This window comes from Spea bombifrons, chromosome 4 (assembly GCF_027358695.1).
Source record: "Spea bombifrons isolate aSpeBom1 chromosome 4, aSpeBom1.2.pri, whole genome shotgun sequence".
Taxonomy (NCBI): domain Eukaryota; kingdom Metazoa; phylum Chordata; class Amphibia; order Anura; family Pelobatidae; genus Spea; species Spea bombifrons.
The window spans coordinates 36,890,124-36,962,212 of NC_071090.1; the positions used below are offsets into that span (position 1 = coordinate 36,890,124).

Genomic DNA, 72,089 nt, shown 5'->3' on the forward strand with positions numbered 1-72,089 from the left:
ATAGGGCTTTTTTTTTTTTTTTAAATTGTACTAGTTCTTACAATATTAGCAAGTATATTTTATTTACCATACATACCACAGTTACTTATGTCTTGCATGTTATGTTCACAGTATGGATAGCAAATTATACACATTTCTCTATCATCTATGCTATTTTTATGATGACATTCATTGAAAACACATCAAATTTCAGTATATACACATCTTAAGGACTGTTAGACAATTTCTAGTAACGGGTGCTCTCCAAGATGAACCGGGGCAGGCTTTGGGTCAGTTATTGATTTCACGATACTAGCAAGATGTATGTTCAATATGTCAGAATTATTAGCATGCTCCATAGTCTGGCAATGCAGCAAAACGCCTTTATTACACAGTGTTAAATGCTTCCTAGTAATATGTAATTTCTACTTTTGTAATCGTAAGAGCCAACAAAAGCCCAAATAGAGTTCAGAAACACTGACCCTACTATAGGTCCGGATCAGTAATGATGCTTGGCTCATAGTAATAAGGGAACACTCCTAATGATCTTACGGAGTAGCAGCAAACTGGTAAATCATACCATGACAGCAACAAAAGTGGCAAAAATGGTTTGCATGAAAGAACTGTCCAGGCTTGGCTTTACGGGAAATCATGTGTTATTCTTACACACTGGTTAATGTTTTTGGCAAACTTTAATAAGGCTGGTAAAGGGCCCCCCCGATTTATTATATTATCTGCCCAATGCCATTCATATCCGAAACAGCCTAATTATGTTTTTGTAGTTTTTACAGCTTATTAAATAATCACCATTGATGGAGGCTGATAGGGATTGGATACACAGCATAGCTACTTACGTGAGTTGTATATTTCAAGAGTGCCAATATAAAATTCTAAAAGCTTGTGTAGTGCAGAAGACACCAACAAAACCTGGATCTGGCACAATTATAAAGGAGGTGGAGAAACACAAAAAACTACATTCTGAAATAGCTAAAATAAACCAGCCTTTGAGATGTTTTTTGCTGATATATTTAGTGTAAACTGATAGCACATAAGCAACTGTAGATCAGGACTTGTTGGAAAATTCACCTTGCCTCAAGCAGCTGCTGGTTCTTGCAAGGAATTGGCAGGCGACATCAGCTAATTTAAAACATTAAGTTAACATATAAACAAAACCAAACAGTACCAAAAAGCCAAAAGGTAACTAGATTTCTAGTAAAAGGAATATTTGTTATAATCAAAAAAAAAATACATGACTATTTGAGCTCTAGGTATCAGGGCACAATGTCTAGTAGTGCCAGGTAACAGCTTGCTGTCTGTCTGATGCAGACATTTGTTGTAATCTTTAGGTTGGAATCTCAAAGTGTGTGCTATGATTGAACCCAACTACTCAGAGGAACATTACATTTGCCACCACTGTATCAAGGGGGAAGGTTTAAACAGGTCCGCCATTAGAACACACCTTCTGCAATGTTCGTCTTCAGGTGTGCAATTTAAAAACCAAGTGCTGATGAAAACTTAATTTAGCTATGCTTATACTCAACAGGCCAGCTGGCTTATGCCGCAGGGCACCCTGCCATATACCCTATGAATCTGAAGTGTAAGACGCGCAAATATCCCTTTTGTTTCAGTGGATTGGGCGTTTTAACAACATGTAAATCATACACAGCCATTTACATAATTTAGTTAGTTGGGCAAATTAATCAGTCTAAGAAAAATTGACATCATAGTTTAACTTGGGGGAAAAAATATTTAATTGACTAATCTGCAACATATGCAGAAAGTAGGTTCCACAAAACCAGTCTTCCTTACATTCACAGGCATTCAATACATATATATATATATATACACACTTAACACACAGCAAAATTCTAAAATGTTTTTAATTTATATTTGGAATAAATTATAATCTGGAATATAGTCCAGTAGGGACATATAGAATACTAGTGACAAGAGAAGGCATCTAAGCAGGGAGACCAGTCACTATATATTGCCTTTATTACAATACAGGGGTTTGGTAACCATCCCCAATCCCAAAGCAAGATCAGTCACACACACACACCTTGCTACATGCAGGATCTGCCAAAAATCCATTCAAAACTGAGCAAAGACAGCTGCCAATCTCTCTCCTTTGGTCTTTTAGAAAGCAAGAAAAAACTGTTACACAGAATGAGGAAATCATTTTCCTCTTGTTCCTCGAAGGAAAAAAAACTCACAATAGTTATCCCCAGAAATCTAGGCAGAAAGTGAATTTTGGGCCGTTAACTCGGTAGAGAGGATTCTTCCATTGCCAAGATAAATGGGGGGAGAATAGAGCCCTCCTGTAGGTGAAAAGGCTTTGTCAGTTCCAAAAAAAATTAAAAGGAAAGAAATAACAAATATAGATGTGGAACCCTGCAACATCTACCTGCATCTTTATGTTCATGGTCACTTAGCCATTGTCCCCTTCCAGTGAGGAGAAAAAAAAAAAAAAAACACTGCTACAAACTGCTTTACCCTCCTTGTCTGGGCGAGGATACTAGGATCCAAAGTCAGTAGCAGCAACCATTAAAAAAATAATGTTGTTATGAGATTACGTATCTCATTCCTCCCTACCTGCTTTTTTTCTATTTTTTCCTTCATTCCCAAGCTTCTTGGGATGCAAAAATATATATATTTATATAGTGTCAATCGTCTGTGAGATCCTGTACAAAGAGTAGCTGGGAGCGACTGAGTCCAGCCTCCTGGAGGGTAGGTGGCACAGGATCTTCCTCGCTGGGAAGGCACGGCAGCACTCGTCGGGGGAAATTTGCCACTATCTGGAACTTCTCTGGAGTTTCCTTCAGGGAGAAGAGGAAATCGTGAATCACCTAAAATGGAAAGAATAAAATGGTGTTAAATAAAAGCTTGACATCCGGTTTCCAGTAAAAACTAAATAAAAAAAATACATTAACAGATACACAAACGGCCAAATAATTTGTAATGTTATCCTGGAGTCTTACCCAAGTGATTATTGGGCCAACAGAAAAAAGTCTTGGCAATAACGGAACTTAGTGCCAACCGAATACACCTTTTACAAGCAGTAATGGTATTCTCCTGACAAGCACATAATATTCATCTGAAGGAAAACATATCTACACACTTCTTGAAAAGAATAGTAGGTCTGCTATCTTAAGAGGAAACTTATACCATAACCATTACTCAGAACAGATTAGACCGAAGAATGCGATTCCCACTGCAACCAGAAGATATGTTCTTGTGGTAACGATGGATCCCCTCAGTACAGTGTGTCAAGCAAGACCATACAAACATGGAGCGTGACTACAAAATACAGCGTTATTTATCAGTCATCAATACACAGCCTCCCTGAAGACATGCCCTCCAACACGACTAAGGACTTAGCTGCCAATCACAAAGTCTAGAACCGGGGTCGAAGGGGCAAGACATGACGCTAAAGCCACAACAATGAAAGGAAGAAGCACACACTGATAGCCCTATAAGTTAAATATATGTCCTGACAACATACTAAAGATTAATGTGCATAATAGAGACAGCAGCAAAATGTGGCAGCTGCAATAAGAAGTTGGACCAGACCACTTACTGATAGGGACTGTGTGAAAAGGAATCTCCGCTCCACTCTTGTATCGTTTGGCATCTTGAAAATGATTTTCAAACCATCGGGATGATCTGGTGGAGGCTCTGCAGGAAGACACTCAGATTTCCGCTCCTTTTCTTCCTGTAAGTTCTGCAAAAGAGGTGTTTATTATATATACAGCATTTTTCTAATATCGGATAAGACAACAATCTAAAAAATAAATGCAGTCTTAAAGGTTCCTCCGTCATTAAAGCACAGGATTCTTCCTTGGTAATATATATTAAGCTGCAGGTTTTAATTCACTTTTTTCTATGTCTAGCTTGGTTTTAGACTGACTTGATTAAAGGCTAAGCATGTCTGCTTCATCAGTGTATAGTTTGCATTGCTCTTACAGAAACTAATCAGGAGTGTATGATCAATCTTTTTACAGGATCAAGAATAGTAACTATGGCAGCTTGGGAAACCGCTCCAGAGCCCATTCACTGGTTCAGTCTAAGGCATAAACATCACACATTATAAAAGTTAAATATCACAAATATATCACAATCTAGGAGAAATATACACGTATGACACGCCTTCTGCATCAGGTGCAGCTGCTCATTTGGACTGCCGTCCCCATGACCATCATTATTCAGCCATATTTTATTTAAGCAAACAAACAAAATCATAATAGGTGTTATTGACTTATTTGTTTAGGATCACATAGCCGACTTGCTGCTGGGTGGTATGACATTTCAGCCCCTCTACCGCAAAGTTTTTCTGCAAACACTTAGCGATAATATCAAAGGTTGGGGCGCATAAACATGTGAAGAAAAAATTAAATACAATAGTGTAATAAGTTAAAAAATTAATATGAGTGATATTCAATGTGTTGCACTCACAAAGGTAATAGATAAAGGAGGCCCATCAAACAGAGGTAGTTCTTCTGAATATCTGGTGCAGTATTATGGAACTATATTAATATTTATATATATTTATTATTAAATATAGTTCCATAATACTGCACCATTTGTGGTTTCTTCATTTGCATTCCAGATATTCAGAAGAACAGACGGCATCATGAAAAATGGAAGACCACAATAATAAACCCTCATTGTTTATAGAGATGGGTGATCTGACCTCCATGTTGGAGTTTTACAATTTCTCTAAGTGCTCTGGTAAGTGTTAGTGTGAGATTCTGGTAAGCTGCACCCCTAAAAAACTGGAGTTTGGTAAACATTACCTGTTTCTTCCTTTCTTCTGCCAGTTGCCTGAGCTGTTCCTCTTCCTCCTCTCTTCTCTTTTGCTCTTGCTTTTCTCTCTTCTTGCGTTCCTTTTCCTGATCAGCACGCAGTGATGCCAAATAAGCCTCATCCTGTTGTTGCCGCAGCACCTGGGTTTGATTTCGCTCCTCTCTGATTAAAAAGAAAAAAAAAATGTTTGTGACATGCTAACAGAACATTAGGTGGAATACACTTAACATTTACAATCGTCCTACTGTAGAAAAAAATACTCAATGTTCACTCAACTAAATTACTGAGTTTTGAAAAAGATGATGGCAAACCACAGCATAAACCGTGTCATAGGGGTAAATCTAAAGCAGAATGTAATAGAATAATATGGCCCGTTATAATGAATAGTTTAATCTGTGAGGCAATGTTCAATAAATCTTATTTGTTTTATTATCTATTGTACAGGGCTGACGAGGCTCCTACAGGAGAAGCTCACTAAGGTTTGCCCTTCGTTACGCATAGCAGTATCATGGAATTAAATCTGCCATTCTCTCCAGAAGCTGCTGAAGTCACATTTTAAACACCCCTGATAATATTAGCCTGTGTTAAAAAAACAACTATTCCAAAAACATGCTGAATGATAACTATACACAGTACTATAATATTATCCCAACACCTACAGGTGTACTTACCGTTCCAGTCTCTCTGACACAAGGTAAGTCTGGTTGGCATCCATTATAAACGTTAGTTGATTAATTAAGTCTTGTGGCTGAATTAACCCTTCCAATCTCCCAACTACAGTCATCTTGCGGTCCTTCAACATAATTATGGCTAGAAAAGGGTAGGTGTTCTCACGCAAGGCCTGGGAAACTGAACATGACAGAAATAAAGGAGAGAAATTAGAAACAGATGATTGTTTGAAGATCGATAAACCTACAGCATGCGGCACACTGTATGGCTAACCTCTGAATCCCTCCGGCTTGTTGGTCGAGCATGCCCAAAACAGCATCCTACTGCTAATGAACTGAGTCACCTCAGGAGTGCAGAGTGTGTTCCTAGGAGAGAGCGACACCGTTTACTAACACTGCTCCAACACGAGGCGAAGTCAAAGACGAGAAGAAAACATACCTGCAGAATTCATCAGAGTCCTGATGATCTTCACCATGCAGATAAACCAACAAGAACCGCAGCTCCTGCTTGGCATCATTTAGGGCCTGGCAATGAAGAAGCAGATCAGATGAAACATCATTAAAAACATTAACAACACGAACAGCATAGTGGTAACTAGAGCTGAAACAACGAATCGATAAAATCGATAATAATCGATAACGGAAATCGTTGTCGACGATTTCCGTTATCGATTAATCGAGTGATCGATTCGTTGTTGGAGCACTAGGCTCCTTTTACTTACCTCCGCGAGCGTTCCCCGCTTCTGCTACACGCTCTGCAGTCTCCGCCTTCTTTTAGCTACGTGACGGATGTGACGCGTTCCGGAGGTAAGTATTCTTCATGTCTATGTGCACGGATCGCACAGAGCCACTCGCACAGAGCGGTTCGCTCTGTGCGAGTGGCTCCATTCGCACAGAGCGGTTCGTGAGTGTGGGTGCAGGGCAGAGTGGGGGTGGGGGTGCAGGGCAGAGTGGGGGTGGGGGGTGCAGGGCAGGAGACTGGGTGCAGGGCAGAGTGGGGGTGGGGATGCAGGGTGTGAGTGTGGGTGCAGAGCAGAGTGGGAGACTGGGTGCAGGGCAGAGTGGGGGTGGGGATGCAGGGCAGGGTGTGAGTGTGGGTGCAGGGCAGAGTGGGTGCAGGGCAGAGTGTGAGTGTGGGGGCAGGGCAGAATGTGGGGGCAGGGCTGGGTGCAGGGCAGAGTTGGAGACTGGGTGCAGGGGCACAGTGCAAAGTGCTGGGTGCAAAGTGCCAGTGCTGGGTGCAAAGTGCCAGGGCTGGGTGCAAAGTGCTGGGTGCAAAGTGCCAGGGCTGGGTGCAAAGTGCTGGGTGCAAAGTGCCAGGGCTGGGGCAAAGTGCTGGGCGCAAAGTGCTGAGTGCTGGGTACAAAGTGCTGGGTGCAAAGTGCAAAGTGCTGGATGCAAAGTGCCAGGGCTGGGGCAAAGTGCTGGGTGCTGAGTGCTGGGTACAAAGTGCTGGGTGCAAAGTGCCAGGGCTGGGTGCAAAGTGCAAAGTGCTGGTGCAAAGTGCTGAATGCTGGGTGCAAAGTGCTGGATGCAAAGTGCCAGGGCTGGGGCAAAGTGCTGGGTGCTGAGTGCTGGGTACAAAGTGCTGGGTGCAAAGTGCCAGGGCTGGGTGCAAAGTGCAAAGTGCTGAATGCTGGGTGCAAAGTGCTGGATGCAAAGTGCCAGGGCTGGGGCAAAGTGCTGGGCGCAAAGTGCTGAGTGCTGGGTACAAAGTGCTGGGTGCAAAGTGCAAAGTGCTGGTGCAAAGTGCTGGGTGCAAAGTGCTGGATGCAAAGTGCCAGGGCTGGGGCAAAGTGCTGGGTGCTGAGTGCTGGGTACAAAGTGCTGGGTGCAAAGTGCCAGGGCTGGGTGCAAAGTGCAAAGTGCTGGTGCAAAGTGCTGAATGCTGGGTGCAAAGTGCTGAATGCTGGGTGCAAAGTGCTGGATGCAAAGTGCCAGGGCTGGGGCAAAGTGCTGGGTGCAAAGTGCTGGGTGCAAAGTGCCAGTGCTGGGTGCAAAGTGCCAGGGCTGGGTGCAAAGTGCTGGGTGCAAAGTGCTGGGTGCAAAGTGCTGGGTGCAAAGTGCAAAGTGCTGGGGCAAAGTTTCTTGAACAGTAATAGTCCACCTCTTTTCAGAATGTTTGGGGTTATTTTGTTTCATAAATATTGTGTTTGGGTTCTTGTACTTTGAAAATATTGTTTTTTATTACATCATAACAAAATAAGAATGTTAATGTAAATTTTAAGTTGTTTTTTAACATCCAGTTCATTAAATTCTTTTAAATAAACGAAAAATTTGCATATTGTTTTTTTTTATCCGATTAATCGATTAATCGAAAAAATAATCGGCCAACTAATCGATTATTAAAATAATCGTTAGTTGCAGCCCTAGTGGTAACTGAGATGTATGGTGCATTCCTGTAGTAACTATAACATTTAACATTCCTATATTCATTCATTAGAAAGACCCAAAGAGTGTGCTTTGTTTGGCATCTAGTTCCATTGTTTTGTAGATATTTCGTTTAGGTGCTCGCCTTGTGGAGCTACGATCTGTTAGGGTGGTAGAGTCAGCTGTACCTCACCAATTTCCTGGCCTGAAGTTTTCTTCTTCCTTGCCCAACCCCAGACTTACAAAAGCTGCCTAAACTAACAACAATTAGCAACGTAACACTGCAAAGGCAACTTATTCAGGACAAAAAAATCATACATATATACTATTCGTTTTAATCTGTAAACACACAATAGTTTATTTAAAGTAGAAGATTATAACATGTAGGTTCTAGAAAAAGTGATTTTCTCATTAAGTTTCAAAAAAAGAATTCCAAACAAAAAAAAACTCCTTCATAATTTGCACTGTTCTATTCATATAACTCTAGGCAGGCAATGGAACATAAGCAGAACGCTAAATTTGGGAATTGTGTATATAAAACTTCCAAGTTGTGTTATATATAAAGTAACTGACGTGGAGTCTAAGTCTTACCTGGCTATAGGTCCCCTGGTAAAACACAGGGTGATTTCTGCCATACTTCTCCTCAAACGACTGTATAAAGGAGATAATGTCTCCCACGGGGTCAGTGACACGGCTGCGAGGGTCTGGCCGGATAAAACGAATAGCAAACCTGGACATAAGACAGATACATATGGTACAGAGATTCTTAATTCAGCAGCGGTTACCGGGCTACATGCAGCTCACTTACCTAAATACGTCAAGTAGTGTGTAATACGTGATGCGGAATGGAAGCATGATCAGGTAGTAACCCCATCCCCAAAGCCCCTGTAGAAAGAACACTGCATTAGAACGCTGTGCAAGGAATTGAAAAAGAAAACTGTGCCCATATACTGGTGTGAAAAAGGATTTGCCTGCTGGCCGATTTTCAAATATATATCATGCCTGAGTGCTACAACAAATAGAAATAGAAGAAAATGTACAATACCAGAATTTTTTCAGTGTTTTATTGAATAAAAAGAACACGGTTACAAGAAAACTCTACTTTTCAGTCCCTACCCTACATACAAACGAGAATTACAATTATGTATACAGATAAAAGTGATGAATTAGAGAAGATGATGTAAAAGTGACACTGGAGGTAGAGATAGGCAGTAAAATGCGAAGAGAGGGGTAAATTAGTCAGATGGGGAGAGTTGAAAACAATTAAGACAATTATCTGTATGAATGAAAGAAAAATCTTAAAATTATAATCTAAAACTATCAGTAACTATATCATCAATACCTATCTGCATTTAAACGCAGATAAATCAAAACTAATCAACATCCACCAATAACCCTCCATTCCAAGTGCCTAAACTTATCTGATCCTAGAAATCAATACCCATTACAATCAATATCCATCAATAACCCTGCATTACAATAAGTCAAATTATCCCTACCATATTTATCAATAACTTTCAGCATCTAAATATATATAGAAATACTAATCAATGATAATCAATGCTTAGCAATAACCCTCCATTCCAATCAATAAGTCTCTTATATTAGTCCTAATCACATTTATCAATACTTATCTCCATCTAAATACATAGCAATCCATATCCATCAATAACCCTCCATTTCAATCTATATCTGTCAAAAAATACCCCTTACCATATTTATCAATAAATATTTACCATATTTATCAATACCTAAAAGAAAATACTAACCAGTTATAATCAATATATATATATATATATAGGGCTTGACAAATTTGTTGTGAATCTCGGCGCCAGGTAAAAAAGTTAGGAGCCAGGATTTTTTTAAACTAACAGTTGGTCAGGAGTGATCTGATCATCATCAGCCCACTTACTAAACTCACAGCGTTTGACCTGGAAGCACCCTGGACTTTCAGGTCAGTGCTGCTTGTTTTTTTTTTAAATACATTTTTTTCATTTTTTTAACTCTTTTGATGCTGATGTTCCATTGGAGCACAGCATTGACTGATATTTAATCCCCACAAGCTTGTGGGGACAAATGTTAACCCCTGCAATGCCACGAATGTGTCATACACAATTGTGGCATTGAAGGGGTTAACGCTGCACTGTCGCTCTCAGGGAGCGATCAGGAAGCAGGGGGGTGTTGGGGCTGGTCTCCACACTCATGTGGAGACCGAAGAACCCTCTCCCCTGTCCCTGAAGCTGCCTCTGGCAGCTGGGACTCAATTGCTGGTCTATAGACCAGCCATTGCAGGGGGAGTCTTAGATGACTGCTGTAGGCTTCCATGCCTACAGGAATCATCAAAGGGCTTGTGGGGGCTCGTTTTTGCTGTTGCTGGTCTGCCTGGGCTTCCAGGCAGACCACCAGCAGCAGAGCCCCGTACAAAACGGGAATTAACCCCTAAATGGCATTGAAGGGGCATTGAAGGGGTTAACGCTGCACTGTCGCTCTCATGGAGCGATCAGGCAGCTGGGGGGTGTTGGGTCCGGTCCCCACACTTGTGGGGACCCAACAAACACACAACCCACTTCCCTGAAGCTGCCTGTGGCAGCTGAAAACACGATTGCTGGTTTTGCAGCAACCGCGGTTTCAGCCTACAGGATCACTCCGTGGGAGTGATCTCAGGCTCGGGGGGCGGGCTCTGAGCAGCAGCGCCCCCGTGTGGTGACTCAGCCGCTTACATCCATAATTTTTTCTGGATGTAAGAGGCTGACAAAACCTAAGCGCCAGGACAAAATTCTCTGTCGCCATGGCGACCTGGCGCCTGGGATTTGTCGAGCCCTGTATATATACCGTATTGGCTCGGATATAGGCCGCCCCCGTATATAGGCCGCACCCTAAAAGTTTGGTGCTTTTTTAAAGAAAAAGTTTTTTTTCTTTAAAAAAGCACCAAAAAAAACATGCTGCCACTGTCCTCCCCCCCGAGATATGCTACCACTGTCCTCCCCCCCGAGATACGCTACCACTGTCCTCCCCCCCGAGATACGCTGCCGCTGTCCTCCCTCCCCGCGATACGCTGCCGCTGTCCTCCCTCCCCGCGATCCGCTGCCCTCCCTCCCCGAGATCCGCTGCCCTCCCTCCCCGAGATCCGCTGCCCTCCCTCCCCGAGATCCGCTGCCCTCCCTCCCCGAGATCCGCTGCCCTCCCTCCCCGCGATACGCTGCCGCTGTCCTCCCTCCCCGCGATACGCTGCCGCTGTCCTCCTCTGCCCCCCTCCTCGACTTACCGGAGCAGACTCCCGGGTGTCTTCAGGGCCGGCGAGGGACATCTACGCAATACGCGTATGCAACTTCCGGTACCGTTACCGGAAGTTGCATTTGCGTATTGCGTAAATGTCTCCCGCCGGCCCCGCAAGACACCCGGGAGTCTGCTCCGGTAAGTCGGGGGTGGGCAGAGGTAAAACGCTTAGATAACCTCCCGTGCCGGCACCCCCCCCGTGGGAAGTGCTGGCAGGGGAGGCTGTCTGAGCGTATCGGGGAGAAGGATGCAGGTCCCCTGCACCGCTGCGGGGGATCTGTATCTTAACCCCGCTGCCTGCCCGGCGCCCGGGACTGCATGTCCCGGGCGTCGGGCGCTAGACCCCGAATATAGGCCGCACCCCCACTTTAAAAACTTAAAGTGGGGGAAAAAAGTGCGGCCTATATTCGAGCCAATACGGTATATATATATATATATATATATATATATATATACACACACACATACATACATACACACATATTTTATTGGTAAATTGACACAAAAACAGACAACACAAACATTAGTTTCTCTTAAACGAGGCCCTCCCTACATTTACGCCACCCACCCGCGAGATTTTAAAGGTCACTTGAATTCCTGAGCATGTTCAGTTGCCTCTCCCATTGATTTTAATGGGAATGGAGTTCCCTACTGGGACTGGATGGTGGAATGGGGAAAAAACATGTTGCAAGCCTGATTTTCTTGCTTTCCTGAGTGGGCATTCCAGAAGAGCAGGGAAGCAGAAAGGCTTTTATAAGGTAACTTTACTTGTAAAGTAATAAGTGCATATTGAAGTACAGGATACGGAATTCAATGCGCGTTTCCGTTTGGGACATTTAACTGGCCATTTAATGGAAGTCTCTGAGAGTGGGACGGCTGATGGTCTGCTCAGTAAAAGGTGCTGCATGAAGAAGCAGGCCAAAACTCCTTCATAGTCCTTTGAGAGAATAATCAATAACTAGAAGAAGCATCATACGAATTCCTGCTAAAGGCTTTGGATATCAGGGATTTGAGTGTAAGGGGGATGGAGCCTCAGCTACAGAAATAGGCAATAATATAACAAATCAAAACACATTTTACAGGACTATATGGCCAACAACAGACTCTCCTAACTCACCCTTGGCTGTGGTCGTGAAACCACATAACTGTATACTCTGTGGTCCGCTGTGTTCACCTGCAAAGGCCGGCTGGGAGCAGTATTAAAGACGCTGGGGACCCCCTCCTGTTCATTCAATCTGTCCTGAACAGCAGCCTGGAGAAAAAGAAACGTAAGGAATTCATAATGAGAAACATGTGGATTATTATTCAGCTTATATTTCTAGAACAAATAAAACAGAGAGCTTCAGTTCATACCTTATAACCAGGGCCTGACACTTTTTCATTCCCCTTCAGATTTAGAAGTGAGGGAGGTATTTTGTTTCCAAAGAGGGAGTCATTTTATAAGGCTGTCCCACTAACGCACACTTACTGTACTACCCGCTCTTGGCCATAAATCATGCCAACTAACTTTTAGCCAAAATTATGGAAATTCAAATACCACAAGCAAGCTTATGCACCTGCAGCAAACTTAAACTGACCTTTTTCAGAAATAGCAAAACATACAGAAGCTCAAACACAGCGCGCGACCACTTTACCACGCAGACGGTCCTCGGCTCTGCTTAGGCACCCATACTGGCCACACTTACAGCACCGCATACACATACAGCACATCACGCTCTCTTTTCACTGAATGTACATTGATAGAATTATCAGGAGTGAAAAATAGGGTGGTGTGTTGAAAGTACAGACTAGTTATTTTAGCGAGGTTAATGCATCTATACAACATTTAGTAGATCTGGAATGAAGCTGCAGGATTGTGTGACATTTCATCAGGCGATCCCACTAAGTGCCCACTAAGACTGTGGATCCCTCTCTTATCAATAGCCCAGGCTTGCAAAAGCAGCTTGGACTACCATTGTGGACTTTCTGTTTGAAAACAGTACCGTTGATTCAGTGGACTGGTACATACCTCAATATTCCAATTGTGTTGCTGCAGGGTTTGGCGACATTGGTCCATTGATTCAATACCTGTTAAGTCCTAGAAGACAGAAAAGGTGGAACATTTTTTTTCCAAATTTAAAAGTCTGGAAATAACTTATTACGTGTGTATATATATTTATTCTATATTCAAGGCTCTAAGGCTTTTTTCAATTAAAATGGTAGATATTTGTGTAACATACCGTATATTTGCTAAATTATAAGACAATACCCCTCGTCTTATATTCGAGGTCGTCTTCTAATCAGACCTTAAATAGAGGTCTGGCTACAAGACTAAGATCCAGATCCCCCGCAGAGCTGCAGGGGACCTGGATCCCCCTCTACGGCAGTCTCTGCTGCTGCCGGCACTTCTTCTGGAGGCTTCTATGATGGAGTGCCGGCCTCACATGACCTTCCAGTGCGCCACCATAGAAGAGCCGGCAAAAGCAGAGGTTGTCTGTGCGCATCCCGCAGCCGGTGAACGTTTGTGGGATGCACACAGACAACCTCCGCTGCTGCCGGCACTTCCACCGGCATGGGCAACCTCTCTGGTCTGCAGCTATGCAGCGCCATAAGCAACAAACTGCAGTGCACTGTGTGTTTTGACACCTGTCTATCAGAACCAGCATTAACTTTTTCAGCAATTTGAGCTACTGTAGCTTGTGTGTTGAATTTGACCACGCAGGCCAGCCTTCATCCTCCACAAGCATCAATGAGCCCTGGCTGCCCTTGACACTGTCGCTGGTTCACCTGTTTCCCTTCTTTGGACCACTTTTGATACCAACCACTGCAGACCAAGAACACCCACAACAAGATGCTCTGACCCAGCCATCTAGTTATCACAATTTGGCTCTTGTCAGACACTCATATCCGTACGCTTGCCCATTTTTCCTCCTATCACATCAACTTTAAGGAAATATTCACTTGCTGCCTAATATATCCCACCTACTGACAGGTACCATGATAAAATTATCAGTGTTATCCACTTCACTTGTCAGCGGTCATAATGTTACGGCTGATGTATATATACATACACGCATAGAAATACACATGTGGACAAGAGTTAGTGAACACTTTGGAATTACTTGGCTTTCTGCATTAATTCACAAAATGCAAAATGATCTACATTTAAGTAGGGCTGAAACAACGAATCGATAAAATCGATAATAATCGATAACGGAAATCGTTGTCGACGATTTCCGTTATCGATTAATCGAGTGATCGATTCGTTGTTGGAGCACTCGGCTCCTTTTACTTACCTCCGCGAGCGTTCCCCGCTTCTGCTACACGCTCTGCAGTCTCCGCCTTCTAGCTACGTGACGGATGTGACGCGTTCCGGAGGTAAGTATTCTTCATGTCTATGTGCACAGATCGCACAGAGCCACTCGCACAGAGCGAATCGCTCTGTGCGAATGGAGCCACTCGCACAGAGCGATTCGCACAGAGCGGTTCGCTCTGTGCGAGTGGCTCCATTCGCACAGAGCGATTCGCTCTGTGCGAGTGGCTCCATTCGCACAGAGCGGTTCGCTCTGTGCGAGTGGCTCCATTCGCACAGAGCGGTTCGCTCTGTGCGAGTGGCTCCATTCGCACAGAGCGATTCGCGGGGGTGGGGGTCCACGGTGGGGTGGGGGTCCACGGTGGGGTGGGGTTTCAGGGGATGCAGGGTGTGAGTGTGGGTGCAGGGCAGAGTGGGGGTGGGGGTGCAGGGCAGAGTGGGGGTGGGGGGTGCAGGGCAGAGTGGGGGTGGGGGGTGCAGGGCAGAGTGGGGGTGGGGGGTGCAGGGCAGGAGACTGGGTGCAGGGCAGAGTGGGGGTGGGGATGCAGGGTGTGAGTGTGGGTGCAGGGCAGAGTGGGAGACTGGGTGCAGGGCAGAGTGGGGGTGGGGATGCAGGGCAGGGTGTGAGTGTGGGTGCAGGGCAGAGTGGGTGCAGGGCAGAGTGTGAGTGTGGGGGCAGGGCAGAATGTGGGGGCAGGGCTGGGTGCAGGGCAGAGTTGGAGACTGGGTGCAGGGGCACAGTGCAAAGTGCTGGGTGCAAAGTGCCAGTGCTGGGTACAAAGTGCCAGGGCTGGGTGCAAAGTGCAAAGTGCTGGTGCAAAGTGCTGGGTGCAAAGTGCTTGCTGGGTGCAAAGTGCCAGGGCTGGGGCAAAGTGCTGGGTGCAAAGTGCCAGGGCTGGGGCAAAGTGCTGGGTGCAAAGTGCTGAGTGCTGGGTACAAAGTGCTGGGTGCAAAGTGCCAGGGCTGGGTGCAAAGTGCTGAGTGCTGGGTGCAAAGTGCTTGCTGGGTGCAAAGTGCCAGGGCTGGGGCAAAGTGCTGGGTGCAAAGTGCTGGGTGCAAAGTTCTGGGGCAAAGTGCTGGGTGCAAAGTGCCAGGGCTGGGGCAAAGTTTCTTGAACAGTAATAGTCCACCTCTTTTCAGAATGTTTGGGGTTATTTTGTTTCATAAATATTGTGTTTGGGTTCTTGTACTTTGAAAATATTGTTTTTTATTACATCATAACAAAATAAGAATGTTAATGTAAATTTTAAGTTGTTTTTTAACATCCAGTTCATTAAATTATTTTAAATAAACGAAAAATTTGCATATTGTTTTTTTTTATCCGATTAATCGAAAAAATAATCGGCCAACTAATCGATTATTAAAATAATCGTTAGTTGCAGCCCTACATTTAAGTCACAAGTATAGAGAAACACAATGTGCTTAAGCCAATACGATGCAAACAACAATTCAACCTTAGTTTCATTTGTCCACAAAACATTTTTCCAGTAGCATTGTTAAGTGTCATGGTGCTCTCTGGCAAACTTCAGGCAAACAGCAATGTTGTTTGGGAGAGCAGGGTGTTCATCTGTGGTCCTGCCATGGATGGACTCCGTGCTTGCTCAATGTTTTGCACATGGTAGTCTCGTGAACTAAGATATTATCCAGTTTCAATGTAACTGTTACTCTAGGGTTCTTTTTTTACCTTATGGAGTCTGGGTCCCCACTTACAGGGAGAGTAGCCACAGTACTAAACCATCTCCGTTTACAAACAAACAATTTGTCTAACTGTGGGTTGATGAGTATATAAACTCTGTTTGATTACTTTGCACCCCTTTCCAGCTTTATGCAAATTATCAGTTCCAGATTGATGGGTTTTCCGAGATTTCTTTTTTTGTGTGTTTTTTGAGGTTATTTTAAAGTAGCTCTAACACACATCTCTAATCCCATTTGATTGATTGGACTCCAGGTTTGCCAACTCCTAACTACAATTAGCTTTTGGTGAAGTGATTTGCCTAAGGGTTCACTTACTTTTTGTCTACCCACAGTGTGAATGTTTGAATGATGTACTCATTATGGATAAGAATAGTACAATCATTCGTGTGTTATTAGTTAAAACAGATTGTGTTCGTTATTGTAACTTAGATGAAGAGCATTTCATAAGACACATTCATACATACACTGTATGTAAATGTGTGTATATTTCAATTTGAAGAATAACCTGCATTATGTTTTACCCTTTTCTCACATCTAAAGGAAGTGTGTGTATATATATATATATATATATATATATTTAGATTAAACATGCAAGATGTTTGGTGGCTTCTCAGACGGAACCCATCTCTCCCGCCTATATTTTTCTTTTTATCTCTGCTCTTTCTCACTATCTGAAAATGAAAACAACAGCAGTCATAAACCACAAAACATTTGAGATGTGATGTTTTACATAGCGAATGACCACTAATCAACTTGAATTTCCAGTGATGCAAGAACCTCTGTGTCTTTTCTGATGTTGCATTTGGCGTTGTGAATAAAATCCCGCAGCAACCCACAATTTCACACTATGCAGGTGGGTTTGAGGCTTGCTCCACCCTTTATATAAAGCATGCGGTGAAATAGCATTCAATAGAAAAGCTAAAAACGTACGTAAAGTAAAAATGATTAACCACTTAGCTCGCCGGAGTTTTGCAATAACTATTACTTTACGAAGGTACAGACAGGGAATGTACCAGTTAGTATTTGTTGGACTGTCTGTACCTGGTCTGCCGGGACATATACGGGGCCTTGCAAGACTAAATTATGGCACATCCAGCCACCTACCGCCCCCTCCCAATTAAATAAATAAAATAAATCACAAATTATGAGAAAATTGCCTTTTTTTTATATATAAATAATCAGATGACTCTCTGGATTACAACTCCATCACACTCACCCAAGCTAATAAAGCAGGAGCATGAGAAAAGCAAAAAGCTGGCATACTTGTAAAAACGTATCTTTTTTAACTCTTTCTTTCCAGTGAAATGAGCGCATCATGTGGTGTGCACTGTAGATTTTAAAAAATATACGAAAATCTATTCCTGCGGGGCAGTTTTGGGATCTGGAGATGCAGCGGAATACATCTTGAATGTATATACTTTTTTGGGGGTACTAACCGGTCTTAAATGAGACAGGCTTCAGAAAATAAAAGCTGAAAATTTCAAGTTGGGAAAAAGGAATGGGAATGTTCCAATTTGTCCCCCAAAATACATAAATGCATGATTTTGATTGTAAAATATTTCCCCAACATTTTAATGTATTATTCATATTAAGTGTTGGACTATACTAAAAATTATATTTTTGTTTTATACATATCATATTCCGCGGCTCTATCTGTCCTCGAAAAAAATATATATATTTTGCGTGGGTACACAAAAAAGGAGAATCATGGTTATGAAAATAGCAAAAAAAAGATGCAAAAAAAAAATGCAAAAAAAAGTCTCAGGCTTTTGGGAACAAAACTGTCGTAACGTTAAAGAAATAAAAAACGCCAATATAGTTGAGTTTATGATCAATCTAAACACTGGACGAGCACTCAAATGGTACTTTTGCACAAATATGCTAATTTCAGAAGCAATAACCATCACCCACATCGCTTGTACACCTCAACAGCTTCACAACGGAAATGCAGAATCATCCTTTAAATACTTGGCTGCCAACGTCTACTCTCTCTGACAATATACTTCATTAATTAAAATAAAAAAATTGGAGTAACTCCAGAACGTTGAAGAAAGTCCAGATGTGATGTAAGGAGGTTTTACTCTACCAAGAGGGTGGTAGAGAAATGGAACAGCCTCTCGTCACACGTGGTAGAAGCTATTACAGTGTCATAAAGCTATCCAGAATACCTAGGACGTATTAAGGTCTAAATCTCTATATCAGGAAATACTGGGCAGTCAAGGTGGGCTGAATGGTTCTTATCTGCCGCCATATTCTATGACATCCATGACTTGACAAAAGTTGGCACACTTAAGAGCCGAATATCTGGTGCATCCAGAAAGCTTTCCATAAAACGTTGCCCATGACAGCCTGGTTAGTAACCTCTGGGTAACGTCATATTCTGCCCACCTGACACCCAATTTAGTATTGGGGTCAAGCAACCGAACAGCGTCCAATTCTTGCTATTACAATGAATTTTGACCACAGACATGTTGGAACGTCTTCGTACAACTGGCCTTTAATAGGTTAAAATGCATAAAGAACAAATCAGCATGTAAAGTGCCGAAATATCCAAGTCACGTGATGCGATGGGCTCAACTGCAGCCACTGTGATGATCCTACACAGTGAGGCAATGCTGCGTGTCACTTTCAATGATCCCGGGAGCTAGACAGCTTACACACACGGTGCAAGAGGCCCTATGCAATTGTGTTACACGTCTAGTATCTCGAGAAGAACTCTTAGCACTGCCTTTACGCCATGCCGTTACAGCGCGACCATCACTGCATTATAACACACAACTTTTCTCGATGCCATGGCAGCCCGCGGTCTGTACTTCATACAAAGCTAGGCCAGGCCTCCAGCTGTAACCAGACACCCGGTCCCGCCTCTCCACACTTGGTGTATGCGGTCTACAAACCGAAACCCGCGTCCGCGCAGCTTCCGCCTCACTCTACCTGAAACTGAAGCAATTTTTCGGTTTGCTCCTGGCTCAGCTCCCGCTCCTCCGGCGCCGCCATCTTCCCTCTCCGCCTTCCGACCCGTCACTCCCATTCACCGGAAGTGACGACGCAGATCCAGGTAGAAAAGAGGAAGTTCCGTCGAAGCCCACCATCTTAGTTCGGTGCTTAGCAACGAGTGCATTTTAGGAAGTTCATGTAGCTGTCGGACTAGCGTCGGAGTTGTCATACGCTAAATTTGGAAGAATTAATAAAACGGAAACATGTGTTTAAATAATCATCTAAACATGATTATAAATGTTACTTGCTGCGAACACAGGGATTTTATTTTATAAATGAACACCAAAAAAAATAAAAAATGATCAAATATATTTGCATTGTGATTGTTTGATCTCCGCATGCTCGATCTCCGCATGCTCTTTCACGGCATTCGTCAAAAGCACAAAAAGTACAGGCATTCTATACTTCATTAAGTGTAAGTTCTACATAAATTAAGAACTCATATCTGCGTCAGTATATATACAATTAACCGCACAAATCAGTACAGAGTACACATGGGATGTAGATCCATACCTGGTTTTGGCACGCCCCACTCTCCCCACCCTCTTCCAACAACCGCATGTATTCCACAACGTTGGACCTTCTACCCCCATCCCGCAAGGGTGGGCTCTGGGTAGCCGAAGCTGGAAAGTTACCCCCGTATGTGTAGACCCAAGGTTTTGCATGTGTACCCCTTTTTTTCATGTGTGTATAACATGCAGTAAATCCATTGTGCCCTACAGCATTACCTTTCTTAGCCACAGCAAGTGGCGGTACTAGCCTGAGCTGACGTCAGATTACCCACACATGAACCCCTGTATTGCCAAAAATAAAGATGTATTTTCCGGCTCTTTGGACATTTGGTTGACAGTGACCATGGCATGGTGACACTAGAGATTCATTCACAAGAGCAGACTAGAAGAAGCTCCAAAAACATACTTAATTTTAGGCAGCCAACTTCCACAGGTCTGGGCATAACTGGGAACTCTCCGGGTTTGACCCGGAGATCTCTGGGTGAAGCACCGGTTCTCTGGGTCAACACCTGAATCCTCCGGGTTGAGAGAGCGGGGTCTTGACGCGCCTCGCTCCCCACCCATTTCCCCTTTAAATGGGGGTGTTTCCCATGGTGTCAGCGTGACCACCCCCAATGCCAGATGATCAGCCGCCAATGTCAACGGGAACGGCCTGGGGCATCCCTGGAGCTAATTAACTTGGATTCATTTCTAGTTGGAAGAAACACAGAAGATAATATACATCCCTGGGTACTTAGGGAACTTAGCCAAGAAATGGCCAGGCCATTGCTTTTGATCTTCAAGGATTGTCTCTCGTCTGGTATGGTGCCAGAAGACTGGCGTAAAGCAGACATGATACCAATAATAAAAGATGGCTCAAAAGCTCAGCCAGGTAACTACAGACCTGTGAGTCTAAAATCTGTGGTGGGGAAATTACTTGAAACATTGCTAAGGGAAATGCATTTAACCAATAGCATCATAACTAGGGGACAATGTGGTTTATTTAATGTCTCTACTAATGATCTTGTGGTTGGTATTGAAAGCCACGTGTCAGTGTGTGCAGATGACACAAAATTAGGTAAGGTCTGAAGCAGGGGCGTCACTAGAAGCCTCGGGGCCCCGGTGCGAGAATCTGTTAAGGCCCCCCCCCAACCCAATCTACCCTCCTCTCACACCATCTACCCCCTCTCCCCCCCTTCTCAGGCTACATTTTTGGTTTTTGTTTTTATTTCCTTTTATTTGCCAACCTGCCTCCCCCAGTTATGCACATCTGCCCCAGGCTTGCCACTCTGCCCCCTGATATGCCTTTTAACCCCTATATGCCCCTCTGCCTCCAGAAATGCCTTATACCCCTATACGCCACTCTGGCATATAGGGGGTTAAAAGGCATTTCTGGCGACAGAGTGGCATAAAGGGGGTTAAAAGGCATATCATGGGGCACTCTGCCTCCTGAATGGGGACAGAGATGACACTGGGGAGCTGAATGGGGACAGGGGTGACACTGGGGAGCTGAACTTGTGAACACATCCAGACACAGAGATTTTTTTTGTTTATTCATTTACAAATAATAATTTAAAAAAGCATTATGTTGTTTGTCCCCCACGGACACACTTACATACACACACATACTGATTGTTTTTGCTTTTAAAAAATACAAAAAATATTATACAGTTTGTTCAAACAATAAATTAGTTTACTGACCTTCTACTTCTTCCACTTTGGGGCTTTTTCATCTTGTCCTCCGTCCTCTGGTAGCTGCACACTGTTCTCTCTGCTGACAGGATGTCACTGACATGATATCCGGTGCTCCAGCAGTCTGAGTACGAGGGGGCGGAGCTTTCACCCCTCACCCTGCTCTCAGTCTCATCATCACTAGGCGGCCATCAGATTGCTGGAAACGTAAATCTAAACGGCCGGTGCGTGCTGATGCCGCCGGCCAGTGCTACTTTAATCCTTTTTTTTATTTATTTAATATGCCGGATAGGCTTGCCATATTAAAAATAAATAAATAAAGTGTTATAGTAGCTCTGGCCGGCGGCATCAGCACGCAGCGGCCGTTTAGATTTACGTTTCCAGCAATCTGATGGCCGCCTAGTGATGGGAGCAGCGTGAGGGGTGAAAGGTCCGTGCGAGGGGGAGGAGCTTTTACCCCTCACGCTGCTCCCATCACTAGGCGGCCATCGCACATGGCCGCTGGGTGCTGATGCCGCCGGCCAGCGCTGCTTTAATACTTTCTTTTTTTAAAATTTAATATGGCAAGCCATATTAAATAAAAAAAAAAAATTAAAGTAGCACCGGCCGGCCGCATCGGCACGCAGTGGCCATTTAGATTAGATTTCGGCAATTGTCCCCCTGCCCAGCCCGCTCCTTCCAATCCCGCTCCGCCGGCCGCCGGGCCCACGTGAAATTTCCCGGTGGGCCAGTCTTGGGCCCCCCTGAGTGGCAGAACAACTCCAGGGCCCAGTCGCGACCCTGGTAGTTCGCCACTGGTCTGAAGTAGACATTAAATTGGAGGCAACCAAGTGGCAGGTGAGTTTTAATCCTGACAAATGCAAAGTTATGCATTTTGGGAAAATAAATGTGTAAATTATACCTTAAATGGGGTTGCGCTGGAAAAATCATTAACTTGGGAAACGTTGTAGACAGTAAACTTGGCAATAGTGTTCAATATCAGGCAGATGCTACAAGGACAGTATGATATTGGCTTGTATAAAAAGAGGTATTGATTCACAGGAAATATATAATTTTGTCATTGTAAGACCCCACCTTGAACATGCAGTGCAAGTCTTGGTGCCTGTTCTTAAAAAACAAGCATTATAGCTCTTGAACAAATGCAAAGGCGGCTACAAAGCTAATAAGAGGAATGGAACATTAAGAAGTTACATTTGTTTACTTTACAAAAAAGGCATTTTAGATATGATAGTATCATACAAATACATACAGTGACAATACTAGCCGCTCTCTGATGGCCTGATCATTAATAGGACTGTGCAAGGCTCGAAGAAATGAATATTCACTTAATTCAGTGAAAAGGGTTCTTCACAGTAAGTTCTTTTTGCCTTCTTCAAGTTCAACAGCAAAGTTGAACTTGATGGACTTGTCTTTTTTTAACCTAAAATACTTGCAATGGGGCATGTAGATAGTAATACCTTATGCTTTTAAGTGATTGCATTAGGCTGCGGTGAGCTGTGTTGATGGAGAGATGAGACGACTACCTGAGCCCGACATGTTGATGTCTAGGACTCCTATTATTGCCCATACATCTGAATATGTTCCCTGCACACTAATGCCCACAGATGAGGATTGCATCTGTTGTGAAATTGATAGCGTCGTGCAGGAGTCCTGTAACCGTGAGACACAGTGAGAATTGTTTAGAGACAAGTGTCTAGTGTTACTGTTCAGTTGTGCTTGAATTTTCATGAGACTCCATCCCTGAGCAGAGAGCCTGCTATAGACAACAGGTAATAGTTGTATCTGGGTAGAGTTTATTGAAAATGGCAGACACCCTTTTTTTAGCATTTTCGTTACAAAGCTATGACCCCCAGACACTTTGACTTTGGTATGTTTATATATGCTTGTTAGTGTAGACATGTATCCTCAACAATGTCCTCTTTCCGTCTGCTTTTAGTTAGGCATGGTTCTTTGTTAGCTATGTATGTTTTGCCTTTTTATTCACATGATGCTTATGCGTAAGTATCAAACTATAGTTACATTAATTTCATTGTACCTATTCAACCCTTATGGACAGCGGTTTTTAATGTACACTATATGGACAAAAGTATCGGGACACCTGACCATTACATCAACAAGGACTTTTATGGCATTGCATTCTAAATATAAAAACATTAATTTGTAGTTGGTCCCCCCATTTGCAGTAGATTTTGGAGTGTTTCTGTAGATTTGTGACCATTTATCCGGTAGAGCATTTGCGAGGTCAGGCACTGATGTTGGATGAGAAGGTCTGGCTCGCATTCTCTTTTCCTGTTCATCCAAAAGGTGTTTGATGGGGTTGAGGTCAGGGCTCTGTGTGGGCCAGTCAAGGTCTTCCACACCAAACTCAACTACAGGCATACCCTACTACTAATATCTAATGTAACAAAAATGACACTATATTTTTCTCTATAGGGCCATAGCAAGTACTCAAGTACTAGGAGCACAAAAACCATATAATGTTTAAAGCCATTTAAGTTATTTCTTACTACCATTCAACCCTCTAAATATCTATGTGGACTCTATTTCACTAGTTTGTCCACTATGCCATGCCTCATCTTTATTGTACCCTGTATGAGTTTATATATATTATTTTTTTAATGGAAGCACACTTTAAATTATACAAAATGTTAGAATCCCAACTCCAGCTGGTCTCCATCTTTATAAAAAATAAAAAACCAGATATTAGCAAAGGATTACAACTTGGTCCAAATAACTTTAGCAGCTCTCTTCCCACTCTCAAGGAACAAATTGAACTCCCTGTCTCAGTTCAAGGGGCTATTTAATTCCTTCCCCAATGAAATAGTAAATGCAGGTGAGTAAAATTGAGGAGTATTGGAAGCCCAGGACTAGATTTATCACCAGCAGGATGTCAGCCGCATGTAAACTGTACAGCGGCTATCCTACTCAATGAGTGGAAACTATAATACTAGAGTAAAGGAATACACAGGGGTAGCTTGTATTCTTATATGAATTCTAAAGCGATTTGGCACATGCACCTGCCTCTTGTCAATGAGTTTCATTGCCTGCATCGGTGCTGGTGGGTGCAGGAGCAGCACCTGCCTCGTGTCAGAGTTTCTTTTCCTGATTTGATGCTGGTAGGTGCAGGTACAGCACCTATCTCGAGTCGTGTCAATGAGTTCCATTGCCTGCATTGGTGCAGTGCAGGTGCAGCACCTGCCTCGTGTCGATGAGTTCCATTGCCTGCATTGGTGCAGGAGCAGTACCTGCCTCGTGTCAATGAGTTCCATTGCTTGCATCGGTGCAGATGCTGCACCTGCCTCGTGTCGATGAGTTCCACTTCCTGCATTGATGCTGGTGGGTGCAGAAACAGCACCTGCCTCGTGTCAATGAATTTCTTTTCCTGCATTGATGTTGGTGGGTGCAGGAGCAGCACCTGCTGGTGAACTGTGGGTATGACAGCTCTGATGTCACTCCACTGATCCTCCCTCTGATGTGGAGCGGTAAGAGTCACAGGGCTGGGTGCTGCTCCTGGGAATGGTTTGCTTCTCGCAGTAAAGATCTCATTTGATCCCTAGATCCTCTGATCGAGAGATCACTCCAGCGCTGGCAAGCCTTTTGTATTAAAGGGAAACGAACATGTCGGACGATTTTGGCTTCTTCTCCTCTTCGGAGAGCGGGGCTGCGGTGGAAACAGAAGAGGACCCAGCCGCTGCTTTCTTGGCCCAGCAAGAGAGCGAAATCGCTGGCATAGAGAATGACGAAGGTTTTGGAGCGGTGCTGGTGGGCGGCCAAGATTTCTCGATGGACCAGCCAGAAATTGGTAAGCCGCAAGGTGAAAGGGTATCGCCCGATTTGGCGAGCGGCGCATTGTACTCCCTACAACACTAGTGAGTGCGAGTACGCGCTAGTCCGCAGAGCTTACTCTCACTAGTGTGTAGGCAGGTTTCCAAGGTCACACAGTGCGCCTTATATGTGCACTACAGCCTGGTGCACATATCTGCTAAACACTCACAGTTCCAATTTCTAAAACTGCAGACTCTGGTTTAGGATGAAGGCATATGATTTTCTTAATCTGATTAGATGACATTTAGTGATCCGGTCCCTTGGTGGGTCATTGGCCTCTGTTTGTTGTAAAAGGCCACGTTATTAAGGTTGATAGAGAATGTTTCAGGCTGTGTGTTGGTCTAGTTTAATTCACTCTTGTTGCTCCTGATTTTGAGTGATGGCTGCTGTTGGTTTTACTGCAAAGCCGTTTATGAGTTGTGTAACAATTTACTGTCCCTGAGTGCTGGTGACCAACCCTAAACATCAGATTACCCGGCCTTGTTTTATTACGATATTGTAATAAAAAACAATGGAGGTATTTTGCAACTGTGTACTCAGCTATTGCCATGTAATCTGTGTGTATGTATGTATGTATGTATATATATATATATATATATATATATATATATATATATATATATATATATATATATATATATATATATATTATAAAATAAAAATATAAATTTCAAATAGGGATGCATCTTTCCTTTTGAAATGGAATGAAATTACAGAATGGATCATTTGATACAAAGAAAATAGGGGAATCACAAAATATAGTTACATTTTATATTAATGATTTTCTCTTTTTGGCTGTACTGAATGTTAACTGGTAGAATATACGTGTATTAATCATTAATTATATATTAGCTATTAAATATACTTCCATGGGTGGTTCCTTGAACACTTTACTCAGTGGACAATGTCAGCAGATTAGATAGCGGCTACAAAAGCCCAAGGAATCAGATTTGACCCAACTCCAACTCTACTTGTATATGAATATTATATTAAAGCTCATATGTAAATGTTAAGTAACTACCTTGTTTCTGATGTAACAGCCAACCTACTGTAGAAATTATATCATTGGAGAGGCTGGAAAAGAAAGTCTGACCATAGGTTTCTCGTAAACCCAAGACTAATTTACTAAAATGAAAAACATGCCACAGCAAGCGCTGTATAGATTTAGGCTCCCCTCGCTGATGTCCCCTAGGCATCACAGGTCTGATGCTGATCAGCCCCTTACAATGCAGTTGTAATCCACCAAGAACATTTGCAAAACAAATGGACCCCCAGGCTTTTGCGGGGATTGAACAATAGAGCTGCGGTAATTATCACAAAGCTCAACAGCAGAGATAATTTCACAGTTTTCAGAGCTCCAAATCCATATTCTTTTCTTGTGCAAAATCTTCTAGCTCAATAAATGTAATCTATGAATCTCATCTTTTGTGAAGAGAAGAATGAAGGTCAGATGGGCAACTTATTCCCAAATGATCTATCAAACAGCTAGCACGCTTACATGATTCTGTCTCTGAGAATACTAGGAAAAAAACATGTGAATAAGAACCGATTAACTCACATTCAGCGTATTCAAGAGTTAGAGAGTCACCTGCTTAAAATATGAATGTTCAAAAAAAACTATGGTTCTCAAAAACATAACTGGAACTTTATGCTTGATGATTGATGCACAATATGTAGACTTTTGGCCCATGGCAATCCAGTTAGGGTTGACCAGGTGTTGGCGATCAGCTGGTGACTAACTAGTCCCATTGGGTAGATTTGTGTAGGCTGCCAGCACCAAAATACGCTGAACAGTGATGGTATTCCATAGGTTGTCCCTATCATGTTTACATTTGTGTGAATGTAAAGATTACATACGACAACAGTACCTATACAAGGAAAGCATTATATAATGTTAAGGGGCGGGATATTATTGCATTTTACAATTCCTTAGAACTTCTAAGCTTGTTCTGCTTTGTACTGATAGCATCTGTAGTATATATAATATATGATATAGTGTGTATATATAGGAGTGCTTAAAGGCAATCCATGAAGTGGAAAGCAAACTGTGATATGACTGAACAGGGAGAGGCCAGTAGACGCAACTCAAGGAAGCATGTTTGTGTTTCATATAATTAAGGGAGGATCCTCTGTGTAGCACTTTTTGCTCTTTTTGTATTTTTTTCATGCTGCAGCTGTCTGAATATAAATGACAAAGGAGCATTCGTTATACTTTTACCTATTCAAAATGTTAAGTCCCACATACCAAATCAGAATTCCCTTGTCTTCTTGTTCTATTTATTGATAGCGTACCAGTTTATTCCGTACTGCTATTACACAGTTGCATAGTTACATAGGCTGAAAAAATACATGTGTCCATCAAGTTCAGCCTTTCCTATATCTGTTCATTTGTTGCTGTTGATCCAAAAGAATTACGGTTTGAGGGCGTGAAAATTATACGTAGTGTTAACAGTGGGAATAACATAGATACGTTGATACAGAAGGAGAAGAGTATACAGCTTTTCCAAGGATACAGTATTTGAGGAGGTTAAGGGGGAATCAGACAGAAAACGATGGGCTTTTGGCTGAGGGTGGTTTGATTGTAGCAAGAGGGCGTGGAGAAGTCAATGGTGTGGAGATCTCAAGGGTAGGAGAATGGACATTTTCCTTCATAATGTAGATTGAGAGTATTGGGAGGTTAGATTGTATTCTTCACAGAGTAGTTGGACTTTAGTGAATGATTTGAGTAAAAAGTATGGGAGGTTCTCGCAGAACGAGGTTGGGGATTTCAGAGAATATGTTCAGAACAGAAAAATCCTGAAGATATGAATGCAAGAAAGTCATATTAAGAGAGAAGCAAGTTGTGGAAAGAACAAAAAGGTGGTTAGGAGAGTGGAGATACGATCACAGATATTACTAGCACAGTGATGTCAAGGAGTCTTGTTCACCATTTATTCAGAATTACACTGTTTTGATTTTGCAGTGGGATTTGATGACCTGGTCACCACCCCAGTGAATGGAGACATATATGAGGTAAGAGTGGACGTGTCGTTTGTATTAGACATAAAGAGTGCTTTTATAAATGGATTAGAGGCGACAATTTTGCGTTGTAGTATTTTGACCAGTATTGAAAAACATAAACCCTTAAATCAAGATTGCCACTTGTATGTATGACTATATAATCTGCGAGGATATAACCCTGAAATTGAGAGACAATTAATGTAGTATTGCTTTGTTTAATTCTTTCTTATTTTTTTCTTTATTTTATTTGGGAGTAATGTTTGATCTTGCATTTGTTTCATTCCTTATTTTTGTATTACATCCTACTCTCAATTAATATTTTTATATATTTTTTATATATTTAATGACGGGTGAAAAAACTGTAAAAGTCATACCATCAAAAATATATTTTTTGTATTTTACATAATTTTGGCTTTCTAATGTATAATATTTAGTGTATTTTATTTGCTAAAATATTTATTTTATGTACACACTGCCGTTTTGGGATATTTAGAGGCATTAACTGGCCCCCCCACTTGACAGCATGGAATTTCCACCTGACTTTTTGGTAGCTAAGAATGAGCGAATGAGCGAGAACTTTTGAGCTCACTGTGTGATTCAAGGAACCGGTATTGGGAATGGGTGTTGCTTGGGACAAAACAAATAAGGTGTGGAGTTGTCACTCTAGCATTTAGACTCTGCCCAGTAAACATCAGTCTGTAAGGACTGTGTTGCATTGTGGGAAATAAGCTAGGAGAAAAATATCTGGATTTTCTTTTAAATTATCTGTAATTATATTAAAAACAAAACTACTTGAATACATATGTGTTTAAATTCAGTCAATTCAATCAGATCTTTGGTCTTTAAAGAAGAGTTCATTCTTTTTCTCGGTAATGATCCTAATATTCACTTCATTTTGCAGCAAACTGTGGCATAAAATGCAGACAGCGCAATAAAACAAATAGGTAATCCATTTTAGATGACACTGTGGTATTGTAAACCTTACTTCTCACAGAGTTTAGTGTAATGAATGTAGTCTATTGTTTTTGAGATAGTCTGCTATTCTTAGCAGGGATCAATAATAATTTTCCAAATTAGCTACGGTGACCCAGTTTCTGAACAATCAATGATCCAGCAATGGATGTTCACTTGTTATTTTCTGAGTCAGTTAATTGTACCTAAAGTAGAAAGGGTTTACCTTGTTCTCTAAGGTAAGTTCTTCATTTTCTCAGTAAGTTAACATTTGCTTTCTACAGATTTTATTGGAATAACGTTGTTCTCATGTTGTTTTCTCCAAGTCAATGGAAACAACAAGTCTATAAAATACTAATGTATTCTACATTTGTTATATTAGGATGTTGCTGGTCTTGGTGATGGTTATGTAGCAATAGCTCAGGCTGACCGACTGACCCAGGAGCCTGAAAGCCTCCGAAAATGGAGAGAGGAACAGAAAACACGTCTAGAGGAACTTGGTAAGATACAAGGTGGAGAATGAATGAAGAGGGATTAAAGTGCATAAAGCTTCTGTCTTCTCCTGGTTCTATATGGCCATGTAGTTATATTAAAATGTCTGAGACCATCAAGTACGTTGGTAAAGTTTGTCTATTCACAGCTGGTCCTTTATAACAAAAGGATAGTCCACCTTGGCTTTGAGATGTAAGATGTGAAAATGTGTCCACACATATCTCCTGCAAGCCAAATAGCTGGGGGGGGGGCAATATATATGGGCAATTCTGCAAAATCCATTCATGCATTTGCAAAGGGCACCTACCGGTGCTTACAAAAAAGGTGTCACAAGATGCCATTATGGACGTATCAATACGTCCTGATTTTTTTTGCAGCGGCCTGTTTGGGATATTTACATTTATAAGAAATATAATTTACAGATTAGTATTCAAGTAAGTCTTAAGGTGAATTTTTGCAAAAAGTATTGATCTAAATATATTTGCTTGATAATGAGGGTACCAAGTTCCAACTTACTTCTGTGGTACTATCTTGGAGAACAAACAGTTATGATTTACACCTTTCCTCTGTTCCTCACAGATGCAGCTTCTAAGGTGACAGAACAGGAGTGGCGAGAAAAAGCCAAGAAGGACTTAGAGGAGTGGTATCAAAGGCAGAGCGAGCAGATAGAAAAAAATAAAATTTCTAACAGGTATGTAATGCTTTCTGTGCTGTACACAGAAAATATCCTAATACAGGATTGGAAGAACTGATAAAGTTGCATGGTATCTTTAAATTATTGACAGATGATTCCTTCTTGTAATTTAAAATCACCAAATCTATTTAGAAAATCCTGCAGTTACACCAGGCATGGATTCGGGGCTACCTTGGCAGTTCTTGCCCTGTCAAGTTTTTTTTTTTTTTTTTTTACTTCAGTCTGTGAAGAGATGCAGGCGGTGGCGTAACTAGAAACCACAGGGCCCCGGTGTGGAAATTGCCCCAGGGCCCCCAACTTCATTAAGCTACGTACCCCTTAGTGCCATCTTTGGCTCACAAACCAGCTTGCCTGTGCCATCTTTGGCCCACAATCAGTTCCCAAACGGCTTGTCTGCGTCATCTTTGTCCCCAAACAGCTTTTCAGTGCCCCCAAACTGCCTGTGCCATCAGTGCCTCCAAACAGTTTCTGTGCCGCCATTGTTCTCAAACAACGTGCCTGTGCCCCTGCCCACACCACTTACCTTCAGGAGTGGTGTGTGTCTCCTCCTCCATGCTGTGTGGAGACTGATCCAGCATGCAGGAAGTGGATATGATGTTACTTCCTGCATGCTGGATCAGTCAGCCACAGCATGCAGGGAGAGAGTATGAAAGATCATCTGATCGGATGATCTCTACACTCTCCATGCTGTCAGCTGCAGGTATTACTATACCTAGCCTCTTTAAAGGCAACGGACAAATGGGACAATTGGTTGCAGGGGCGGCCCGGCCCCTAGAGTGGAAGGCTGGGTTGCAGTTGCTACCATGATTGTTACACCACTAGATGCGTGATTTTCTGGACACTTACAGAAATCAAATGTATAGCTGTAATCTCTCATTTAAGGGGTATAGCTGCATAGCAGAACCTTATGGGTAGGGTTAGTTATATTATACTCATGGAGATTTTTTTCCTCTGTAGTGGCACAACACTTGTGCTACTCCTCAGTGCGGACTTACCATGGGGCAACAATTTTTAGATCCCAATTTAGTTGGCCTCATACACATTTGCAATAAGTAGGTCCTTATGTCATCAGTGGCTGTACAATGTGCGATATCATGAAATGGATGACAGTGACTGAATTAAAAGTGAATAATATGGTTCGCAATACAGTTAAAGATAATAGGGGCATTTCATTTGTAGACCCTACCATACTGTGAAAGGAAATAATGTCTCTGACATTTCTACTAACATTAATGCTGTTTACTTACTGCAAAGTCTGTTTCTATGTTTCTGTCTCACTGGATTTCCCAATATCCTATTAACATGTCACTTTCCTGTTCCACTTGTCCTCTCTCTCTCTCTCTCTCTCTCTCTCTCTCTCTCTCTCTCTCCCCCCTCTTTTCTACGCTTCTACCCCAGGATTACGGACAAAGCATTTTACCAACAGCCTAACGCTGAGGTCATTGGTTATGTGTATGTTGACTTTATCCAGTTCATTGTTGTCTGTGATGGTTTTGTCTCCGTTGCAACCTGTGTTCCTTAAATGCACACTGATAAGTTTTTACTCTAGTAAAACAGGCGAAGGATTAATACAAATAATAGTTTTAATAACATGTTGTTATTATGAGTAATGATAAAATTATACTCCCTGTCAATTAAATATTCTTGTAAACCTAGTTTTAAAAAATGGTTTGTTTTGTCTTTCAAATATGATTGGATAGCCCCTATTGGAGCACAATTCTTGTGGCAGTATGAATATCAAAGTAAAAATTATGCTAAACCTATTAGGGAAAGGGAAAGACTGATACGTCTTTATGTTGACTTACTCGACATTTCTTTGTCGTAGAGCATCTGACGAGGCCCTAGTGCCTGAGACAAAGGATGAGGAAACTGGGACTGAATGGGAGAGAGTCGCCCGACTCTGTGATTTCAACCCCAAGAACAGCAAGCAGTCGAAAGATGTATCTCGTCTGCGATCCGTACTCATCTCCCTGAAACAAACACCCTTAACCCGCTAACCTCTCTCTCCCTCTGTCTCTCTGAACCTCGCTTCACCTCCTCGCATCACATTATACCAAAGAAATCATCCCAAGAAGGTTGGGCATATGATGCTTTCCACTGGAATAGGCCTATAAACCCTACATTTACACCCAAGTAATGAATGGAAAACATCTTTAAAAAAACAAAAACAAATGTCCCTTTGAGTTGTGTATTTTATGCCCTTACACTCTGAGAAAGGAACATGTAATTATGGCTTTACAGAAGGTTTGTTGACATATCTATTTATTGTCTCGAGTGCCTGGCTTTAATGGTTGCCTGCTTTATATCGAGCGTGACGATTTATTTGGAAGGTGATTGCATCACCAGACTGGCCGTTCAAACAGATATTTACTAATCTATCCGCAGGTGCTGCACATTATAGCTATTGGCAGCAAACACACTTACTGACGCAAATAAATAAATAAAAAGTTACCACCTATTGCTACTTAACAAGGAGAACATCGTTTTTGGAGCCGACCGTTCCGATTGTTTGGCTCATAGAGAAAGTCCTGCCTCTGAATATTCCTTTTCAATGAGGTTTACTTTTTCTAAGGTTGAAAAAAACACGCACATACACACGGGCTCTGCTATAGCGTATGTCTGGCAATTTTATAATTTGTGTAATAAAATATTTTTTCGATGGGGAAATATCTACAGAAATACCTTTTTATTTAAAGCTGTCAAGTCTACATAATGTAATATGGCACTACCATGTGGCAAAAGCAAGTATCTGTAACAAGAATATTTTATGCTTGGTATTGGGCTAAATCTTGCTATATTTTGAGCAACGACATTTATAATCCTCAATGACTAACCGGTATTGCTGTGTCTGTCATATCTGTTGTTTCTTCTGCCTCATATGTAAATTGATGAGTGATTAGATAAATTTCCCGTAACAATAATTTTCATAGAAGTGGTGTCCGCATGATCTTCAGATCTCACTGTCTTTCTGTAAAGCATGCAAACAAGGCCTTTGCAGCTTTACATTTTTATTTCAAATGTAGTGGCACATTATTTTGGGAGATTATAGTTGGTATGTATGATATGAGAGGGAAGTTGGGCTATGTAGTTTCTTATAATGGCATGTGTGATTGATCACTGCTGCATATTCCCTTTAAATTTCTGCAGAAACCCCCAACATGCATTTACCCCTTTTCCCAGCAAAATGGGGTGAAGGAGGTATGTTCGGCAGAATATACAGTATATAACTAAGCTGGTTCCATATGAAACCTCTGCGCTGAAAGTGCTTCCATTGACTTTAATGGGAGCACTTCCCTGCCACTTCAAGCAGCCAATCAGTGGCAAGAATGGTCATACCATGGAGTGCGGCAGCTTCTGTATCCGGTAATTTTGTTTGTGTACTTTAAAATCCATTCTTCTATAGTAGTGGTCTCAGGATCATTTAACTGTCCCTTTTGAAAAAGATGGTTCATTAAACCATATAGGACAGCTTGTAGCGAAAAACATTTAATATTTAGCTTATGAATGAATATATCCAGTGAATGAATGTTCAGACCAGCACTTCTTTACAGTTCATGACCCAAGATATAAATAATATTGAATGGGAGAGGTTGTCAGACATTGTAGATAGGCTTATTAACTAAACAGTAATTTTAAGAGATTAAACCTTTGATCTGCTCAATTTAAAGGCCAAAAATTATACTGTATCAAGGGAGAAATTGCTCAGGCATAATCTATAATTTAAATCTGTGAGACCATCTCAGAGAGTTTACTGCACAGGTTGCAGGGCCAACCCAGCCTTTCCTAAGAGAAAGCCCATTAGGGTTGTCTATCGTTTTTAATGAACCCGCAAAAGTTATTCTACCATAGACAATGACATTATAAAAAAAATGCATGGTTCAATTTATTTTCTGTTCTGTTTTGTGATACTGAATAAGAAAAGAGACATATAAAACATAAAAAAATAAAACAACGAAACACCTGGCCAGTTATTTTACTAGAAAGATTTTAGCCTTTAACACTAACTAAATACGGTAAAGAATGTCTGCGGGGTGCTTGCATGCCCCAAATCCACTCAGCTAAGCATTCTGTAACATAACATAGGATTGTGGGGGGGCTGCTTATATTTATGAAAGCACTGGCACTGATAAGTACAAGTCCGACAAACATCCATGCATTTATTAGAGGTTTTACAGATGACGGGTCTGCTTTACGTTTATGTATATATTTGCTGAAAAGTATGTCCCTTGATTTAATCTGAAGAGGATGTTTCATGGAATAAAAATATTCTTTTGAGTATGAAATACGGTTCTGCATACAGTAATGTAATTTAGCTCTGAAGAAACCTCTGTTTTATTTCATTATATTCCAATAAACTTTATCTGCAGACTTGCATGTGATATTTTGGTCTCCCTTCTCAAACACCGCACTGAGCTGACTCAATACGAATTTATTATTGCTTATCTGAAAAAAAATATTCTCTCAATATACTTTCAGTAGCCAGCGTCAGTCTGGACGATTAAAACTGAGCCATTCCATTGTTAACCACAAGGCAGCGAGATAAGGTATTTAGTAGAATGGGCAAAGATAATAAAGTTAGGACACTCATGACTAGAGATGCAAAATTTCTGGAAATCTTGCAGCCGTGGAAAAAAAGTTATTTTTATGGAAAAAATTGGAGTGGAGTCGTTTTACAAACTCATCATTATTTTGTTACACTGGGAACATGAAATGCAGTGTATATGAGAGTATGCTTTAAATAAAAGTACAGCTTATTCAGTTAGTAATAAACTAAATTTGCTTTTTAAAACTTTGTTGCATGAGAACAGGTACCCCCCGCTTCCTTCAAATGCAACAAAATAAATGAGGAAACCATCAACACAAAAAAAACAAGATTTCCTGTAATCCTCCATGGATTGGACGGGGATCACATTTGCACATTAGCACCATTTGTTAATGGAAAAGTTAACTGACATTATTTTTGACAGTCGGATGCAGAGACATTGCATCTTTCATAAAGGTCTTCATGTAATAGAGAAGATATTCCACGCTCCATTTTGTTTACGTTTTTTCCTGGAGGGAAAAAATGGCTTTGGAAAAAATGTATTTTCCCAAATTTTTCCATTTCCCCCCCCCCCCAGACTCTACTCCCGGCAGATAAATACTTATCTGAAAACATATTATGTAAAAAAGTCATTTTACAGAATAAAATATTTTTTAAGTAAAATATTTTGTTGGGAGGTTCCCATTTACAACATCTGGTCATCGAACCGTGGATCCTGTAAACCTGCTGATTATTTGAAGACTTTACCCTTATAATTTATAAGGCCAATGTTTGGCTATTTGTCCCTAACTGAATCTGTGTTTACCTACTAATAACACTTCAGAGGAAAAATGTACACAGAAATGTGGTTTCCTTTTTCAAAAACAACATTTTAAAATAAAATATATTTTTTATTCCATCAGTCATTACGCTGCAAATTATAATTATCATTACATCATGATGCTATTATTATTGTTAATGAAATTAAACTACAGTTTGCTGATCAATTCTGTTTACTTGTGAGTTATGCAAATAAAATACGACAATGTTGTCCTCAAAAACAGCCATAAATATGGAATAAGTTTAACTTATTCTGGGGTATTTCATCACCAAAGAAAACAACAACATAGACATCAATCAAATTCCTAGATTGGTGGGCCACTCGGGAGATCAAGGGATTTTCCATAGCGGCTATTGATTCCCACAAAATGTCTAATGGAAAACAGGACAGTTAGAAGGTCATCAGCATCATTTTTTAGGAGATTAACAAACACAATGGACATAACATACAAATTCTGATGCAATGTATGAAATGTGTTCTTTTCACTATAGTATTATTTCCAACACGATTTTGATTAAATCACTGTTTATTGAGGTCTGATCAGCTTCTCCAGCCCAACATCACCAAAATTGTTCCCACATATGAAAAGGCAATGAACACCAAACTCCTCCCACTTGATGACATCACCCATGCCAAGAGAATACGGTTATATAACTCCCTATAACTGGTTTATCATCCCAAACGTCACGTATTTATTTATATGAAAATATTTCCATACATATAATAACAATAAAACAACTAATTATAAAATAACATTTTATTTCCCTTAACCCTGGATAATAAATAACATTATATAGAGTAGTCATTTATTAAGTCTCCATGGGTTCCGGAAGTCTCTCATCCACTCATTCGTTTGGAACCGTGAAGATGGATACCTGTTTCTTTGAGTGTTTCCTTGTGCGGTCTGTTCTTTTTGACACCAGTTTTGCTCATTGAAGGGAGTTTTCCTAAATGACTAGGAACAGCTTCACACACAGCACCTGATAAACTGAGTAGACACTAGACTTGGGTGCCGGACAACTCTTCGTGTTCATCTTCGTGGGGGGGAAAATCTTCGTATTCCGCGAATATTCGCCTGTTCCTGTCTTCAGTTCGGGCAAATATTCGTGTGCGTTCTTCGTCTTCGTTTGTTTTTTTCCTGTTTTTTTTTTGAAGGGGTTAATAGGGGGTTAACACGGTACGGGCTAAGCAGCAGCTTTGGCTCCAGGAGTTTAAATGTCCGTACGAGCAACTCTATTGGTCGCCTGCAGGGGCCTCCTCTGCCATCAACCAATGAAGTATACCTGTACTTCATTGGTTGATGGCAGACGAGCCCACTGCTGGAGACCAATAGGGTTGCTCGTACAGACTTTTAAAATCTTGGGCCAGCAGGGACCACTGGTCTCCCTGCTACAACATTTAAAAGTCCATACGACCGACCACTAAAGTCGTTTGTACAGACCTTTAACTGTTACAGCAGTGGTCTCTGCCAGCCAAGTTAACCCCTGACGGCGAACCTACGAATTTCCACTTCTGTTATCTCTGCAGCATCGCAGGGGTTAACGGGAGCAGAAATCTGTAGGTTCGCCATCAGGAGTTAAAAAGGCCGTGCAAGTGAGCCTATTGGTCGCCTGTAGGGTCTTCTTCTGGCATCAACCAATTGGTTGATGCCATGGGAGGACCCTGAGGCGACCAATAGAGTCGTTCGCACGGCCCCTTAACCCCTGACGGCGAACCTACGGATTTCCGCTTCTGTCAACCCCTGCGATGCTGCAGAGATAAGATAGGCTAGATGGGGAAGGGACCAGGGAGATTAGTAGAAGTAGACGAAGGCCAACACAAAGATTCTTCGGGACGAACATAAAAATGCACTCTTCGTGAATGCACAAGTCTAGTAGACACACCAGAATTGTTCATCCTGTTTGGCTAAACTTCACATGTTTCTTATGCAGCGTTTTGTTGGTTTGTCGCCGTTCCATTTGGCTCCTGAACAATTGTTTGTGGATGAAACCAGACTTCTCCTCAAATGTTTTTTTAAAGAGAAATATCACCATGTGAATTTTAGGAAACAGAAGGTCCAGGCAGCAATTGGTCTATGTGACGTTTGAATTGCTGACCAAAATAGTTTTCTAGAAAATATCTCTTGGAATCGAGAACTTCCATTACTTTTGGTGCCTCCTGCAAGGTATGTCACCTGTAGAATTTCATCCACAGAATATCCTCCTTTAAGCCTGTGTTCTCAGAATGTTTTGTATCATCTCACTCTTGTCAGTAGTTGTGTAATGGCTAAGTCCAGTTTTGTGCATATTAATGCAAAAGGAACCGGGCAGGCTTTAAAAACTTTTGGATAGTCACCAGGTTTCAGATGCAATTTTACTGCTGTATATTTAAGCTTGTCAAAGGAAACCATCAAATGCCAATTGATATTTATTTTTAAGGTATTTAACCCATTGCTCAGTAATGTGAAATGTGTTTAAATACTGTATGTTGTGGACTAATATAAGGAGGTATAAATTAAAGATGTTTCTTCAACGCATGTTTCAGGATCTCCAGTTTGGTTTACCCACCAAAACAGGAGTGTGCAGGCAAGCATGTGTATTAAAGGGCCAACCCATACAGGTTTTTCGGCATGCAGTTTTTCGGCTGAGCAGATTCTGCATAATGCTTTGTTGATGCAATAGGGTGACGTTCAGGAAATCTCACTGCTGTAACCTTTAAAAGAATACAGGGTCCATGGGAGTTTGACTTTTGTGGCCTCCCTATTGGCCACATCATATAACTGCAGTAAGAGAAAATGTGAGTTATTTGTTTTCTCGTGATGACTTCATCCAGGGGTGTTGCTTGGTTCTAACATATGGGCTAAAACCCAACTTTTCTGTGTTTGCTTTCAGTATATATGCATGTCATAATACATGAACCAACAAGAACAAAAAAGCATGTGAAGCCTAATAAAACTCACTAGACATGGTGTCAAATTACCAATACATAATTGATGTCCCTTTAGCTAGGTTTCCACTTGGGTTTTTGTCCTGCGTTTTTTTCTTGATGAAAAACGCCAAGAAAACTGCCACTGCATTTACCTGCGTTTTTTTTCTGGAGTTTTTTCTGGCGTTTTAGCCTTTCTGTGGAAATTGCTTTTTTTTGACCTTAGGCAGTTTTTCCCAGCCTTTACAAGTTAGAAGTTTCACCCAGCTAAAAGGGATTAGGATAAATGGCAAGTATCTGCCCCCTCCTGATGTCATTTACTTGGTAGAGTTCTACTTAAACACGCCCCAGCGGACCCTTTTGTCTCTTTTCTGTGGTTTGTAAGGCATGTTTTATTCCGAATGTCTGCTCCTCTAGGAAGATTGGCCCCAAATGAGGGTGCAAATTGTTTGCTGTTGCTTTTGGCACGCAGGATGCAGTTAATGCGTCGGGTATGTTTGTTTGTAATGGCAAGTTTGTTCCCAATGGTGTGAAATTCAATATGAACTTTGTTTTGTGTGAAACTGTTTGTTTCCAGCCTATTTCTCGTAGGACACACAGATACTGGGTCCATCCTCTGCATTGTAACTGTGGAAAAAACGCCATAAAAAAACGCCAAGGCAAAAAACCCACATGGCTTTTTCATGGCGTTTTTTCTCACCCATAGACTTTTTCCTTGCAAAAAACGCTAGAGTGTCAACATGCTGCGATTCTGAAAAACTGCCACAGAGCCCAAAAAAGCAGAAAAACGCCAAAGAGGACTGAAAAAAACAAAAAAAACGCCGCGTGGCTGAATTGGCGTTTTTATGGGCGTTTTTAGCAAAAAAAAAAAAACAAGTGGAAACCTAGCCTCATGCAGATACTCAAGCATAAACTATTTTCGACAAGTGTATTGTTTACCAAATATGTTTTGGCTTCTTTATCACTGGGTCCCTATGACTGTTCTTGCCCCCCCCCCAACATTTATGTTCATGTTTTCCCCTATTCTTACATTTACAGATATAGCTGGATGTTACCGGTATATACATTTGTCACTTTAATATTTTCTGGGGTAGTTTAGAACATTGGACATCATGTAGTATAGTTTGTGTGTGAATATACAATGCATAATTTACCGGTATATATTTAACCCCTTGACGACAATTGACGTGCCAGGACCGGCACGTCTTTAAACGGGTACAGAAAGCGAACTATTTTCGCTTTCTGCACCGAAACGGCGTTGCTGTAATGCCTCGACCTCGAGGCATTCAGCAACGCCATGATCGGCACATACTTTGTATGGCGGCGGACGCCCGTTTTAAAAGCGTTTAGGAGGCGATCAACGATCGCCTCCTAAACTTAAATGGTGTCGCTGGAATGCCTCGATCAGGAGGCATCCAGCGACACCAAACACTTACCTTGGGATGGACTGTGACCGCTCCGGAGAGCGGTCACAGCCGCCGCTGCAGGTGATCTTCGCCATCAAGCAAGATGGCGGCCGCCCTGTAAAAAAAACAATAGAGACTAAAAAGTTCGCTAGACGGTCTCCAGACCCTCTAGAGAACTCTGGCTCCACTTGCAGGTTGAATACAGGTACTGCATCAGGGGAACCTTCAAGTTGAAAAAAAATGTAAAAAAAAAAGGCAAAAAAAAAAAAATATATATATATATAAAAAATATATTTTTGTGAGCAAGTCCTAAAATTAGCATATTAGCTTAAAACAATTCTCGCATGGAAAGAGTTAAAATACTGGCATATTAAATGGCCATGGGGTGTCTACTTTTAAAAAATGTATGATTTGATGGGGTAAATTGAATTGGCCAGGTTCAACAACGTCCCAATTAACACGGGGGGGAAGGATGGCCACACATCTAATTTCCAATTAAAAAAAATGCACACGTACCAAATGTGGCCTTTTAGTTCCCCAAAAAAATGACAAACCCATGCATGTGGGGTATCACTGTACTCAGGAGATGTTGCTGAACACATATTGGGGTGTCGTGTGACAGCGGCATATACCAGGAGCTGTAAATTCATACATAAAGTAGGTGTGTGTGGGAAAAATACACACACAAAAATACTACTGCAAACTTTGAAACAATGCTGGTGGTAAAATGTGTGCATGCAAAGAGTTAAAATACCAGCATTTAAAATACACTGTGGTGTGTAGTTTTCAAAAATATATGGTTTTGTTGGGCACACTGAAATGGCCCGGCTCAAAGATGTACCAAATAGGGCATGGGCAGTGGATCCCCAAATGCCAAAGTTCAACATTGAAAAATGTGCATGCCCCAAATGTGGCCCTTTTACCCCAAACAGCCAGGCATGTGGGGTATCACTGCGCTCAGGAGATGTTGCTGAACACATATTGGGGTGTTTTGTGATAGTGACATATACCAGAACCTGTTTATTCATACCTGAAGTAAAATGTGTGTGAAAAAACAAATGCAAAAAAATTACTACCATAAAGTTTGACAAAGGCTGATGGTAGAATAAGTGCTTGGAAAGGGTTAAAATACTAGCATTTGGAATACCCTGGGCTCTCTAGTTTTCAAAAATATATGACTTGATGGGGTAAATTGCATTGGCCGGCTTCAAAGATACCCGAAATGGCACATGAATTACCAGATTTGGAAAAAATGGCTTTGAAATAGCAAAACGCTACCTGTACTTATTGCCCCATAATGTGTAGAAAAAAGCAAAAAAACATAAAAACATTGGGTATTTCTAAACTCAGGACAAATAGTAGAATCTATTTAGCAGGTTTTTTTTATAGATGAGTAAAAGATTTTTCAACTAAAAGTTAGAAACAGTCATTTTTTTCTAAATGTTTCACCATATTTTATACTTCTTTTAATAGTAAATAATACGATACAATCAAAACAATGTCATCTAAAGAAAGCCCTTCTTGTCCTGAAAAAAACAATATATAATGTGTGTGGGTTCAGTAAACGGGAAAGAAGAAAATTACAGCTAAACACGAGCAGCGCAGAAATGTTAAAACGGCCATTGTCACGAAGGGGTTAATGTATAATATTATTATATATAAATCAGTAAGTGGGTGTTAAGATGCTTTATTAAATATATAGTTATAGAAATGGTTGTATTGGTTACACAACACAAACCAATCCACTGTGTATTATTCTAATACTGAATTTGTATTATTAAGGATCATTCTTTTTCTCAATATATAATTGGATAGGATTAAAATCTTTGTATTTAAGATGTTGTCAATGTTTAAATATATGCATTGATACTGCACAGGTTATACAGTTCTATATAAATATATCCACATGGTGTCACTAATGCTCAAATATATCTAACCAAGATGCTAACCTTAGCTATCTCCATAATTAGTATTTATTTACATTATACACCACTTTATTAGGTACACCTGTTCAATTGCTCGTTAACAAAACAGCTAATTAGCCAATCACATTGCAGCAACTCAATGCTTTTAGGGATATAGACATGGTTATGACAACTTGCTGAAGTTCAAACCGAGCATCAGAATGGGGAAGAAAGGGGATTTGAGTGACTTTCAATGTGGCATGAATGTTGGTGCCAGACGGGCTGGTCTGAGTATTTCAGAAACTGCTGATCTACCAGGATTTTCACATACAACTATCTCTAGAGTTTACAGAGAATGGTCCGAGAAAGAGAAAATATCCAGCGAGGCGCAGTTGTGTGGACGAAAATGCCTTGTTGATGTGAGAGGACAGAGGAGAATGGGCAGACTGGTTCGAGATGACAGAAAGGGAACAGTAACTCAAATAACCACTTGTTATATAACCAAAATATGCAGAATACCATCTCTGAACGCACAACATGTCGAACCTTGAAGCAGATGGGCTACAGCAGCAGAAGACCACCCTGGGTGCCACTCCTGTCAGCTAAGAACAGGAAACCAAGGCTACAATTCACACAGGCTCACCAAAATTAGACAATGGAAGACTGGAAGAACGTTGCCTGGTCTGCAACATTCAGATGGCAGGGTCAATCCAATAGCGCACTTTTGGGATGAGGTGGAACGGGAGATTCGCATCATGGATGTGCAGCCGACAAATCTGCAGCAACTGCGTGATGCCATCATGTCCATATAGACCAAATTCTCTGAGGAATATTTCCAGCACCTTGTAGAAAGTATGTCACGAAGAATAAAGGCAGTTCCAAAGGCAAAAAGGGGTCCAACCCGGTACTAGCAAGGTGTACCTAATGGCCAGTGAGTATAATTCAATTTTATTTTCCATAGTAATTAAAGCTTTTTTTTTTTTCTTTCTTTGCTTCCATTCCCTCTCCCTGTTAATTACTCATTTAAAACAGTAACCTTGTACTTGAAAATAAAGTACACTATATAACAAAAATATCGGGACACCGGACCATTACGACATTGCATTCTAAATACATAGACATTAATATGAAGTTGGTCCCCCTTTGCAGCTATAACTCTTCTGGGAAGGCTTTCCACAAGATTTTGGGAGTGTTTCTGTGGGAATGTTTGCCCATTCATCCAGTAGAGCGTTTGTTAGGTACAGAACTGTTGTTAAACAAGAAAATGTATTTTCATTTACTCCCCTATCCATTTACACATGAATTATATTTCTGGATAGCTGGGGGAAGAACTCCACCTTACACTGATTATTGAGAACTTCCATGAGTCATAAAGAAGTAAGACTATGAATGTTTTCCATTACCCTGTTAAAATCTCAGGTATCTTTCACCCAAATCTATATGAACACTATGCTATAAACTCCCTATTAGGGGAAATCGCATGTCATGATGTTGTCAGCTAAAGCGAACTCAATTACTGCATGACTCAGCAATTCCATAGACTCATTGCCAGTATAAGAGGGATCCTGAAACAGCATTTCATAGTGTCACCTAGTAGAACACCCCAGTTATAGCAACAAGCAATGAGAATAATAAATGATAGAAATAAATACATCAAAACATTCTATATTACCTCTATGAATGCATTGTTTTTGCATGATATCAAGTATAATCTTGACCATGTTGAATTCTTACCTCCCCACCGATTACGGCACACGCTCACACAAATGACATTTTGGCATTTCTAGCCCTTTAACTTTAAATATCTAATAAAAGTAAGATGTTAAACTGTGGGACACATTGTGCCGACACGATGACACTCTACAATCAGTAACTCATGGCAGGACTTAAAGGGCAATCTACATATATGTCTTTCTGCAGCACTATACACACTCCACGCTTTTTAAAGATATTGTTCTATTGGAAGGTAATCTTTCTCAGGAACATGATAGCCGCCACCAAGCTTGTAGCATTGACAGTGCTGTTTTTCAGCGCGGCGAAGAAAATAATTTAAATTATACTTGCTTTAAGACTTGAGAGGTAGGATAAAAGCAGGGCATGAATTTTGGGGGGCATAAGCCATACTTCCATTTACTATTATAATACACAAAGCATTGCGAGTTTGATGGACAGCAGCGAGGACACTTATTTTATCTAAATGTAGCTCCTCAATTCTTGCATTTATTTACCCATTTGTTTACAAAAATCTTAAAGGGCAACTCCCACATTTTATCACTAGTATTAGATTATTATTTCTTTTTGTAACTTTTAATAAAAAAAATCCTAGGCTGCCACACATGCCTATTTAGAGAGAATGAACTTTAGTTTTGGTGTTCATGTGTTTTCAGTTTGGTGCATCAGTACGTGTCGTTACTGTATTTTCATTTTTTTAACTTACCTTTTAAACCTACTTATTTTGTTTCAAAAGCGTAATGCTGATGTGGTTTCTCTCAGTGGCTCCCCAGGATGCAAGCATAGGTTTAACCAGAATAATAAAGAGGCAAATGCTTAATATTTTATATGACAAATTTAATGTCCATTTCTACCAACTTGCCCCATTAGCATCAGGGCAGCACTGGGCACCTGCTGGAAAGTCAACATATTAAGTGTCTCTTCAGTGAGTCCACAGGAAACGGCTAAACGTTAACGGGGGGCACCACGAGGCTTCAAAGCGGTCATAAGAACTCCAACCATAATGGCAGCAACTGTGAAACCCTGCGCCAATATACGGGCGCGCATCATTAGTTGGGACTGACGGGTTTTCCCCTGCTTGAAGGATATCAGGCCGTAGGTCAGCGCTCCGGTGGTAGCAATGCAACCTGAGGAGATCATAAAGGAACATTTCATGTCACTTTCATTAACAGCCTACCAATAAAAATGTACCTAAAATTTGCAGCCTTTATCCCTATCCCGGCAGACACAGATCTTTGCATACACACACGCACACCATTCTATGACAAAATAGAGTGCACGCATGATGGAGATTTTAATAGAAAAATATCATTTATCTGCAGCCACACTCGTACTATTACGACAGAGACAATTATGTCTTAAATTATGTTAAATTATAATTAAAACCTGGAAAGCAGCGAAAATATTACATTCAAGAATTATGTCACAGGGTGTATGTAAAGATTTCAAAAGCGCACAATTCTTAACGCAGATACTAAACGGCGTGTTCGGAGGATAAAAAGATGCAGTTTCGCCTGTTTTGCATATAGGACCATACTGAGACAACACACACACACACACACAGACATATATATATATATATTATATATATGCAGAGACATTATAAAACACGTAAAGATATACATAGTTAAGGATGAAACATGTATTTGACATCATCCGAATATCAATAATAGCATCGTTCTAAATAAATCAAAGCTGCAGCCAGTAATTACAGTGTATTACATGCTCTGTACTTATCTGTTATTAGTAAGCCCAATTAATAAAGGATGTACGCCTAGCATCCCCCCTTACTCAACACCCGAAATACCCCCTCCCCACGTACCAATAGGTACAAACGGGTTCTCTTTGACCTTCCGTATAAACTTGTTCTTAAAGCCCTCTCTCGTCGTATGCGGGCTGGGAGTAAATCCCTCAATCATTGGGGGGTCCGGTTGGGCCATACCGACATGAAGCTACCACAGTCCTCACACTGTCAAGGGCACACTTCCGTGGGGCGGAGTTGTGTTAGTAGCCCACCAATGGCAAGGAGAAAGAATTAAAAAGGACCAATACAGATTACAGAGAGGCGGGACCTATAGCAATACGTGCAAGAATAACACAGGCATCAGCCTCGCCCACATCCCTGGTGATGTAATCTGGTTATGTAGTCGGGAAGATCCTCTGAAGTCGAATGACATGATAGAGACAAAACAGTTTACAAAATATACGTATTTATATTATAATATCGATAGTATGTTGAGATTTAATAAAGGGACAGTTTTGAGAGCTACTTTGTGAAAAAAAAAAATGGCATATTAGGATAAACGATAGCATATACATTATACTTAATAATTAATTGTGCTTGACTTGTGGGAGGTTTTCTTCATTTCTATTTAAACTGAGCAGCAAGGCAAATCTTGAGCTTTGAGGAACCTTCCAAGTGCAAATCTGGTAAGTGAAGAGTTAATTACCAGGAACGAGTCGAGCAAGAGGAAAAGGGGAAATGACACTCCCTGCGCATCTTGCCATATGTATGAACTCTTGGAGAAAGTGCTGTGTTCAGGGGTGTAACTAGAAACCACAGGGCCCTGGTGTGAAAATTGCCCTGGGCCCCCCAACTTCACAAAGCAACATGTCCCAGAGTCACTTTTGCCCTCAGACAGCTTGTGAGTGCCTCCAAGCAACTTATCAGCGTCATCCTAACCTCCAAACACTCTGTGCCATCTTTGTCCACGAACAGCTAGTCTGTGCCATCAGAGCCGGTCTTAGGGGTGTGCGACCTGTGCGGCTGCACAGGGTGCCATGGCAACAGGGGAGCCTGCCCGGGACTTAAATTAACCCTTTCGCGACCTTTGCCGGTTCAGGACCGTCATGACAAGAAGGTCACTAAATGACCTTTGACGGTCCTGAACCGTCAAAAAATTAAATAAGCTTAGAAAGTGATCAAGGATCACTTTCTTCGCTTAAACGGCCTTGCTGCAATGCCTCGATGTCGAGGCATTCAGCAAGGCCGAGATCGGCATCGGGGGCCATGTCTGGCCCCTCCCCGGGGCGTCAACAGCCGCCATACATTGTATGGCGGCGGACGCCCGTTTTAAAAGCGTTTAGGAGGCGATCAACGATCGCCTCCTAAACTTAAATGGTGGATACCAAACACTTACCTCTGGGTGGGCTGTGACCGCTCCGGAGAGCGGTCACAGCCGCAGCTGCCGGTGTTCTTCGCCATCAGCAAGATGGCGGCGGCCCGGGAAAATAAACAATAAAGATAAAAGAGTTAGCTAGACGGTCTCCAGACCCTCTAGAGAACTCTGGCTCCACTTGCTGGTTGAATACAGGTACTGCATTCAACCATGCAAGTCAATGGAGCCCAGCTTTCTAATCACTATGTGATTAGTAAAATATTCAAAAAAAAAAAAAAAAATGGGAAAAAAAATAAAAAAACAAATGTGCTAACATTTAAAAATAATTATACAGTGATGTCACTAGATGAACCATCCAGTACCAGCAAAATATGTAAAAAAAATATAAAAGTGCTAAAATTTCTCAAAAATCTCAACAAAGAGTTAAAATAAAAGCACTTCAAATACCCAAGGGGTGTCTAATATAAAAAAAATGGCTGATGGGGTAAATTGGAGTGGCCTAGCTCAAAGATAGGGCATAGGTACAGACTGACCAAAATGGAGAAAAAAAGCGCACTTCCAAAATGTGGCATTTTAAATCTGAAACAACCCGACAAACCCATGCATGTGGGGTATCACTGCACTCAGGAGATGTTCCTGAACACACACTGGGGTGTTGTTTGACAGTGGCATATACCAGGACCTGTATATCTATAACTAAAGTACAATTTGTGTGAAAATAAATAAAAAAAATTACTATTACAAAGTTTGACAAAGTGTAGTTCTATAATTGGTGCATGGAAAGGGTTAAAATAACATCATTTGGAATACCCTGGGGTGTCTAGTTTTCAAAAATATATGGTTTGAATGGGTTAAATTGAGTTAACCAGCTTCAAAGATGTTCCAAAGGGGAGATGGAGGCAGAATGACCAAATGACCACCTGAATTACGCATGCCCCAAAAGTAGCCTTTTACCAGCCAAACAATCTGACAAACCCATGCATGTGGGGTATCGCTGTACTCAGGAGATGTTCCTGAACACATATTGGGGTGTTGTTTGACAGTGACATATACCAGAACCTGTATATCTATAACTAAAGTACAATTTGTGTGGGAAAAAAAATAAAAAAAATTACTATTACAAAGTTTGACAAAGTGTAGTTCTATAATTGGTGCATGGAAAGGGTTAAAATAACATCATTTGGAATACCCTGGGGTGTCTAGTTTTCAAAAATATATGGTTTGAATGGGTTAAATTGAGTTAACCAGCTTCAAAGATGTTCCAAAGAGGAGATGGAGGCAGACTGACCAGATTTGTTAAAAAAGATTTGGAAATCATAAAACGCTGCTTGTACTTATTGCCCTATAACTTACAAAAAACAGCAAAAAAAAACATAAAAACATTGGGTATCTCTAAACTCAGGACAAGTAGTAGAATCTATTTAGCTAGTTTTTTTACTTGCTTTTTTAGGTGAGTAAAAGATTTTTCAAATAAAAGTCATAAAATGTGTTTTTTTTCAATTTTTCACCATGTTTTTTTATTTTTTTTATAGTAAATAAGATGATACGATCAAAATAATGGTATCAGAAGAAAGCCCATCTTGTCCTGAAAAAAACAATATATAATTTATGTGGGTTCACTAAATGGGTGAGGAGAAAATTACAGCTGAACACAAGCACCACAAAAGTGTCAAAACAGCCTCGGTCCCACAGGGTACAAAACGAAAAATTAGCCCGGTCCTTAAGGGGTTAAAGCATCGTTTTTTTGTTTTGTTTTGTTTTTAACTTTATTTAACATCCTCCATATTAAATAAAGTTTTTTTAACTTTATTTAACATGGAGGATGTTAAATAAAGTTAAAACAAACCAAAAAACACGATGTTTCAATTCAAGTCCCGGGTAGGGGCGCCGAGTGGTCGCTCGTGAATTTTTGCAGCAACCGCTCGGCGCCCCTCGCTCTCCGTGACTCCGTCGCGGTGCCAGCGTTTCATGCTGAGTGCTGGAATTTTTCCAGCACTCAGCTGTGAAGCGTGCACCGCGGCAGATCGGGAAGACGGACGCCTCCCGCTCCCACAAGGTAAGTAAGGATAGGGAGAAGGGGCAGGGGGGGAGGCAGTGAGAAGGGGCAGAGTGGGGGGGGGCAACAAGGTAAGTAAGGATAGGGAGAAGGGGTGAAACTAACACACATGTACACACTCATTCTAACAAACAGATGTGCACAATTAAAAAAAAATCTTTACATCTGGTCAGTTTGTGCCTATTCCCTATTCTTGTCATTTTTGAAACCAGCCAATTCAATTTACTCAATTAAACCATATATTATTGAAAACTAGACACCACAGGGTATATCAGATGCTGGTATTTTAATTCTTTTCATGCCAGGGGAGGGCATTTTGGGACTTAAATAAACATTTTCCCCATTTGTTTGACATATTTTCTTTGAACTGGATGATTCTCCTTGTGATTTTTTCTCCTCACTTTTTAATTACATTTCACTGATCACATAGTGATAAGTGAGCTGGGCTCCACTGACCTGCATGGTTGGCTGCAGTACCTCAAAGTTCTCAGGAGGGTTTTATTTTGAATGGGCACTGCTATCTTGTTAGAGGCAGCATGTCTCAGTTGGCAGTTTTAAATGCTCCAAGGAGTGATCAAACAGGGCCCTGACTTTTCTTGTGTTGCAGAATGTCTCTATATAGGAAGGAAAAGAGGTGAACCGGTGACAGATTTATGGGCGACCAAGGCTTAATGATGCACGTGGGGGAATGAAGGCTGGTCTGTGTGGTAAAATCCAACAGACAAGCTTCTATAACTCAAATTGCTGTAAAAGACCACGGAGCAATGGAAGAAGATGGCCAGGTCTGATTCATTAATTTACATCAGGTCAGGGCCGGCCCGACAATGGAGCCGAGTGGGGCAACCCCCAAGCCCTTTTTTTTATTCTTTTAAAGCGAAAGAGAGAGAAAGGGGCGCCGAGTGGTCTCTCTCTCCTCCGCGGCGAGTCTCCCGGTTCGGTCTCGGTGCCGGCTTGTAATGCTGAGTGCCGGAAGATTTCCGGCACTCAGCATTACAAGCCGGCACCGAGACCGAACAGGGAGACTCGCCGCAGGACTGCTGAAAGGTAAGTACAAGGGAAGGGGGGGTGTGGAGGAACGGAGGGAGAGGAAGGGTAGATAAGGGGGGGGGGCATTTTAAAATTCGCCCCAGGCGGCATTTTTCCTTGGGCTGGCCCTGCATCAGGTGTATGGCCTGGTGTGCGTCGCTTACTTGGAGAACACATAGCACCATGATGCATCCATCGAGGCCCCACCTTACAACTTACAGGACTTAAAGAATCTGCTGCTAACATCTCGGTGCGAGATACCACAGCACACATTCAGTGGTCTAGTAGGTCATGCCTTAACAGGTCAGGGCTGTTTTAGCGGCAAAAGGGGGACCTACACAATATTAGGCAGGTGGTCATAATGTTATGGTAGTGAGTATGTATAAGTGTGTGTGTGTAAATATGTTTGCCAGTGCATATGTGAGTTACTGGGCTTGTGGGAGGGGGACATGTACAATGAGCCCATTTGGGGCACTTGGCTTTACTTGCCCCTGGACCACAAAGTGCCAGTCCTTACCCTGGGGTATATGGTACTGTGACTTCATGCAGACAAGCTATTTTTTAAATATATTGAAGGTTTTATTGACCACACTAACATTTGTCCAATTAACAGAGGCATTTATGATGATTTTTTCTATGCTCAGCTTGTAGGCTTCAAAAATTCCATTGGTTTGGGGGCACTTGGAGTTTCAGTATTTAACCGTGTTAACTATTTGTCTTTTATTCAATTATGAGTTGTGGGTGCACTTGATTGTGTCCACTCCCTGCCCAGGTTCTGCCAACTTCCTGCCCACTCAAGTCCAACTAGTGTGCTAGCCATACCCCTGAATGAAAGCTCCCTCTCAGCATTTTCTAGATATGAACAATGTTAATGTATGACTAAATAGAAGATAACCTGGAAAAGTGGCAGATTTGCTGGAAGGCTCCAAGTACTGCAATCATTCTGATCAATCCTTAGGAACAGTAATGTTAAAAATCACTAACTCCATGGCTGCTTCCACCCATTTTCCAGCCCCTTTTCAAACCCAGGAATGTCATGATCCTTCCATCTTCTAATATAGTGGGGGCTCCAGGCAAGAGTGCTGTGTTTCTTCCAGTGGTGTCGCTACAGGGTTAATCCTTGCCCCCCCTGCCGAATTGGGAATAAAGTCGCAATGTGACTTTAAATCCCGTCTTTTTTTTTTTTATGCCGAGGAGAGAGAGGGGCGCCTAGCAAAACCCAGGAATGTCATGATCCTTCCATCTTCTAATATAGTGGGGGCTCCAGGCAAGAGTGCTGTGTTTCTTCCAGTGGTGTCGCTACAGGGTTAATCCTTGCCCCCCCTGCCGAATTGGGAATAAAGTCGCAATGTGACTTTAAATCCCGTCTTTTTTTTTTTTTATGCCGAGGAGAGAGAGGGGCGCCTAGCAAAACCCAGGAATGTCATGATCCTTCCATCTTCTAATATAGTGGGGGCTCCAGGCAAGAGTGCTGTGTTTCTTCCAGTGATGTCGCTACAGGGTTAATCCTTGCCCCCCCTGCCGAATTGGGAATAAAATCACAATGTGACTTTAAATCCCGTCTTTTTTTTTTTATGCCGAGGAGAGAGAGGGGCGCCTAGCAACCGCTCGGCGCCCCCCTATCATTATATACTGAGGCAGACATTGACGGTGTTACAGCATTACACCTATCACTATATACTGAGGCAGACATTGATGGGGGTACAGCATAACACCTATCACTATATACTGAGGCCAACATTGACGGGGGTACAGCATAACACCTAACACTATATACTGAGGCAGACATTGACGGTGGCACAGTGTAATCCCTATCACTATACATTGAGCCAGACACTGATAATAGTGCAGCATAACTCCTCCTGTCACTATATACTAACCCAAACATTGATGTGGTGTAGGCCTACCACTTCATTGTCTGGCTTAAGGATACACCGAAACGAAAATTCTGGACTGAAACCGAAAATGCAGCATTTACCTGTCCGAAACCAAATATGACCCCCACCATAAAAAAAATCTCACATTTTTATTTAAAGTAAGTAACACAGCAAAATAGGACAAAAAAATTAAATTACATATATATATATATATATATAATTGCTAACAGCAATCACACTCCTATCATGCCCAGGTATACACAGATTCCAGCATGTACTAGCTGACTTGGCATGAAAGGAGTGTGATTGCTGTTAGCAATTATATATATATATATATATATATATATATATATATATATATATATATATATATATATATATATATATATATTATTGTTCACATGTGAACTCAGCACTGGAGGCATAGAATCAGACATACAAATCCCGTATTTGCAGGTATACAATAATAATGTATGGAAACATAGCAAGAGATAAAACTACAGGCATAGATGATAGGTTGCACAACCCAAAGCCAGCTCTGGCATCCACACTGCCCACGTAGAACCTCAAACATCCTGCTCTACATCAATTATACATCTATCATACACACAAACACTTTAACAGTCACTCACTAATTCACACTTTCATTCACATAATTCACACAATCATTTATTCTAGCTCATTCACACAAATGTACACATTCATACAAATGTACACATTCATTAATGCATTCTCACAAACTCATTAATTATCTCCCTCATTCAGACAATTCATCCTCACATTCTGTCAGGACTCGGGTGATCAGGTCGGGTAGGAGCCCATGCGCAGGGGATACTTGGGGTTCAGTATGTAACCCACAATGCATGATTATGCAAACAAAGATACCACAAACAGAAATCCAGGTAAAGCAGTGTATATTATGTATATAACAGGACCAGCAAACAAGGGTAATATAATCTAAGCAAGTAACCGGACGTATGGCAAAATAAAATACAGGTAATAAGTCTTTTGGCAGGGAGCCCGCTTGGAAGGGCACAAAAGGCACACAGCCCACTTGGAAGGGCACAAAAGGCATACAGCCCACTTGGAAGGGCACAAAAGGCACACAGCCCACTTGGAAGGGTACAATAGCAGGGAGTCCACTTGGAAGGACACAAAAGCAGGGAGTCCACTTGGAAGGACACAATAGCAGGGAGTCCACTTGGAAGGACACAATAGCAGGGAGGACACAATAGCAGGGAGTCCACTTGGAAGGACACAAAAGCAGGGAGTCCACTTGGAAGGACACAAAAGCAGGGAACCAGGAACAGTACAGGTGCAGAGCCACAGCAGGAAGGTCCATAGACTTCAATACAAAGGCCCTGACTGAAGGGCAGGGCAGGTTCATAAAGGCAGGGCAATCCAGGTAACAAGGCCCAGCTGGATGTATTCACTAGAGCTCAACCCAGGTAACAAGGCACACCTGAGTTCTGAGTGCTCCAGAGGGCGGAGGGTGGCCACTAGTGGTAGCAGATGTAAACGGCACAGGTATGAAAAAGCCATGGTTCAGGCAGCGAAAAAGTGGTTCCTGACAGTACCCCCTCCCCAAGGAGCGGCCTCGGGGTGCTCCTGGGACTGTAGAGAGGCAGTATCAAAACCTGTGGTAAGAACATTTAGTCCTAGCACGTAGAGCTTTTTCAAATACGTGCAGGTCCTCCTTTCTTACTACAGTTCCGTTAGAGGCAATGACACAGTCTGAGGAAAGGTCATCTGCAGTGCAGTTGCAAGACAGTGGTATTGGATGCTGGATACATAGACATGATGGCACTGTTCCGTACTCCCTCTTTCTTGGCTGTCCATGCACCAGGGGTCACGAAGCTGCCCTGTACCCAAGGCACCTCTGGGGGCCGGGGGGGTAGTAACCGAACTGCACTGGTTCAAGGCTGGAGTGGCAGGCTTAACAGACTTCTGTTCACGCAGCTGTTGCTCATAACTGTTAAGTTCTTTACGATGCACAATTGTCCCGTCAGATGCTAGGATGTAACCAGGAGCCCCTAAGGAGTGTTTTGCTGTTTGGGGTCTACGATTCTTATTCCTGGGAGTGATGGGAGTGGTGGTCCCAACTGCACAAACAGCCGTGGGGTTATCAACTGCGGGTGTATCCGTTGTATCAGCAACAGAAGCATCTGAAGACACACTGTCCATATCAGACCAGTCGGTTTCATCAGAGATGGTCTGGAGGTCATCAGACATGGCTACAGATGGTGCAGAAGTGCCAGGCACTGTGGATTGGGTAACCCCAGGATCACCAGGTTGGGGAAGAGATAGGGTGTGCTCCAGCTTTGATGCATTGCTGTTGTCACATGCAGGTTCCTGGGCCTGGGGTTTGTTGGTGTGGGTTGCAGAGGGTTTAGCTGGTTTCAGAGGACATTGGGTGATCCAGTGTCCCTTTTTGCCACAGTAAAAGCAAGATTCCTCATCACGCCTTTGTTGCAATTCGGTTGCAGTAAGGGGTTCACGTTTCCTAGATTTCCTAGGAGATTCCTTTTTAATACTTGGAACAGGCTTGTTGGGTTTCTCAGGTGATGTAGCAGGTGTAGGTGAATGGTCTTCATGAGAGTGATTGGAGTTGGAGTCCCAGATTTGCATTAATGATTTGCACAGTTCAAGCAAGCATTCTCCTATCACTTTGATGACTGAAAGTAACCCCGCTGACTCCTTGTAATGGCCTTTGTATTCTGTCAGGACTCGGGTGATCAGGTCGGGTAGGAGCCCATGCGCAGGGGATACTTGGGGTTCAGTATGTAACCCACAGTGCATGATTATGCAAACAAAGATACCACAAACAGAAATCCAGGTAAAGCAGTGTATATTATGTATATAACAGGACCAGCAAACAAGGGTAATGTAGTCTAAGCAAGTAACCGGACGTATGGCAAAATAAAATACAGGTAATAAGTCTTTTGGCAGGGAGCCCGCTTGGAAGGGCGCGACAGACAGAGAGCCCGCTTCGAAGGGCACAAAAGGCACACAGCCCACTTGGAAGGGTACAATAGCAGGGAGTCCACTTGGAAGGACACAAAAGCAGGGAGTCCACTTGGAAGGACACAATAGCAGGGAGTCCACTTGGAAGGACACAATAGCAGGGAGTCCACTTGGAAGGACACAATAGCAGGGAGTCCACTTGGAAGGACACAATAGCAGGGAGTCCACTTGGAAGGACACAATAGCAGGGAGTCCACTTGGAAGGACACAATAGCAGGGAACCAGGAACAGTACAGGTGCAGAGCCACAGCAGGAAGGTCCATAGACTTCAATACAAAGGCCCTGACTGAAGGGCAGGGCAGGTTCATAAAGGCAGGGCAATCCAGGTAACAAGGCCCAGCTGGATGTATTCACTAGAGCTCAACCCAGGTAACAAGGCACACCTGAGTTCTGAGTGCTCCAGAGGGCGGAGGGTGGCCACTAGTGGTAGCAGATGTAAACGGCACAGGTATGAAAAAGCCATGGTTCAGGCAGCGAAAAAGTGGTTCCTGACACATTCATTCATTCTCTCACTCATTCTCACTATCTACCTTTCCCCCTTTTCTACCCCTTCTCACTATCTACCTCCCTCCTCACTATCTACCCTCCTCCCTCCCTCCTCACTATCTATCCCCCTCTCCCTCCCTTCTCACTATCTACCCCTCCCTCCTCACTATCTACCTCCCTCCTCACTATCTACCCCCCTCTTCCCCTTTGTAGTTAAAAGTTTTGGACTTACCATTCAGAAGTCCTGCGGTGGGAGCACGACGCCTCCATCTTCCTACTTTGCCGCTTCTTTCTGCTCTGCTGCTGCACTGCTTCACTTCTGAGCGCCGAAATATGATGTCATATTTCGGCGCTCAGCATGACATGCCGGCACAGCGGCGGAGATAGCAGGGGGAGGGGTGCCACGGGCTAGGGTGACCACATGTCCCGGATCCCCGGCAGCCTTGTCACTTTTTTTTTTTTTTTTTTTTTTACACGGAGGAGAGAGAGGGGCACCTAGCAACCGCTCGGTGCCCCTCTCTCTCCTCTGTGTAAAAAAAAAAAAAAGTGACGAGGCTGCTGGGGATCCGGGATATGTGGTCACCCTAGCCCGTGGCACCCCCCTGACGAGCGGCACCCGGGGCGGACCGATAGGTACGCTACTGCTAGCAGGATGTTTGAACCTTGGGGACCAAGATGGCACAGGCGGGTGTATATGGAACAAAGATGGCACAGGCCGGGCTGTTTGGGGACAAAGTTGACTTGTGCTGTGCTATATGGGGACAAAGATGGCAAATCTTATGTGTGTTATCTGGGTGCTGGTCAGGTTCTATGTGGGCAGTGTGGACGCCAGGGCTGGCTTTGGGGTGTGCAACTTGTGATCTATGCCTGTAATTTAGGGGGTTTTAAATATACCTTTAATGCCGTGTTTTTATATGAATTCCAATTGATCTATACCTGCAAAGCTGGGTTTTTGTGTTATTCTGTAGATCCATATCTATATATTTCCATACATTATTTATGTATACCTGCAAATACAGTGTTTGTTTGTCTTATTCAGTTGATTAATACCTGCAATGCTGTTTCCATGTATTTATTTGATCTATACCTGCAATGATACGTTTCATATATTATTGTATACCCGCAAATACAGGATTTGTATGTCTGTTTCTGTTTATTTGATATATACCTTCAGTGCTGAGATCACAAGTGAATTTCAGTTGATCTATACATGCAAAGCTTGGTTTGTGTGTTAATGTGTTGATCTACACCTGCTATCGGCAGCAGGGACTAATATTAATATATATATCGACAACTGGGGCTAATATTAATATATATGGGCAGCAGGGGCATCAATACACAAGGGGCAAAAACACTAAGGGGGGTATAAACGACAATGCACTGTGAAAAATCCATCCTGATGTAGACGTCTGTGACGTAGATTGTGTCCTGCTGTTTGTGTGTTTTTGGTTATCAGTGTAGCAGAGCCTGTCCTGGGGTGTGTGTGTGTATAGGTGTTGGTGTGGCAGAGCCTCTCCTGGTGTGTGTGTGTTCGGTTGTCAGTGTGGCGGAGCCTGTCCTAGGGTGTGTGTTCACTGTTGTGCTCAGTAACATGTAGATCTTGTCTGGTTATGTTTTGTGCCTGGTCTCTCTGTCCTTTGCTTGTTATGCGTCTGCTATATTTCTCTGCTTAGCTTCCATACTCCCAGCCTGCAGCATCCCGCACATGAGTCCTGTGTGATGTCTCATGCCTGTTCCAGGGTGCCTGCAGGATTTCACTTTGTTTCCTTTTGGATTACATCTGCTGCTATGTCAGGGCGCTGGTATGTGGCTGCACAACCCTAGGTGCTCAACACCCGGGTGAGTGTGGCCGCCCTGCAACCAGCCCCTGTCCAACTCCACTACTGCACCGTAACTCCTGCACACAATCTTTGGGCGCGCTGGGTCCTTTTAGTCATCTGTTTTGACCCAGTACGTGACACACGGGGTCTTGCGGGGCCGGCGGGGGACATTGACGCATAGCGCGTATTCAACTTCCGGTGCCGGCACTTCCGCCGTGGGAAGTACCGGCAAGGAAGATTGTTAACGTACATCGCGCAGACATTCACCAGCTGCGGCGATGCGAGCGTAAACAACCTCCGCTGCCGGCACGTCTGCACGAAGTGCTTTAACAATCTCCCTTGCCGGGACTCCCCCCGTGGGAATTCCCGGCAAGGGAGATTGTTAAAGCACATCGTGCAGACGTGCCGGCAGCAGAGGCTGTTTACGCGATGCGCTTAGACAACCTCCCGTGCCGGCAAACCCCCCCCCGTGGAAAGTGCTGGTAGGGGATGCTGTCTGAGCGTATCGGAGAGTAGGATGCAGGTCCCCTGCACCGCTGCGGGGGATCTGTATCCTAACCCTGCTGCCTGCCCGACGCCCGGAACTGCATGTCCCGGGCGTCGGGCGCTAGACCCCGAATATAGGCCGCACCCCAACTTTAAAGACTTAAAGTGGGGGGAAAAAGGTGCAGCCTATATTCGGGCAAATACGGTATATATATATATATATATATATATAGTTTTTTCAGTGGTATGATTTAATGGTGTAAATTATGAAGGCCCCACCAGTTTGACTGTGGTATCTTGTGTGCCCCCCCTATATATTGTTTCTAGAGTAGCCACTGGTTTCTACTAAAAAGGGTACTAGATGAGTTTGTCAATTTCAAATTCTGTTGTATGGAGAGGTTTGCAATAAAAATGCACATATATCTAAAAATCCTTTGTTTATCCGTGTATAAAGAAAAACACCAAACTGTAAGCCTATTTTGCTTAGCATTAGTTTTTATTAGTTGATTTGTAAGACAGCCATAGGCAAAAAGAATAAGCATTTACTGATTTGCTGCTGAAAAAATTAAAAGATCATGTTGACACCACAGCCTTTGTTGTTCCTTCCTCATGTGTTAGTTCAAAAGTTTCTGAATTGTGAAAGCAGAAAAAAATGAATTAATGTCTCACATTAAATAATACACATCAAAGATCTAAATCTTTAGGGCATTATACATCTTTTTTATTATTAAAACAATAATTTTATTGCAAATAAGTATGAGAGCATACAGTAATGAGAAGATTATGCCGCATGACTACCCATAGAGCCATAAGTTACTGAAGTACAATGATGTATGGAAAGCAATTGAATGGACAAGTATTGTCAATGCATATTATACAAATATGAGTGGGAGAACAGAGGATCACAGAGAAAAATAAAAAAGAAGGCATGTCTGAACATACCATGTATGAACAGCAACTACACCTTACCTTCATGCAAATGCACTTAATATAAATACTGACTGTTTTAGTTTTATTTTTGGGGGGATTTTTATTTTTTATACAGACTTTTATTGTTTTTTAAATTCAGAATATCTGTTTAGTTACTATCATAAATAGAAACATAAATATTTGTTTTTTGTTATATTAAAATGAAGTCTTGCGTTAGGAAATAGCATAGCTGGGTAATCTGGCAAAAGCAAGATGTGCAACGCCAGATTTGAGTCTGGCAACATGAGCTAAGTTCCATCTCAGTTGTGTGTTCAGTACCTTATTAAAAACGTGTTGATACAGGATGCCTAACCTGGAAAATGTTCAAAGCTATGCTTAACTTGGGCATTAGTACAGACACTTTGTATCCCTGAAATGATTATTATTTTATAGAAATGCAGTGTGGTTCAAAAGTTTGGGGTCACTTATAAATGTTCTTTAAAATAACATAAAATGCATCAGAAATACAGCACAGAGGTTGTTAATGTTGTAAATGACTATTGTAGCTGGAAACAGCTGATTTTTAATGGAATATCTTCATAGGCCTACAGAGGTTTACGTTATTAAGGGACGTACTAAACAGCATATTGGGGATGATGGGATGATTGGCTGCAATACTCATCACTATCAATAGGTGTCAGTATACTTTTTACACTCATGGTAAATCAAAGTATGTTCTTTTAGGTAGTTCTTGATACTAAATTGCCACAAATACATTGCAAAAAGAAGCTGCAAATGTTTAACTATTTACTTGCTGAAATATATACAGTTTTATAACGGAATCATGGTAAATTCTATAGCAATAATACAAACATTTTAAGTAATCAACATATTGATATAATATGGTACATGTGTGTGCAAACACCATATTTTACCTGTTTTGATTGGCACAATATGGGAATATATATTATTATTATTTTTACATGGGGATTATGGGTTGAATATCATGGTTACAGATGCCAAGGAGCAAATTTGACCTTTTTCTGACAGGAATATGGGAGTAATATTATTTTTACATGGGGATTATGGGTGGAATATAGTTACACATGCTAAGGAACATATTTGACCTGTTTTTGATAAGAATATGGCTATAAATATTTTTTTACATGGGGATTATGGTTGGAATATCATGGTTACACATGCTAAGGAACATATTTGACCTGTTTTTGATAAGAATATGGCTATAAATATTTTTTTACATGGTGATTATGGGTGGAATATCATGGTTACACATGCTAAGGAACACATTTGACCTGTTTCTGATAAGAATATGGGTATAATATTTTTTTTACATGGGGAATATGGGTGGAATATTATAGTTACACATGCCAAGGAACAAATTCGACCTTTTTCCGATAGGAATATGGGAGTATTATTATTTTTGCATGGGGATTATGGGTGGAATATCATAGTTACACATGATAACTAACACATTTGACCCATTTCTGATAAGAATATGGGTATAATTATTTTTTTACATGGGGATTATGGGTGGAATATCATGGTTACACATGCTAAGGAACATATTTGACCTGTTTCAGCTAAGAATATGGGTATACACATTTTTTTACAGGTGGATTATGGGTGGAATATTATAGTTACACATGCTAAGGAACACATTTGACCTGTTTTTGATAAGAATATGGGTATAATTATTTTTTACACTGGGATTATGGGTGGAATATCATGGTTACACATGCTAAGGAACATATTTGACCTGTTTCGGATAAGAATATGGGTATAATTTTTTTTACATGGGGATTATGGGTGGTATATTATAGTTACACATGCCAAGGAACACATTTGACCCATTTCTGATTAGAATATGGGTATAATATTTTTTTACATTGGGATTTTGGGTGGAATAATTATACCCATATTATTACCAGAGACAGGTCAAATATGTTCCTTAGCATGTGTTACCATGATATTCCACCCATAATCCCCATGCCAAAATAATAATACTTCCATATTCCTATCGGAAAAAGGTCAAATTTGTTCCTTGGTATCTGTAACCATGATATTCCACCCAAAATCCCCATGTAAAAAAATATTATACCCATATTCTTATCAGAAATGGGTCAAATGTGTTCCTTAGCGTGTGTAACTATAATATACCACCCATAATCCCCATGGAAAAAAATGAGTACACCCATATTCTTATCGGAAACAGGTCAAATATGTTCCTTAGCATGTGTAACCATGATATTCCACCCATAATCCCCATGTAAAAATAATAATATTTCCATATTCTTATCAGAAACAGGTCAAATGTGTTCTTTGGCATGTGTAAATATGATATTTCACCCATAATCCCCATGTAAAAAAATATTTATACCCATATTCTTATCAGAAACAGGTCAAATGTGTTCCTTGGCATGTGTAACTATAATATTCCACCCATAATCCCCCCTTAAAAATAATTATACCCATATTATTATCAGAAACAGGTCAAATATGTTCCTTAGCATGTGTAACCATGATATTCCACCCATAATCCCCATGTAAAAATAATAACACTCCTATATTCCTATCGGAAAAAGGTCAAATGTGTTCATTGGCATGTGTGACTATAACATTCCACCCATAATCCCCCCGTAAAAAAATAATTATACCCATATTCTTGTCAGAAACAGGTCAAATATGTTCCTTAGCATGTGTAACTATAATATTCCACCCATAATCCACATGTAAAAATAATAATATTCCCATATTCTTATCAGAAATGGGTCAAATGTGTTCCTTAGCATGTGTAACTATAATATTCCACCCATAATCCCCATGTAAAAATAAAAACATTCCCTTATTATTCCCAGATACTGCCAATCAAAACAGGTAAAATATGGTGTTGCCCATGCATGTACCATATTAAATCAATATTTTGATTACATAACATTTTTCTATTTCTATAGAATTTACTATGATTCAGTTATAAAACTGTATATATTTCAGTAAATAGTTAAACATTTGCAGCTTCTTTTTGCAATGTATTCGTTGCAATTTAGTATCAAGAACTACCAAAAAGAACTTACTTTGATTTACCATGAGTGTAAAAAGTATACTGACACCTATTGATAGTGCTGAGCATTGCAGCCAATCATCCCATCATCCCCAATATGCTGTTTAGTACGTCCCCGTTATTAAGTATGAATCATTACAAACTCCTTTTGCATTAGCTAGAAATTTCCTTTTGTCCCATGAAAACAGCTAAGTGAACCCAAACTTCTTAACAGTAGTCTATATATATTGATATAGATATACATATAGATATAAAAAAAAAAAAATCCTTATCCTGCACTCAGTCCACAATCAACATCGACTTGCCTTGGTGATTCCTCAACCAACTTGTAACAATCCACAAAACAAGTGCACTCACGGATCTTGTATTGCTTAACAATCACAAATTTTATTTACCTATCAACAATCACATTGATGTTTCAAATCACAGCGTGATATTATACTAAACATTTAAAACAATTTATATATTTATATAAATATAAAATATATATTGTTTTAAATGTTTACTATAATATTCTGACTCCGATTGCTGTGATAGCGATCTATCCCTTGTAAGACCTCTATGCCTAGCCTGAATAAGCAGATATAACCACTGCGGACAATCCTTATCAGATAGCTGAACTCACCAATACCGGTTTTCATCCAAAAGCATCCAAAAATTCTGTACAACAAACAGAATACAGCAGAATTAATGGATCTCAGTATTATGCGGTCAAATGATGATGCTTTCCTAGCTTAGCATGCAGAATACATGTGTCCCTGTTACATGTGGCAGATACAAGCAGCCATGATACAGGAAGTGCATCACTAGAGAGCAGGGGTGTGGTTTACATACAAAGGAAATGTGTCATAAGTGCATTACCAAAAATAACTAATCATAGAGAAATCCATAGGAAATTGATTAATGTAAGGCACGTACCGTCTGGCGTACGGTACGTGTCGTTCGAGGTCCGGGACTTACCTCCCGTGGCAGACCGCGTCTGCTCGCGGCAGGTTTTCAGTCCCTGCCGCCGGCTCGGGCGGTGTGTTCTTCACGCCGGGGATCACGCCGGCGACGCGATGCAGGTCCCCATGAAGGGGGCGGCGCTCCAGCACGCCGCCCTAAGTTCCTCTCCTCCTGCTAACAGTGTGCAGGAGGGAGGGGGAGGAGTAAGGGTGGAGGCTTCCCCTGGAGGGGCGGCACCTCTGTTGCCGTCTCACAGGTAAGAGGTGGTTGGGGGCGGAACAGTGGGCGGAGATCTAGACGTGACGTCAGACGCCACGTCTAGGATCTCTATAAAACCCTCAAGCTCCCTTATGTCGGCGCTCAGATATTCTGAGACGCTCTGTGCCCTACACAGCGTTCCCAGTACTGTGCTCCTCAACCTATTTGTATCCTGATTGATCTGTTACCTGACCCTTGCCTGTGACCTGATTACGCTATTTGATTGCTGCCTGGACCTGACCCTTGCCTGTGACCTGATTACGCTATTTGATTGCTGCCTGGACCTGACCCTTGCCTGTGACCTGTTTACGCTACTTGATTGCTGCCTGGACCTGACCCTTGCCTGTGACCTGATTATGTTATTTGGCGTATTGCCTCTACCTGATTTAGTTATCGTGCCCTATCTCTACCATTCTGGACTGTTCCTGTTACCACCAGTAGTCCTGCATTCTGGGCTCCTTCTACCCTGCTAATACAGGAGTCCGCAGGGCTAGCAGAGGCCATTGCATCTATGGCCCACCAATTAACCTCCCTTAATCGCACTGTGGGGGAACTCCAGGCTGAAGTGGCTGATCTCCGGTATCAGCTACAGGAACTTCGATCCGGACGCTCTGCACCATCGGCCCTGGATCCGTCCAATGCTTTTGCTCAGGCAGGGGCTATGGATCCCGAACCTCATATCGCGATGCCTGACAAGTTTTCTGGGAGAGGTCCCAATTCCGGACTTTTATTACTGCCTGCCAAGTGATGTTTACACTCAAGCCTCGCACCTTTGCCTCTGACCGTGCGAAAGTACACACAGTAATAAAACTACTAGCAGGTGTACCTCAGCAGTGGGCCCATCACCTTCTTCGTACTAATGACTCGGTCCTTGAATCCTGGTCCACATTCCAGTCAGCTTTAACCAAGATCTATGATGATCCCCTAAGAGCAGCTACTGCCCAGAACACCCTGCGCCACCTCAGGCAAGGTAGGCGACCAGTGGAGGAGTATGTTACGGACTTCCGTCAAGCTGCTGTTGAATCCATGTGGAATGAGGTTGCCCTCCTCGATCAGTTCCGTCTAGGTCTTTCAGACCCTCTGAAAGATGAACTGGCACGTGTTGGCATTCCTACCTCCCTGGAGGTACTTGTGGACTTGGTTATCCAGATAGATCGTCGCTTGCGTGAGCGCAGACATGAATGTACCTTGGGATCCAGCCCTCCAAGGCGTCGGCTCTACCAGGCTCCTGCTCCTGCTCCAGCTCCAGCTCCAGCTGTTGTCCGATCCCCTCAGACCTTCTCACCCCCCACAGAGGAACCTATGCAAATAGGCATCTTTCGGGGACCACTCTCTGCTGTTGAGCACTCCAGAAGAAGGACATTGAATCTCTGCCTTTACTGCGGCAAGGCAGGCCATATGCTCCGCGAGTGCCCAGTGAGACCCTCTAAGAACGGAGGTAAGCTGTTTATGATGCACACCTCAGAGAGACCCACTATGTTTCGTTCTGCTCCTCACTTATCCGTCTGTCTCATTCTACAGTGGACTGAGGGCTCCGTCACCACATCGGCCATGGTGGACTCCGGTGCCAGCGGGAACTTCATGGATTCTGCATTTGCTTCTGCGCATCGGATACCTCGTCTCACCAAGTCTAGAGCTCTTCTTATTCACCTGGTCGATGGTAACCCTCTGGCCTCTGGTCCAGTTACCCAAGAAACCACTCACCTTGATCTTCTCCTTGGAACCCGCCATCACGAACTTCTTCAATTTGATTTAGTCCAGTCCCCCATGTTTCCTGTTATCCTCGGTTTACCTTGGTTAAGACTACATAACCCCTGTATAAATTGGGAGAAGGGAACACTCTCCTTCTCCTCCATCCATTGCAGAACTACTTGTTTGTGTCGACCCGCTTCTCCACATGGACAGTTGCTTCCTCTAGAGTCACAACCTGTCAATAAGATAATGCCGGGTATTCCTACCGCTTACCACACTTTTGCCGATGTTTTTGAAAAGAAAGGTGCAGACAAGCTCCCGCCTCATCGCAGTTACGACTGTCCTATTGACTTGCTCCCTGGTGCACCTATTCCATATAGACGCATTTATCCTCTCTCGGGTCCTGAACTCAGAATTCTGAAAGACTATATTGATGATGCTCTTAATAAAGGGTTTATAAGACCATCTACTTCTCCAGCCGGTGCAGGGATGTTCTTTGTGGAAAAGAAAAATGGGGGTCTGCGCCCTTGTATAGATTATCGCGGTCTTAATGATATTACAATAAAGAACCGCTATCCTTTGCCATTGATACCTGAACTTTTGGATCGTCTTAGCTCTGCCCATATTTATACCAAGCTTGACCTGCGTGGGGCCTACAGTTTGGTACGGATAAGAAAGGGAGACGAGTGGAAGACTGCCTTTCGGACACGGTACGGACATTTTGAGTACACGGTGATGCCGTTTGGTTTATGCAACGCCCCAGCGACATTTCAACATTTTCTGAATAATGTATTCCGGGACTATCTAGATGTCTTCGTTGTTATATATTTAGATGACATATTAAGATACTCAGAGACCCTGAAAGAGCATAGAGAACATGTGCACAAGGTTCTCATCCGGTTGCGCGAAAACAATCTTTATGCTAAATTGGAAAAATGTGCATTCGAAACAGACACAGTGGAGTTCCTCGGTTTCCTTGTAACCCCCCAAGGGGTCCAAATGGATGACAAAAAGGTTCTGGCCATCACTTCCTGGTCTTGTCCTACCAACAAGAAAGAAGTCCAACGTTTTATAGGATTCCCTAATTTCTATCGGAAATTCATCCGTGATTTCTCTAAAGTAATACAACCCCTTACACTTTTGACCAAAAAGGAGGGTAGATTCGTCTGGACTTCTCCCGCTCAGGATGCCTTTGATCGTCTCAAGCGTCTCTTCACCTCGGCACCTATCCTTGCCTTTCCTGATCCCTCCAGACCCTATATTTTGGAAGTAGACGCTTCCGATTCCGCGATAGGGGCTATACTTTCTCAAAGAAGTGGCCCTCAGAACATTGTACACCCAGTTGCCTTTTTCTCTAAGAGACTGACTCCTCCTGAGAGGAATTACGATGTCGGCGACCGTGAATTACTTGCCCTAAAATCTGCCCTTGAAGAATGGCGACATCATTTGGAGGGTGCCACCCATCCTGTATTGGTATACACCGATCATCGTAATTTGGAGTATCTCCGCACGGCTAAACGGCTAAAACCTCGCCAGGCTCGTTGGGCCCTGTTCTTTAGTCGATTTCATCTCAACATCACCTATGGTCCAGGATCTAAGAATGGCAAAGCGGATGCCCTATCACGTACAAACGAGGGATCGGAGAGTACACCAGACATCGACGAAACCATCTTACACAAGGGTCATTTTTTAGCATCCTTTCCGTCTATGTGGGAGAGACTTCGTTATCATAGCACCTCCGAGAGATTTACTGCCCCTCGTTTCTGTACTCGCAAAGAGGGGTTGCTTTACTTCCGCGACAACATTTTTGTGCCTCCTCCTGTACGCTATGAAATCTATGGCCCACCAATTAACCTCCCTTAATCGCACTGTGGGGGAACTCCAGGCTGAAGTGGCTGATCTCCGGTATCAGCTACAGGAACTTCAATCCGGACGCTCTGCACCATCGGCCCTGGATCCGTCCAATGCTTTTGCTCAGGCAAAATCCTTGCCTTTCCTGATCCCTCCAGACCCTATATTTTGGAAGTAGACGCTTCCGATTCCGCGATAGGGGCTATACTTTCTCAAAGAAGTGGCCCTCAGAACATTGTACACCCAGTTGCCTTTTTCTCTAAGAGACTGACTCCTCCTGAGAGGAATTACGATGTCGGCGACCGTGAATTACTTGCCCTAAAATCTGCCCTTGAAGAATGGCGACATCATTTGGAGGGTGCCACCCATCCTGTATTGGTATACACCGATCATCGTAATTTGGAGTATCTCCGCACGGCTAAACGGCTAAAACCTCGCCAGGCTCGTTGGGCCCTGTTCTTTAGTCGATTTCATCTCAACATCACCTATGGTCCAGGATCTAAGAATGGCAAAGCGGATGCCCTATCACGTACAAACGAGGGATCGGAGAGTACACCAGACATCGACGAAACCATCTTACACAAGGGTCATTTTTTAGCATCCTTTCCGTCTATGTGGGAGAGACTTCGTTATCATAGCACCTCCGAGAGATTTACTGCCCCTCGTTTCTGTACTCGCAAAGAGGGGTTGCTTTACTTCCGCGACAACATTTTTGTGCCTCCTCCTGTACGCCAGGAGGTAATCAGTCTTCACCACTCTACTTTGGCTGCAGGACATGGAGGTTCACGTAAGACGGTGGAGTTAATCCAACGTGTCTTTTGGTGGCCGGCTATGCGTAAAGAGATCATCGCCTATGTTTCAGTTTGCCAAGTGTGTGCCACCTCCAAGACTTCACGCCAACGACCTGCTGGACTCCTTCAACCTCTACCAGTACCTGAACGACCATGGACTGATATTTCAATGGATTTTATTGTAGACTTACCTGATTCACATGGGTATACAACCATCTTGGTAGTGGTGGATCGATTCACTAAGATGGCCCACTTCTTACCAGCCAAGGGTCTACCCAATTCCTCTGAAACAGCCACCTTATTCCTCAAAGAGATCTTCCGTCTTCATGGCTTACCCCGCTCAATCACAACTGACTGTGGAACACAGTTCACCTCTCGCTTCTGGCGTGCCTTCTGTAAAGGACTACAAATACAGCCAACTATTCCTCCTCCTTTCATCCGCAGAGCAACGGGCAAACTGAACGAGTTAATCAAATACTCGAACAATATCTACGTTGCTATATAACCTATCTACAAGATGACTGGGTCCAATTGTTGCCTACAGCAGAATATGCCTATAATAATCAAACCCAAAGGACTATTGGCTGTTCTCCATTTTTCGCCAATTTTGGGTATCACCCTGCTTCCTTGCCAGCCGCCCCTACTTCCGATTCAGTGCCTGAGGCTGCAACCAGACTTCAGCAGCTCATCCGGTCCTTCAATACCACACGAACCAACATCCTTAAGGCCCAAGAGACATACAAGACCTATGCCGATCGTCTCTGTTCTCCAACCCCGTGCTACCAAAAAGGAGATAAAGTATGGCTCTCCACTACACATCTTCGTCTATCCTGTCCATCGAAGAAACTCGGTCCTCGTTTCATTGGTACCTTTCCCGTCCTTGAGATGGTTGGTTCTGCTGCGGTCCGTCTCCAGCTACCCAATAAATACCGTATCCATCCTGTTTTCCACATTTCCCTTGTAAAACCTTGGAGGCCCTCGTTAGATCCTCCTCCTCCGCCTCCGGTAGAGATTGCAGGAGAGAATGAATACGAGGTTCAGCATATCCTCGATTCCCGAGTAAAGAACGGCCGTTTGGAATATCTCATACATTGGAAGGGCTATGGGGCAACGGATCGTTCTTGGGAACCTATAAGTAATATCCATGCTCCTGCCAAACTCCGTGCTTTCCATCGTAACCACCCTGATCACCCCAAACCTGATTGCCCCCGGAGGGATCATCTGGGAGGGGGGCTCTGTAAGGCACGTACCGTCCGGCGTACGGTACGTGCCGTTCGAGGTCCGGGACTTACCTCCCGTGGCAGACCGCGTCTGCTCGCGGCAGGTTTTCAGTCCCTGCTGCCGGCTCGGGCGGTGTGTTCTTCATGCCGGGGATCACGCCGGCGACGCGATGTAGGTCCCCATGAAGGGGGCGGCGCTCCAGCACGCCGCCCTAAGTTCCTCTCCTCCTGCTAACAGTGTGCAGGAGGAAGTGGGAGGAGTAAGGGTGGAGGCTTCCCCTGGAGGGGCGGCACCTCTGTTGCCGTCTCACAGGGAAGAGGTGGTTGGGGGCGGAACAGTGGGCGGAGATCTAGACGTGACGTCAGACGCCACATCTAGGATCTCTATAAAACCCTCAAGCTCCCTTATGTCGGCGCTCAGATATTCTGAGACGCTCTGTGCCCTACACAGCGTTCCCAGTACTGTGCTCCTCAACCTATTTGTATCCTGATTGATCTGTTACCTGACCCTTGCCTGTGACCTGATTACGCTATTTGATTGCTGCCTGGACCTGACCCTTGCTTGTGACCTGATTACGCTATTTGATTGCTGCCTGGACCTGACCCTTGCCTGTGACCTGATTACGTTATTTGGGGTATTGCCTCTACCTGATTTAGTTATCGTGCCCTACCTCTACCACTCTGGACTGTTCCTGTTACCACCAGTAGTCCTGCATTCTGGGCTCCTTCTACCCTGCTAATACAGACACCAGCAAGTGTCTGACAATTAAAGAATAAACTATGTAATTCCCATCTACAATAATGAGAATATTAACTGTGTAACAGCATATATAAACATACCAAAATTGTATTAAAAAACAATTATTTAATCACATAGTATTTTATTTTGATTTTTAAGAGATACAACTGAAAAATGTTACCAGCATATTGTGAACCGAAAGGAATAATTCATTTGTTGCCTCAAGGAGTTCCTCCTGGAAGAGAAAGGATTATATTTTATAATAAATAAATGGCCATTCCTGATCAGATTTTCATGTAAAACACGGTGTTTATCACTCACGTGGAAGACTGAAACTGGATATTTATATCTGAATATGAAATCTATTTATCTTGGTCCATCTATGTATCTGTCTATCTATATATCTGACTATTTTTCCAAAAATATCAATATTAAATAGATAATTCAGTTTATAAATCAAACCGCCTATCAAATTTATAGTTTCCACTAGCACCATTTGAATGGAAATATGCAAAGTGGAAGAGAAAATTAATAAGATTTAAATCAAATAATTAAAATTAAAGAAATAATAATTGTAGTCAGGGCTGTTATAGCGATTAAGTCTATAAAGTAATTAAATCAGCCGATCACTTAATTTATATAAATGCCATCTCATGACTGTTACTGAAATGCCATTATTTCCATTTATGTATTTGAGTGGAGCCCTTACCGGAAGAATCATGGGCTATTTAAAGTCTGAGATTTAGTACTAGTAATTTTATGTGTTTATCGATAGTGCTAACAAATATTAAGTCATAACTTCTAGTCCTTTACAGGGTTAATCCATCCACTATATGCACTGTAATGCATATGATAGCTATGCGGTCCCCTTTTCAAGGGGACCCCCTTACAAATGATATACTTACCTGCAGTCAGCTACACTGCTGGCTTGGTGGACTCTGTGGGCTGGGGGTCTGTTTAGATCTCCATCTGGAAAGAGCTTCCCTGCCACTGATTGGCTGCTTCACAGGGTATTTTAATATGCCTTCTTCTATAGTGGGGCTGTCAGCTACAGTAAACTGTTCCTTTAAATGAATGTCATTTTATGTGATGGACTCTATAGAAAGTCAGTGCAATTTTTAATTAAGGAATTACTTACCGGAGTGCAGCCTTCTGTTTTCAAATTTACTGGGCATTCAACCTCCAGCTATAAAAACAAGACAGAGTGCTGAGTGCAAGAGAACTGAATGAACTTGGCTTTTTGCAGTTGCATTTAGCTTGGACACACAAGCGAATCCTGAGCTGGGGCGAATCTCCTAAGTGACATCTCTAAGTGAGGAGTTACAAGCAAAGAAGGAGTTAAAAAGCAAAAAGGAGGGGAAAGTATACATCCTTGTTATCCCATATATATTTATATATATTTTGCACCTTACTGTCTGTTTTTGCCAGTTATTTGAGCTATCCCCATTGCCAAGATGTCCTCCATGTTTGACAATGCGGTCAGGTGTACATCTTGCTCAATGTATGCAATCCTTGATCAGCGCTTCGAGGGTGCATATTGCTGTGCGAGATGTGTGCAGGTTGCTCATTTGGAAGCACAAATCCTGAGTCTAGAGGAGCAACTGGCAACACTGAGATCTATTGACAACTTGGAGAGGAGTCTGCTGCTCACTGAGCAAGCTCTCTCGCGGGTAGAGGTGGGGGAGGATAGCAGGATGGAGGTACAGGACAGTCAGGCAGCTAGCTGGGTTACAGTTAGAAGGCGGGGTAGGGGGAAAAGCGCCAGGGAGGCTAGTCCTGATCTAGCACACCCCAACAAGTTTGCCCGGTTGGCAGATGAGGGGGATGTTAGTTCAGAGTTAGCAATACTGCAGCAAGTCACTGCCTCTGACCTCCAGAGCGGTGTCTGCTCCAGTAAGGAGGGAAGGACGAGCACAGGGCAGGCCAGACAGGTGCTGGTAGTAGGGGACTCTATTATTAGGGGGACAGACAGGGCAATCTGTCACAAAGACCGGGATCGCCGAACAGTGTGTTGTCTGCCTGGCGCTCGAGTTCGGCACATCGCGGATCGGGTTGACAGATTACTGGGAGGGGCTGGAGAAGACCCAGCTGTCATGGTGCACATTGGCACCAATGACAAAGTAAGAGGTAGGCGGAGTGTCCTTAAAAATGATTTCAGGGACTTAGGTAGCAAGCTCAAGGCAAGGACCTCCAAGGTAGTATTTTCTGAAATATTACCTGTACCACGTGCCATACCAGAGAGGCAGCGGGAGATTAGGGAGCTAAACAAGTGGCTCAGAAGCTGGTGTAGGAAGGAGGGGTTTGGGTTCATGGAGAACTGGGCCGACTTCTCTGTCGGATACAGGCTCTACGGTAGGGACGGGCTGCACCTCAATGGGGAGGGTGCAGCTGTACTCGGGGAGAAGATGGCCAGAAGGGTGGAGGAGTGTTTAAACTAGGGAAAGGGGGGGAGGGAAACTACAATATAGAAGGGGAAGATAGTATAGATAGAGAGCTGGGGCATATAAATGTACCTGGGGGTGGAGCGGAGGGAGGGGTTAGAATAGTTAATAGGGATAGGCTTGATAGGAGAAAAAACCATACACCTCTAAATTGTATGCTTACTAATGCCAGAAGTCTGACCAATAAAACTGGCGAACTGGAGTTAATAATGTCTGCAGAAAATTATGACATAGTGGGTATAACAGAGACATGGTTGGATGATAGCTATGACTGGGCGGTTAACATACAGGGTTATAGTCTATTCAGGAAGGATCGAAAAAAACGAAAAGGGGGAGGAGTTTGCCTTTATGTAAAGTCCAGCCTAAAGGCCACACTGCGGGAGAATATATGTGAGGGAAATGATGATGTGGAGTCATTATGGGTAGAAATATATGGAAAGAAAAATAATAAAATACTGATCGGGGTTTGCTATAAGCCACCAAATATAATTGAAGCAGCAGAAGATCAATTATTAAAGCAAATAAACAAGGCAGCAAATCACAATGAGGTGGTTATTATGGGGGACTTTAACTATCCCGACATAAACTGGGAAACCGAGACCTGTGAATCTCATAAAGGAAACCGCTTTCTGACTATTAGTAAAGATAATTATCTGTCCCAAATGGTACAGGACCCAACCAGAGGGGGCGCTCTACTGGACTTAATATTAACCAACAGACCTGACAGAGTAACTAAT

The 72,089-nt window shown here is 42.4% G+C and overlaps 3 protein-coding genes across 4 annotated transcripts; 1 reads left to right on the plus strand and 2 right to left on the minus strand.

Moving 5' to 3' along the window:
• Positions 1 to 1,706: 1,706 nt before the first annotated feature.
• FAF2 (Fas associated factor family member 2) lies at positions 1,707 to 19,111 on the minus strand. The gene is made up of 11 exons (XM_053462681.1): positions 19,018 to 19,111; positions 13,105 to 13,173; positions 12,214 to 12,348; positions 8,629 to 8,705; positions 8,412 to 8,550; positions 5,890 to 5,975; positions 5,725 to 5,816; positions 5,454 to 5,631; positions 4,773 to 4,944; positions 3,557 to 3,700; positions 1,707 to 2,825 (listed from the first exon to the last, which is right to left on the minus strand). Exons 1-11 carry the CDS (start codon positions 19,078 to 19,080, stop codon positions 2,643 to 2,645), a joined length of 1,338 nt encoding a protein of 445 aa, XP_053318656.1. The 5' UTR covers positions 19,081 to 19,111; the 3' UTR covers positions 1,707 to 2,642.
• A 5,613-nt stretch (positions 19,112 to 24,724) lies between these two features.
• Positions 24,725 to 32,750, plus strand: CLTB (clathrin light chain B). 2 transcript variants are annotated; one of them, XM_053462687.1, is made up of 6 exons: positions 24,725 to 25,065; positions 28,051 to 28,100; positions 29,422 to 29,539; positions 30,111 to 30,222; positions 31,624 to 31,677; positions 32,051 to 32,750. In XM_053462687.1, the coding sequence occupies exons 1-6, from the start codon at positions 24,882 to 24,884 to the stop codon at positions 32,220 to 32,222; spliced, it is 690 nt and encodes a 229-aa protein (XP_053318662.1). In that variant the 5' UTR covers positions 24,725 to 24,881; the 3' UTR covers positions 32,223 to 32,750. The 2 variants fall into 2 exon arrangements, with proteins under 2 accessions (XP_053318662.1, XP_053318663.1); XM_053462688.1 differs by lacking the exon at positions 31,624 to 31,677 and having other exon boundaries at positions 24,726 to 25,065.
• An 11,605-nt stretch (positions 32,751 to 44,355) lies between these two features.
• HIGD2A (HIG1 hypoxia inducible domain family member 2A) lies at positions 44,356 to 45,525 on the minus strand. The gene is made up of 2 exons (XM_053462691.1): positions 45,356 to 45,525; positions 44,356 to 44,660 (listed from the first exon to the last, which is right to left on the minus strand). The coding sequence occupies exons 1-2, from the start codon at positions 45,471 to 45,473 to the stop codon at positions 44,485 to 44,487; spliced, it is 294 nt and encodes a 97-aa protein (XP_053318666.1). The 5' UTR covers positions 45,474 to 45,525; the 3' UTR covers positions 44,356 to 44,484.
• Positions 45,526 to 72,089: the final 26,564 nt, after the last annotated feature.

Excerpts from the sequence above, each read along its gene's own strand:
- FAF2 (XM_053462681.1), bottom strand. The coding sequence starts at position 19,080 with ATGGCGGCGCCGGAGGAGCGGGAGCTGAGCCAGGAGCAAACCGAAAAA. Across the intron at positions 12,349-13,104 it reads AACACAATTGGAATATTGAG|GCTGCTGTTCAGGACAGATT; the intron begins GTATGTACCAGT and ends CTTTTTCTCCAG. Across the intron at positions 4,945-5,453 it reads GTGTCAGAGAGACTGGAACG|AGAGGAGCGAAATCAAACCC; the intron begins GTAAGTACACCT and ends CTTTTTAATCAG.
- CLTB (XM_053462687.1), top strand. The coding sequence starts at position 24,882 with ATGTCGGACGATTTTGGCTTCTTCTCCTCTTCGGAGAGCGGGGCTGCG. Across the intron at positions 28,101-29,421 it reads TGAATGGAGACATATATGAG|GATGTTGCTGGTCTTGGTGA; the intron begins GTAAGAGTGGAC and ends TTGTTATATTAG. Across the intron at positions 31,678-32,050 it reads GCTGAGGTCATTGGTTATGT|AGCATCTGACGAGGCCCTAG; the intron begins GTATGTTGACTT and ends TCTTTGTCGTAG.
- HIGD2A (XM_053462691.1), bottom strand. The coding sequence starts at position 45,473 with ATGGCCCAACCGGACCCCCCAATGATTGAGGGATTTACTCCCAGCCCG. Across the intron at positions 44,661-45,355 it reads GAACCCGTTTGTACCTATTG|GTTGCATTGCTACCACCGGA; the intron begins GTACGTGGGGAG and ends TGATCTCCTCAG.